The sequence below is a fragment of the Mesoplodon bidens genome (genome assembly GCF_964165515.1).
Source record: "Mesoplodon bidens genome assembly, chromosome: 9".
Lineage (NCBI taxonomy): Eukaryota > Metazoa > Chordata > Mammalia > Artiodactyla > Ziphiidae > Mesoplodon > Mesoplodon bidens.
The window spans coordinates 99,875,586-99,930,316 of record NC_138166.1 but is presented as its reverse complement, the minus strand read 5'-3'; the positions used below and the strand labels follow the sequence as shown (position 1 = coordinate 99,930,316).

The following is a 54,731-nucleotide window of genomic DNA, read 5'->3' as shown; positions in this document are numbered from 1 at the left end:
GAGATTACTGGGCAAGGGCATGATTATTTTAGACTCTTGAGATATGTGGCTATCCAGAGAAGTTGTGCCAATTTACATTCCCACTAGCAATACAGAACTCTCACTTTTGTTTTTGTTGCTGTTGCTGTGTCTTTTAATGTTCCAAAGTTTAGCTTTTATTTATTATTTAAAATTTTTTATTTTATTTTTTGGCCACGCCACGCAGCTTGTGGGATCTTAATTCCCTGACCAGGGGTTGAACCTGGGCCCTCGGCAGTGACAGCGTGGAGTCCTAACCACTGGACCACCAGGAAATTTCCCAAGTTTATTTTTATGTAGTCAAATCTGTCAGTGTGTTTCCCTTTATGCCTTCTAAACTTGTGTTTTGCCATGTTACCCTAAAACTACAAAAATAGTTTTACATTTTCTTCTAGTTGTGGGAAAAATTATATTAAAGTCTTTCCCTTTCATGATCTCTTTATAGCAATAACAACTAACATTTATTGAGTACCAAACGTCAGGGGCCATGCTATGCTCTTTACATGTATTATATGATCTAATCTTCTCAACTATTCTATAATAGAGATAACATGCCTTAAAAGTCAAATAATTTGCCCAAGGTCACAGGACTAAGAAGTGGACAAGTAGGGATTCAAATACAAGTTCCTTTGACATCCCAGTCCAAGTTGTTTTTTTCTTTTAATTTTATTGAAATATAGTTGATTTACAATGTTGTGTTTAATTTCTGCTGTACAGCAAAGTGACTCAGTTATACATCTATATATTCTTTTTCATATTATTTTCCATTATGGTTTATAAAAGTATAGTGAATACAGTTCCCTGTACTATACAGTAGGGCGTTGTTTATCCACAGCCCAAGTTCTTGACTACTCTACTGCACTACTTCCCCGCTTTTCTTTTTTTAATATTTACTTATTTGTTTATTTGGCTGCACGGGGTCTTAGTTGCGGCATGTGGGATCTAGTTCCCTGACCAGGGATCAAACCCAGGCCCCCTGCATTGGGAGCATGGAGTCTTAGCCACTGGACCACCAGGGAAGTCCCCATATTGCCTTTAAACTAAATATTAATGTGAAATTGTTACCTGAATGAGGTAAGAAGAGAGAGCCCACCAATCAGAGATGGCTGAAGAAGGTTATAGATTTTTCACTGAGAAGACATTACAATTTGAAACATTCAATGATATGCAAAATTGTCTTTTCACTGCCAAGTGTAAACTGATTAAGAACTTTTGGGTTTTGGAAAAGTCAACAATGATCATTGACACTATAATATTTCTTTTACGTTTTACAATCATTTATGAGTGCCCCCATGTGCCAGACATTGTACAGGGGATAAAGAGTGGAATAAGATAAACTTTCCTCGTGGGGCTGTAGCTTTACTTAGCAGTGGGAGGTGGCAAGAAAGCAAATAATTTCAACTCAATGCATATTGTGTAATTATGTGACGTTGGATTCATTTCCTAGGACTGCCATAACAAAGTACCACAAGCTGGGTGGCTTAAAACAACAGAAATTTAGTTTCCCACAGTTCTGGAGGCTATAATTCTGAAATCAAGGTGTCGGCAGGGCCATGTTCCCTCTGAGGCTCTAGGGAGAGTCCTTCCTTGCTTCTACCTAGCTTCTGGGATTTGCTGGCAATCCCTGTGTTCCCTGACTTGTAGAGGCATCACGATCACTCCAATCTCTGCCCCCGTCAACTCATAGTGTCTGCCCTGTGCCTCTGTGTTTCTGCTTCTCTTCGCCTCTTCTTATCCGGACACCAGTCATATTGGATTAAGGGCCCACCCTACTCCCATACGACCTCATCTTTTTTGTTTGTTTGTTTGTTTGCGGTACGCGGGCCTCTCACTGTTGTGGCCTCTCCCGTTGCGGAGCACAGCCTCCAGACGCGCAGGCTCAGCGGCCATGGCTCACCGGCCCAGCCGCTCCGCGGCATGTGGGATCTTCCCGGACCGGGGCACGAACCCGTGTCCCCTGCATCGGCAGGCGGACTCTCAACCACTGCGCCACCAGGGAAGCCCTATTTTATTTTATTTTATTTTATTTTTAATTTTATTTAAGTATAGTTGATTTACAATGTTGTGTTAGTTTCAGGTGTACAGCAAAGTGATTCAGTTATACATATACACATATTCATTCTTTTTCAGATTCTTTTCCCATATAGGTTATTACGGAATATTGATAAAATTCCCTGTGCTATACAGTACTTCCTTGTTGGTTACCGATTTTATATATAGTAGTGTGTGTATATTAATCCCAAACTCATAATTTATCCCTATCCACCCCTCCCCCACCAACATTTCCCCTTTGGTAACCATAAGTTTGTTTTTGAAATCTGTGAGTCTGTTTCTGTTTTGTAAATAAGTTCATTTATATCATTTTAAAAATTAGATTCCACATATGAGTGATATCATATGATATTTGTCTTTCTCTGACTTACTTTACTTGGTATGGTAATCTTGAGGTCCATCCATGTTGCTGCAAATGGCATTATTTCATTCTTTTTTTTATGGCTGAGTAATATTTGATTTTATGTATGTACCACATTTTCTTTATTCATTCCTCTGTCGATGAACATTTAAGTTGCTTCTCACTTAATTATTACAGCAACCCTTCAGATACGGAAACCAAGATTCCAAGTGTCAAGTGACTTGCTTGGTGTCACAAAGATGGCGGACGGTATGGCCTATATCCAAAGCCAGGTCTTTCTCACTTTAAACTCAAGCTCTTTCCACCATAGCTGGCTTCCTTGTGTAATAGGACTCCCTGAAGTCAGCCAGAAAGAACTCTGGGGAAAATGGAGATGTGCAAAGTTGGTTTGGGATGGCCTAAAACTTGGGGCAGGATTCTTGTGAGGCCGTGTAGGGAAACACCTTCCTCATTCATGCGGAACAGAACCTGGTACAGATGGTTTAGGAAGCCAAGCAGAATTTTACAAAAATAGCTGTATTCATGCCTATTTGTGAGAGACTGGGCTGCCATTTACGCACCAAGTGTGTAATAGGTAGGGGTGTCCTTCAGGTGCTCATCTTTCTGGTCTCCTGGGAATATCATTTGAATGTCCCAGTAAAAGACATTGTAAGCCCAGAAACTTCATTAGGCTGAAAACTGTAATCACTTGAGGAAAATCCATACCCCCAACTTTGAGGCCCCAGCAGCAGCTTTAGGAGAAATAATCACTGGCTACCACAACAACAGTGACATGCTCATTGGCAGCAGCAGAGGGACAACAGTGGAGACACTACAAGAGTCACTAAGGAAGCTTGTGAGCCCTCCAGACACACATAAAGAGGAAGGGGTTTCAGTGGCTTTGAAGTCTCAGGAACACTACTAGTTAAGGGCATAAAGCAAATTTCACTGTGATAGAGCAAAGGCTGTCCAAGTAGTACGGATGGATATTAGAATAATAAGAACTACTTCAGATCCATATCTAACACCATAAACTGGATAGTTTTATATAGTTAAACAGTTTATCAAAGAAAATAAATTTGTATTTACTACTCACTGTATATACAGAGAAATTCTAAATACTTAAGTATCAGATTGCATCAAAGACAAAAATAAGTGAATTTGAAAATATACATTTGAAAAATCTGATAAGTCAAGCTACTGAATAAGAAATGTATGAGAAACATCACTGGATTATGTGATGTGACCGTGATGTGATATGGAATATATATAAGTATGTAAGATCATTTTCTAGGATCAAATAGGGAATGAAGAAAGCGTTACAAAGGAGGAAAAACAAATTAATGCATAGAAAAGCCTAAAGCCTCATGGAACTAAATACCCACACACACAAATTAATACAAGTGAAACATGGGACCTCTCTGCATTATTTCTTATAACTGCATATAAAACTACCATTATTTCAATAAATTTTTCAATTTAAAAAAGTCTATAGCGTCAATAGTAATTAAAGAAATGTAAATCAGAACAAAGTTAAAATAAGACTATTTGACGTGAAGAGATATTTCACCGAAGAGGGTCTGTGGGTGAGAATTAGGCACATGAAAATGTGCTCCAGGTCCACTCCTGCGGCCGGCACAGCGCGGGCGGCTCCCGCGGCCGGCGTTCGCTCCTCCTAGCCGCAGGGGGCGCTGTGGGGGCGGAGCGGCCGCCAGTCCCAGCGTGCACCGCGCCCGGGCCGGGCCGGCTGGTCTGGGTGGAGCGCGGGACCACCGTAGGGGAAGTGACGCGGCGTCGCCTGGATTCCCGGGTGGGTGGGGGGGCAGGGGTCGGGCGGGACCGCGAGGGGACATGGCTGAGCCGGCTCCGGTAAGAGGGGCCGTGGAGGATGCGGGCCCCGTCGCGATCTGGAGTGGACTTCCGGTTCAGGGAGCGAGGCGGTGGGAGCCCCGGCCGGGGATTGTCTGTAAGCAGGACTGCGCTCCGACCCCGGGCCGGAGAAGGCGCGGTGTAGGTGCTCGAGTTGTTGTGAGGTTGATCTGGGAGAAAGGGGCCCCATGGAGAAACCCAGGGTCTCGCTCGTGGTCCGTTCAGTTCCCCTGCTGTTCCCGTCCTGTGCGGGGGTCTCTGAACGTCCTGGTTTCTCTTGGGCTCACGTTCCGAGCTCTGCTGACATGGAGTTTCAGAGAAGCACATCTTCATCAGCAAATGAGGAAAAGTTGGAAGAAGACTGGAGACTGCTTCCTCTAGGAAAAGACGGAAAACTTAACCAGTTTGGGTGGTTATCCTAATTCAGATTTACCACGAATACTCTAGTGATTTAATGGAAAATTTGAACACTGGTTTTAGAGTTTGAAAGACATATCCCAAGCCTAATCCAGGAAACTCTACATTCGATTAAGTGTAACCTGCCTAAGTATGCAAGTTCTCCTTGTATCTCCACTGAGGTTTCCTATCTGATAATCTCACTCATGTAATGCATTTTCTTTCCTTCTGCTTCTCACCCCTCTCCCCCAGCATTCCTTGGCAGGTACCAATTCTGTTCAGATTTCTTCAGGCCACCTCTCTTCAACGTCCTGGAATCTCCCTCTCTGTTCTGTGAAACTTGGTGGTTTGCGATAGTTCTTCTTTGACTATAAGTTTGAGTCCACAGAGAAAGCTCAAGTGATGTCAGCTTCTTGGCTGTTGTGTTATTGGGGGTAGGCAGGGAGAAATCAGCATTTTCTGGTTGATTTTCCTTTTCACTGGAGCAGTTCAGTGCTAATTGTGAGAATGCTCACAGAAAAGTCTTTTGTAGGTGGAAAGCACGTGGGTGAGTTGCAAGCAAACAGGAATTTCTTTGAAAGTCCCACCTTAAATGCAACACCAAGTTTAAACTTGTTTGTTATACTAGCTGATACTTCAGCTTTGGGCGCCTGTCATAGTTTTGATGATGGAATTTGATCTCTGCCACTTTTCTCTTCAGAAAGTGTCAAGTGGCCCTGGTTGTGGAGTTTCCTAGATTCCTTTATTGGGAGAGTTTACTTTGTAGCATTTGGGACCAACATTTTTCATATACTTGCGAAGAGCCCGAGCTGTCTTGTGGGTTGCCCAGCACTTGCCTTGGTAGGCTCTCATCTATATTTGTAGCACAGAATTTGAAAGGAGTGAAATGGAATCTTCACAAGCTAAATGATGTATCTTCTCTTCCTTCCCTATTGTCACAGTGCATCTGTCCTTCGAACCTCCAGGAAGAGCGGTCCTGGTTAGTCAGTCCATACCAGAGGTTGTAGATTAAACATCCATGAACAAATTGTGGCTCGCAGCTGTGTGTTTTGGGTGTTTTTGTTTGCACTGGAGGAAACCTTTGGGACCTAGGGCTTGGTGAAAAGTTCATAGATATGGCACCAAGAGCACAATCTATACAAGAAAAAAATGATGAGTTGGATGTCATCAAAATTAAACACTTTTGCTCTGGGAAAAATTCTGTTAAGAGGGTGAAAAGACAAGCTACGGATGGAGGAGGGCATATTTGCAAACCACATATCTGGCAAAGGACTTATATCTAGAATATATAAAGAACTCTCAAAATTCAACAACAGCAACAAAAAAACAGTCCAATTAGAAAATGGGCAAAAGACATGAAGAGACAGTTCACCAAAGAGGATATGTGGATGAGAAAGAAGCACATGAAAAGAGGCTCATCATCATTATTCATTAGGGAAGTGCAAACTCAAATCACAGTGAGATCACTGCACAACTATTAGAGTAATGAAAATAAAAAATAGCAACATTGGGAATTCCCTGGCAGTCCATTGGCTAAGACTCCACCCTTCCAAGGCAGGGGGTGCGGGTTCGGTCCCTGGTCAGGGAACTAAGACCCCACATGCTGTGCAGTGCGGCCAAAACAACAACAACATTACCAAATGCTGGTGAGGATGCTGAGAAATGATCTCTCATGCATTGCTGGTAGGAATGTAAAAGGGTTCAGCCACTCTGGAAAATAGTTTCTTAGAAAACAAAACATATACTTCCCATATGACCCTGCAGTTGTAGACCTCAGCATTTATCCCAATAAAACGAAATGTATCCCCACCAAAAACTTGTACATGATTATTTATAGCAGTTTTTTTGGTAATAGCCCCAAACTAGAAACAACTACATTGTCCCTCAATAGATAAGTGGTTAACCAAACTGTGGTATACCCATACCATTGACTACTGCTCAGCAATAGAAAGAAATGAAATACTGATAAACAATAAACACGACTTGGATGGATCTCAAGAGCATTATGGTGGCTGAAAAATGTCAATTTCAACAAGTTGCACACTATGACTTTTTTTTTTTGGCCACGTTACATGGCATGCAGTATCCCAGTTCCCTGACCAGGAATCGAACTCATGCCCCCTGCAGTGGTTGCACAGAGTCCTAACCACTGGACTGCCAGTGAATTCTCTGACTTCATTTTTGTAACAGTCTTGAAATGACAAAGTTACAGAGATGGATAATAGATTAGTGGGTGTGATTATGAAGGGGTAGCCCAAAGGAGATCTCTGGTCATGGAATAGTTTTGTTCACGATTGCAGGGTGGTTATATGAGTCAGCACATGTGATGAAATCACGTAGAATTATACACACACTACCAGTGTCAGTTTCATGGTTTTGACAGTGTACTATAATAATGTACCGTGTGACCATTGGGGTAAACTGAAGGGTACAGGGAACCCTTCTGTACTACCTTTGAATCTATAATCGTTTCAAATTTAAAAAGTTACTTTAAAAACTGACACATCTGGGGCTTCCCTGGTGGTGCAGTGGTTGGGAGTCCGCCTGCCGATGCAGGGGATGCGGGTTTGTGCCCCGATCCGGGAAGATCCCTCATGCCGCGGAGCGGCTGGGCCCGTGAGCCATGGCAGCTGGGCCTGTGGGTCCGGAGCCTGTGCTCCACAACGGGAAAGGACACAGCAGTGAGAGGCCCGCGTACCGCAAAAAAAAAAAAAAAAAAAAAAAAAAAAAAAAAAATTTGACATATCTGGCAACCCTGGCCCAGTCTTACATTGCAGTAATTGTTTGCTGCTATGTTAAGTATCCTCCTTTAGAAGGTACATGTGCTCAAAGGCCTGCTATTCATTCATTCACTTTACTTAGTTCCAATAGACCTCTGTGACCCCTTTATTATGGTCATGGCACCATCTAGAGATAACTACTTTAATACTGTTCCTGTCTCTTAAAGACATGGATGTTGAACAACGCAGTAGCCTTGAAATGAAAATATATGTATGTACTGTTTATGATTTCAGTTACCCATGGCGTTTGATGATGTGGCCTTATACTTTTTGGAGCAAGAGTGGGAAATCCTGGAGAAGTGGCAGGAGGAAATGTATCAGCAAGAAATGAAGACCAACTATGAGACCATTGATTCCCTGGGTAAGATGGGTTTCTAAGGAATCGTTTTGGGGGACCCAACCTAATACTGATAGGCTTTCTTCCCTTTATTGGCTGTTGGCTGGTTGAATATGATACTGTGCCCAGTTCACATTCAGAATGTCTCTTTAACTTCCTGTAATGGCCTGGGAATTTTGTCCCTTTTTATCCAGTGATATCTGTGCCCCTCAGCCTCGTTAACACTCTGAATTCTCTGTCTCCCACTCTAACCCTCCCCCATTTCTCCCACAGTTAGAATTACAAAATAATCTAATTGCCTCTCTCTTTTTTAAGTGTGTTGTTTTATTTCTTTAACTGATACTTTAGTGCCTGCTTATGTTGCCTGAATGAGATGCATCCTTATAAGAACTAAGGCTCTCATGAAGGGGCCATAGTTATTAGAGTAAGCTGAGGACCCAACACATTGCAGAACGTGGATACGACAGGGAAGAAAGTTTCCCTGGTAAAGGGAGAGAGAAGCGAGCAGGGGCATGGGATACTTAGATATCTCCAGGGAAGTACTCAGGAAGTGGATTGGAAGAGAAATTTGGGGAGATTGTACCTCACTGCTTACTCATCTTGCTCTAACTCAGTCTTGTATCATTAAGAATAGTTCTCCTCTTATCAATTTAATAGGTGATCTCAGTGTACCTGAAGAATTCTTTCTCTCTTTGGGGGTTTATAATTTATTCTGTCTGAGATATGAATGACAAGAGGGAGTCCACCATGTGAAATCATGGGGAAGAAAATTCTAAGCAGAGGAGGAACTAGTGCAAAGGCCCAAAGGTTGGAGTGAATGAGCTCAGTACATGGTGGGAACCACAGTGAGGCTATTGTGGCACATGCACAGAGGGTGAGCACAAAAGTGATGGGAGGAGAGGACAGAAAGGGCAGCTATGCCGAATTGTGAAGGGCCTCTGGGCTGAGGTGCAGGGTTGGATTTTATTCTAAAGATAAAGGGAAGATAATAGGGGGATTTTTTTTTTCTGCCGCACCACACAGCTTGTGGGCTTTTAGTGGCCTCACCAGGGTTTGAAACTGCGCCCTCGGCAGTGAAAGCACAGAGTCCTAACCACTGGGCAACCAGGGAATTCCTATAGGGGGATTTAAATAGAGAAGTAATATGATATCTTTTTTTAAATGATTACTTGGGTTGCTATGTGCAAAATAAATTGTAGTGCGTAGAAATAAAGGAGACAGACCAACCAGGAGCCTTGGCAGTACTGGTGAATCTTTGTGGCAGCTGAACCAGGTACATAGTAATGAAGATAGAGAACAGGAGGCAGTCTCCAGGTATGTTTTGGAAGTAGCATCCCAGATTTTGCCAGTGGCTTGCAGTGGAGTCCGGTGAAAGAACCAACTTCTAGATTTTTGGCTTGAGTATCTTGATGGCAGTGTTGTTTTGTTTTGTTTTGTTTTAAAGAGCAATGCCTTTTGTTTTTTAAAATTTTATCTATTTATTTTTGGCTGCATTGGGTCTTTGTTGCTGCGCACAGACTCTCTCTAGTTGCGGCGAACGAGGGCTACTCTTCGTTGCGGTGCGCAGGCTTCTCATTGCGGTGGCTTCTCTTGTTGCAGAGCATGGGCTCTAGGCGTGCGGGCTTCAGTAGTTGTGGCACACGGGCTCAGTAGTTGTGGCTCACAGGCTCTAGAGAGCAGGCTCGGTAGTTGTGGCGCACAGGCTCAGTTGCTCCGCAGCATGTGGGATCTTCCCGGAGCAGGGCTTGAACCTGTGTCCCCTGCATTGGCAGGCGGATTCCCAATCACTGCGCCACCAGGGAAGCCCCGATGGCAGTGGTTTTATTCACGGACATGAGGAAGGCTTGGGAGAGAGCAGGTTTTGGCCACATTAAGTTTGAGATGCTTATTAAACATTTATATGGAAATATAAAGTAGATAATTGAGTATGCGAGACTGGAATTCCAGTGAAGATCAGGACTGGATTCACACGTTTGGGGTCATTGTATAAATGACATTTAAACCACAGGGCTAGTTGGGATCATCTAGGGAGAATATGTCAATAGGACAGGACAGGACACCCCCAGCTGTCCCCAGGACACCCCAACAGTTAGGGTCAAGCTAAGGAGACTGAGGCAGGTAGGGTAGGAGAAACTACAGCCCTGTGCTGATCCAGTGTTGAGTTTTGAGTTATCACAATCCTTGGGCTTGGAGAATCCAGTCTGATTTTCCCAAATTTTAAAACCAAACAGTATTATTTGCAAATGATTTTCTTTACAGGATGTCCAGATCCTAACTCCAGAGATTAGGATTTAGCAGGTCCAGGCTCAGGCCCAGGAATCTACGTTTTTAACAAGTACTTCAGGTGCTGCTAATGCTGGTGGTAACTAGGTCACTTCGAGAAACACTGATCCACGGGCTGAGCCATAGGTGACACCACTGCAGGGTATCTGATGCATCTTCTAAAATCCCTCCACTACTTTGTAACAACCCCTCTTCCCTTCAGGCTGATGTCATTAGACACATTACTCTCCACTTCTTCATAATCACTGTCATTTAACAGCCTCCTGGTTCCTTCATTCCGCTGATCAAGAAAGAATGTAGGCGGGACTTCCCAGGTGGCACAGTGGTAAAGAATCCTCCTTCCTAATGCAGGGGGCCCGAGTTCGATCCCTGGTTAGGGAACTAGATCCCACATGCATGCTGCAATTAAGAGTTTGAATGCCACAGCTAAGGAACTGGCGAGCCACAACTAAGCAGCCCGCAAGCTGCGACTAAGGAGTCCGCCTGCTGCAACTAAGACGTGGCACGACCAAATAAATAATTAAAATATTAGAAAGAATGTAGGCACCTCAGTAATTAGTTCCTTAGATGTACAGAGTCTAATCAGAAAAGTTTAGTCACCCGGGTTCCCTCCTTGACCCCCCACCCCCACCCCAGACTGCTTTTTATTCTACTCACATTGTTTTCCGAATGATCCCTTTTGAATACTTTCTGCCTGGATCCTCATCATCCCCAACCTCTCTGTTTCCTTTAATTTTGTGAAATATTGTCGGGAACATTTAACAGTTATTCATGTAATTTCAAGGGTTTCCATTTTTTTTAACCTAACATTGATCTCATGTCTCCAGTAATCAAGGTCAGCCATGAAACTAAAGTTAAAATTAAAAATTAAAAACTAAAATTGTGTTTAGTCAAGTACTCAGGAAACCCAGACTGAGTCTGTGTGGACTCTCTCTGCAGGCTGTATTTCTTCAAAGCCAGATTTGATCACCTGGATGGAACAAGGAAGAATGCTGTTAATCAGAGATCAAGGACACTTGGAGAAAACACAAATGACACTTAGCCTTTCTGGTGAGTAGATGGATTTGAAGGCCTGACTCATTTATTCTCCTAGCCTCGTTTGCTAATCTTTCTGCAGAGTCAGCAGGATATAGTGAATAAGAAATATTATTTTGATGGAGAATGTTATTTTTTTTCACTCAAGTTGGTAGCAAATATAAGAATGTCTTACTTTTATAAAGAAGGAAGTTGTATATATTTCATTAAAAAAAAAACAAAACAGAAGATGGAACTGCCTTTAAGAGAACAGTAAAGGATCCATTTGTCCAGTCCTGAGGAAAAACCGTCTTCCCCATCACATCATCAAGTCCATTTGTGTACAGAGAAATGAGAAGCCTTCCAGTTTTGTACAATATATTTTTTTATTGTACAGATTTTTAGAACTTGGGATTTTTTTTATTCCTTTTGAAGGATTACTTTTTAATTCCTTGTATCATAAGGAAAACATTTTAAATATATTAATACTTTAAGTATTTAAGAGAATGTGCCATTTTTTAGAGTATGTTAATGCTTTACTAAGTGGAGATCTACTAAGTCTCTGGGTATCAAGGACTCTCCTGAAAAAGAGGGAATTTAAACCCAGGGAGTGTGTGACTAGCTCCATCGGAGGATAAAAGAATTCCCAGGGGCTTCATTTCACTGCTACCGTCTATTAATTCACTCATCTAATCAGTATTGTCTCTACCATGTTCATAGGACTATGTCACATATTATTTAGGCCAGGGGTTGGGAGAGATATATATATATGTATTTTCCCATTCTAAGAGTTTATTGTCTGTCTTACTGACCTACTGACATGGCAGTTAGGTTAGTCAATTATATTGAACTATTGGATTAGTCAACTATAAAATAAGACTGTATACACTTATAAATAGTAAGTGGCAATGATAATAAAGTGCTATAGGGATTTAGAGGAGAAAGCAGAGGAGAGACAGCAATATCCCAGGAGGACTTCTAAAGGAATTAGGATTTAAATAGCATAGAATGGGCATATTTGGTAAGGCAAAGAAGATTCAACAGGGGTCATACATGAGCTGAGGCTTAGAGGTGGGAACAAGCCTGTTATATTTAGAAAATGGAAGGCGCTGAGTCTAGCTGAATGTTATTTGTGGGACATAGTGGAAGATGGTGGGAGGTGGCAGTGGTGGCACATAATTGGTATCAGAGACCAAAAATGCCATGGTGGGAGTTTAATTTCATCCTTTAGAAAGGGCCTGGAAAGGTTTTTGAGTACCAAAGAATGAACGACTTTGGTAGCTGTCCCTAAAAACAAATGTTTCCTTTGTACCAGGTGGTACTCACCCAGTAACACAACTACTCCCCTGCCTGGGATAAACAGTAAGTGATGAGAAATAGGATTCAAGGAGACAGGCAAGTATGCTCTTCTCATGGTCCAGGCAACAGCTGTGGGTGCTAACTTAGTAAATGACGTCATCTCGTTGGAAACATCTGTGTTGTCGAGAGGACCTCAGAGCAGAATCAGAGTCCTGCTCTGGGGCGAGCCTGATAGGTGAGGTTTGCTCCCAGGTTAAGAGATTTAAAAAAGGAGAGCTATGTGACCCACTGCAACAGGATGAGGGGGAAAAAGATGTTCTGGAATATAGCAGCTCAGGTGATTGTCGGGAATTGTCCTCTCCAGGTGCGGTGGGTGAGAATAAGGTGGCAGCTCAGCTCCCTCTGTACCCTGTCATCATGGCTTTTACTTTGGGAAAAGCAGTGACTTCCTTATAATTCGGAGTTCCTTGGGAAAGGGAATTATTTCCACAGTGTTCTTTGTGAATTCAGTAAATTGCCATTTAACATACCTAAGAAAGATACTTCCTATTAGCATTTCTTCAGAAAACTTTTCCTGAAATCTGTGGTGGAAGGGTGCAAGAATATGACCCGAAGCCTTCCTACTTAAATATTGTGCTATTTATTTCACAGATTTAAAGAAATACTACAATGAAATGGTCAGGTTCTCAGAGTAACTCATTTTTATTTTCTTCCAAGTTCTGCTTAGCCTCTGAGGGTCCTCATAGGCTCACAAAATGTATTTGCCTGCCATTTTTTTCACGTTAAGCCTTTTGTTAACAAATGATGAAAGGATTTGCACATCCAAGTTAAATTCAATATAATTCACCTGTGGCAGGCAGATTCACAAAGTCATGGGGACAACGGGAGTCCCTTTCCCACGCTGTCGGTGATGTGAAGACGGCCCTTGACCCCGCAGACCCATCACTGATGAGGGTGGGCCTTTTTGTCTCTCCAAGTGACCAGGGAACTCCCGGGGCAAAAGAGGAGGAATGCCATTTAAATGGTCTCCAAGAGCAGGGCTTTTGTGCTCCCTTATCCAAGGAGGAAAGAAAGATTTTATCAGATCAAAGAGCCGCCTTACAACACCCAAGTCTCCAAGAAACAGAGATTCTAAATAAAAGCTTCGACATCACAGCATCTAATCAGAACAAGAATGATCCACGGCATAAGCCAATGGGAACCCCAGGTCACCTGGAAATTCCACCAGGTCTGAGACTTGGTTCCTGCTTTGTCTGTAGGAAGGTCTTCCAGATAAAGAGAGACTTCGTGACGCACAAAAGGAACCACCGCGAGAGCCAGTCCTGTCAATATCCGAAGCACAAAAACAAGTCCAGGGGGAAGGCGGAGCTCAGGTGGCTCCGGCCGGTCCCGTGTAAGCAGCAGCCTTTCCGGCGCGGCGCGTGCAAGCAGAGCAGCTGTCTCAGGTGCAGCCTGGCCCCGCACCAGGTGGCTCGCCCGGGCCCGTGGCCCTTCCAGTGCCCCAAGTGTGGCAGGGCCTTCCGGTCCAAAGCCGCCCTGAACAAGCATGTGTGTTCGCCCAGAGGGGAGAGGCCGTTTTCCTGCCGGGAGTGTGGCCGGGGGTTCACCCAGCACGACGAGCCGGCCCAGCACCTGCGGGTGCACAGCGGGAGGGCACCCTTCCAGGGTCCGCAGGGCGGCAGCGGCCCCTCGCGGGACGCGGCCGCGAGGGCCCACCGGTGGGCACACCGCGGGGAGAAGCCATTCTCCTGTGGCGACTGTGACCGGAAGTTCACCCACCGGAGCAAGCTCACCGAACACGTCCGAGTTCACACGGGGGAGAAGCCCTTCCGGTGTCCCGAGTGCCAGAGAAGCTTCCGCCTCAAGAGCAGCCTGCAGGCCCATCTCTGTCGGCACAGCGGGAGGAAGCCCTTCCGGCGGCCAGAGTGCGGCCGGAGCTTCTGCTGGAGGAACGCCATGAAGGCGCATCAACGTCTGCACAGCCAGGAGAAGCCCTTTTCCTGCGGGCAGTGCGGCCGGGGGTTCACCCGGCCCTCGAAGCTCGCGCGCCACCGCCGTGTCCACGCCAGGCAGACGGCGTTCCCCTGCGAGCGGTGCGGGAGGACCTTCCCCCGGCGCTCGGGGCTCACGCGGCACCTCTAGGTCCACACTGAGGAGAAGCCCTTCTCCTGCGCCCAGTGCGGCCGGGGCTTCCACCGCCGCGCACACCTCGCCGAGCATCGGCGACTCCACGGCGGGGCCGAGCCCTTCCGGTGCCCCGAGTGGAAGCGGAGCTTCTCCTGGAAGGCCTCCCTGAAGCTGCACCGGCGGCGGCACGCGGGCGAGCGGCCCTTCCCGGGCGGTGAGTGCGGCAAGGCCTACGCTCAGCCGTCCCAGCTCGCCGAGCATGCGAGGGTCCACAGCGGGGAGAAGCCCTTCCGGTGCCCCGAGTGCGACAGGGGCTTCCGGCTCAGAGGGAACCTGAAGAGCCACCTGCTCCAGCACAGCGGCCGGAAGCCCTTCTGTGCGACGTGTGGCCGAAGCTTCGCTCAGCGGTACAGGCTGTCGGAGCACGTACGCGTCCACAGCGGCGAGAAGCCCTTCGGGTGTCCCGAGTGCGGCAAGAGCTTCCTCCAGAAGAGAAGTCTGGAGACCCATCTGCACCGTCACCGCGGGGAGAGGCCTTTTTCTTGTGCTGAGTGTGGAAGGGGCTTCACCTACCTGGGGGCTCTCAACACCCACATTGCCACGCACGCCAGGGAGCAGCCCTTCAGTCTCGAGGTCACTCCACTCGGAAAGCAGTGACAGCTCTGCGGTGGGGCCATTGGCTCTGTTGGCTCTGGCTGAGGCAGGATGAAAAATTCAGCCAACATGCTTCAGCCACACTGGCCAGCCCGGAGCAGGTGGCCGTGAGGGCTCCCTGACGAAGGTTCCAGATAATCCAGGCACAGCGTCTAGACACTGGAGGAAAGCAGGCTTTCTGTGAAAGGCGCTGCTCACCCTGATGTGAGAGTCCGGTTAGAGCCCCTCCTTTAGCCTTCTTCCCCCTCTTCTTTGTCATAAAGTTTCTTGTGACAGAAGTTCCTTACATTATGGGTGTTTTAGTCTGCTGGGGCTGCCATAGGAAAATGCCACAGACTGGGTGGCTTAAACCACAGAAATTTAGTTTCTTATAGTTCTAGAGGCTAGAAGTCCAAGATCAAGGTGCCAGCAACGTTGGTGTCTGGTGAGGGCCTCTTTTCCTGGCTTGCAGATGCCACTTTCCCCCTGGGTCCTCACGTGGCTTTTTTGTGGGCAGGGGTGGGGTATCTCTGGTATTTCTTCCTTTAATAAGGACACCGGTCCTACTGGATTAGTACCCCAACCCTGTGACCTCATTTAACCGTAATGAATGAATTTTGGAGAGCCTGATGGTATAGCCCTAGACCTGAACAAAAAGTGAATGAGGAGGCAGAGGCTAGGGATGATGTGCTGGTGGAGCCTCTTCTAAATGGAAAGAAATGCCAAGCCTGGGGAGGAAGCGTGCCCCCCGCCAAATCCAACAGCCAGCTGTACCTGTCCATTCGCCTGTCTGGCTGGCTCTCCTGAGCCACACCTTGTGCAGCAGTTTCCTCTGTTCTCTGTGAGGTGATGATGACTTTTAAATCTATAAATCCATGTTCATGTTTCCAGCTTCCTCCTGATTGTTTCTGGCTTCCACAGACATCTCAAACACAGAATGCCCAGAATAAGACTCCTGATCAGTCCCAGCCCTCACTCTATACCTCTTTTCTTTACACTCCCCTGTTTTTCTCATCTCAAAACTATAACTAATCTCCAGAGCTGTAAACTTGATAATGATCCTAGATTTTCCTACACCCAATCTACTAAATTTCTCCCAAATAAAAGCCCTTCTCTACCTCTGCTGACACCATATAAGCTCACTTTTGAAAAACTTTTTTCTTCAAGTGTTTTTCCTAACAGATTTCCCTGCCTCTGGCTTTTTCCACTAATACATTATCACTCTTGTGACAAATTGGTTTTTCTAAAATGCAACTCTAATGTTATTCTCAAAAGATATTTTTAAGAAGTTTCCAATTTTGTTCTAACTCATTTCTCCAAAGAAGACATGAGGATGGCACATGAAAAGATGCTCAACATTGCTAATCATTAGAGAAATGCACATCAAAACTACAATGAGGTACCACCTCACACCAGTCAGAATGGCCATGATCAAAAAGTCTACGAATAAATGCTGGAGAGGGTGTGGAGAAAAAGAAACCCACCTACACTGTTGGTGGGAATGTAAATTGGTGCAGCCACAACGGGGAACAGTATGGAAGTTCCTTAAAGAACTAAAAAGAGTTATGTGATCCAGCGATCCCACTCCTGAGCATATATCCAGAAAGACCTCATTTGAAAAGATACACGCACCCCAGTGTTCATAGCAGCACTACTTACAATAGCCAAGACATGGAAGCCACCTAAGTGTACATCGACAGATGAATGGATAAAGAAGATGTGGGGGCTTCCCTGGTGGCGCAGTGGTTGAGAATCTGCCTGCTAATGCAGGGGACACGGGTTCGAGCCCTGGTCTGGGAGGATCCCACATGCCGCGGAGCAACTGGGCCCGTGAGCCACAACTACTGAGCCTGCGCGTCTGCAGCCTGTGCTCCGCAACAAGAGAGGCCACGACAGTGAGAGGCCCGTGCACCGCGATGAAGAGTGGCCCCCGCTTGCCACAACTAGAGAAAGCACTCGCACAGAAACGAAGACCTGGCACAGCCAAAAATAAAATAATTAATTAAAATTCCCCTTCCTTTAAAAAAAAAAGATGTGGTATATATACACAATGGACTATTACTCAGCCATAAAAAAGAATGAAGTAATGCCATTTGCAACAACACTGATGGACCTAGAGATTATCATATGAAGTAAGTCAGAGAAAGACAACGTATGATATTGCTTACATGTGGAATCTAAAAAATGATACAAATGAACTTATTTAAAAAACAGAAATAGGGGCTTCCCTGGTGGCACAGTAGTTGGGAGTCCGCCTGCCAATGCAGGGGACGCGGGTTCATGCCCTGGTCCGGGAGGATCCCACGTGCCGCGGAGTGGCTGGGCCCGTGAGCCATGGCCGCTGAGCCTGCGCGTCCAGAGCCTGTGCTCCACAACGGGAGAGGCCACAACAGTGAGAGGCCCGCGTACCGCAAAAAAAAAAAACCCAAAACAGAAATAGACTCACAGACATAGAAAACAAATTTAAAAAACAGAAATAGACTCATGGACATAGAAAACAAACTTATGCTTACCAAAGGGGGAGGATAAATTAGGAGTTTGGGATTAAAATATAAAAGAGATAACCAACAAGGACCTACTGTATAGCACAGGGAAGTACACTAAGTATCTTGTAATAACCTATAATGCGAAAGAATATATTCAGATATATATATCTGAATCACTTTGCTGTACACCTGAAACTAACACAACATTGTTAATCAACTATATTTCAATAAAATTTTTTAAAAATTAAAAATAAATTAGGGACTTCCAGTGGTTGGGGCTCTGCGCTTCCACTGTGGGGGCGGGACATGGGTTCCATCCCTGTTCGGGGAACTTGGATCCCAGGTGCCTCGCAGTGCAGCCAAAAAATAAATAAATAATTTAAAATAAATGCAGACTCATTAACATGACATAAAAGAACCTCTGAGCTGAACTGGACCTGCCTTTTCAGCCTCATCTTGTTACCTATTCACAGTATGAATTTCACTCATACCAGATGACTTTCATCTTTCCCAAATGCATCATACCCTCATGACTGCTTCCTCTAGAATGCCTTTCCTCTCTCTTCTTCTGAACTCCTTCGTATCCACCATTCACTCTCAACACCAGGAACATTTTGGGCACGTGCTCATCTCTTCATAGCATCCTCTAAATACCTCTCTCTAATAGCACTCCCCACATTCAACTGAAACCTTCCCTGCTTCCCCTGCCATGCCCCCTGGAGGGCATGGATTTGATCTCGGTTTTACATTTTCTCCATCCAAACCAAGACATTCTGGGCTAGGTCCATCCACATTGCTGCAAATGGCAGATTTTCATTCTTTTTTATGGCTGAGTAACATTACAGTGTGTGTGTGGTGGGGGTGTGTGTGTGGGTGTGGGTGTGTATCACTTCTTCTTTAACCATTTTTATGTTGATGGACACTTACACTGCTTCCGTATCTTGGCTATTGTAAATAGTGCTGCTGTGAACATTGGGGTTCATGTATCTTCTCCAATTAGTGTTTTCATTTTCTTCTGATATATACCCAATAGTGGAACTGCTGGATTATATGGTAGTTCTATTTTTAGTTTTTTTGAGGAATCTCCATACTGTTTTCCACAGTGGCTGCACCGATTTACATTCCTACCAACAGCATAAAAGGTTTTCCTTTTTTCCACATCTTCACCAACATTTGCTATGTGTAGACTTTTGGATGATAGCCATTCTGACAGGTGTGAGGTGATATCTCATTGTGGTTTTGATTTGCCTGTCTCTAATAATTAGCGATGTTGAGCATCTCCAGATTTTCTGTCTGGATGATCTGTCCATTGATGCAAGTGGGGTGTTAAAATCCCCTACTATTATTGTATTACTGTCAATTTCTCCCTCTATATCTGTTAATATTTGCTTTATATATTTAGGTGCTCCTGTATTGGGTGCATATATGTTAACAAGTATCATATCCTCTTCTTGTATTGATCCCTTTAGCATTATATAATACCCTTCTTTGTCTTTTGTTACAGACTTTGTTTGAAAGTATATTTTTTCTGATATTGGTATTGCTACCCCTGCTTTCTTGTCCTTTCCATTTGCTTGAAATATCTTTTTCCATCTCCTCACTTTCAGTCTGTGTGTTTCTTTAGCTTTGAGGTTAGTCTCTTGTAAGCAGCATATAGATGGGTCTTGTTTTTTTTTGTCCAATCAGCTACCCGATGTCTTTTGATTGGAACATTTAGTCCATTGGCATTTAAAGTAATTATTGATAAATATGTACTTATTGCCATTTGTTACTTGTTTTGCAGTTGCTTTTGTAGTTCTTCTCTGTTCTTCCCTTCTCCCTTTAGTTTCTTCCCTTGTGGTTTGATGATTTTCTTTAGTGGTATGCTTGTGTCCCATTCTCTCTCCTTTTTTGTGTATCTATTGTAGGTTTTTGATTTGTGGTTACACAGGAGTCATATATGTTTACCTATAATAATATCTATTTGTTTTAACCAGGTAGTCATTTAAGTTCAAAAACATTCTAAAAGATCTCCATTTTTCCTCCCCTCCCCCACATCTTGTGTTTTTTTTTTTTTTTTTTTTTTTTTTTTTTCTTTTTGCGGTATGCGGGCCTCTCACTGTTGTGGCCTCTCCCGTTGCGGAGCACAGGCTCCGGATGCGCAGGCCCAGCGGCCATGGCTCACGGGCCCAGCCGCTCCGCGGCATATGGGATCCTCCCAGACCGGGGCACGAACCCGTATCCCCTGCATCGGCAGGCGGACTCTCAACCACTGCGCCACCAGGGAGGCCCTAATTTTTTGTCTTTTAATCTTCATACTAGCTTAAATGGTTGATCCTCAGCCTATACTATGTATTTGTCTTTACTGGTGGGATTTTTCCTTTCCTCTAGATTCTTGCTTCTTGTTATAGGCTCTTCTTTTCCACTTAAAGAGGACCCTTTAACATTTCTTTTAGGGTAGGTTTAGTACTGATGAACTCAGTTTTTGCTTGTCTGAGAAGTTCTTTAACTTTCTTTCAATTCTAAAGGATAATTTTGCTGGGTAGAGTATGCTAGGTTGCAGGTTTTTCCCTTTCAGCAAAGTTTTAAATTTTAATCTAATTTAATGTATTGGTCTATCCTTTGCACTTTGTACTTTTTGTATCTTAAGACTGTGTGTATAAAAATATTCAAGCAATATTATTTATAGCCACAACATTTTTTAACTGCCGCTAAGTACTTCACACGACCCTACCTGTTATGGGCTTAATTGTGTTTCCAAAAATTCTTTTAAAAAATTATTTATTTGACTGCACTAGATCTTAGTTGCAGCACGCAGGATCTTTGCTTCAGCATGTGGGATCTTTTAGTTGTGGTATGAGGAACCTTTCTGGTTGTGGCATGTGGGATTTAGTTCCTTGACCAGGAATCAAGCCTGAGGCTCCCTGCATTGGCAGCACAGAGGCTTAGCCACTGGACCACCAGGGAAGTCCCCCAAAATTCATCTGTTGAACTCCTGACCCCCCAGTACCTCAGAATGTGATGATATTTAGAGATAGGGCCTTTAAAAAGGTAATTAAGGTAAAACGAGGTCTTATGGGTCAGCCCATATCCAATGTGACAGGTGTCCTTATAAGAGGAGATTGGGACTGAGAACACCCAGACCGAGGGACAACCATGGGAGGACACAGGGAGAAGCGCAGCCATCTTCAAGCCGAGGAGAGAGTCCTCAGAGGAAACAAACACTGCTGACACCTTGATCTTGGAATTCTGGCCTCCAGAACTGTGAGAAAATTGATTTCTGTTGTTTAACCCTCCCAGTCCGTGGTACTTTGGTATGGCAGCCCTAGCAGATTAATACACTACCTTAAATTGCAGCCATTTAAAAGTATAATTATGAGATTATGAGAAATATGGAAAACCTTGATATGGTAAGTGAAAGATAAAAAGGCAAAAATTTATGTGTGTCTCAGAACCATATAAAAAGAACATGTCTGTGGACAGAGACTGGAAGTCTATATGAAACAAAATCGAGCATTTACATTAGAATACCAGAATTATGGACAACTTTCACTTCTTTTAAAATTTGCTTTATTGTTGCTAAATTGTATATATACAATATTGTTCGTTAAGAAAACCTTTAAGTTAGGGATAGCAATTACATATATCTAAGCAGTTCAACCATACTGGCTGCTTAAGAGTGAAAGGCAGAGTAAATTTAAGATCCATTTCATATTTAGGTTATAGACCATTTCTTGAATTTTATAGACTATGAGTCATGTTCCTAATGTAAGTCCATGGGGCCAGCGATGTCATGACTCTGCCTGACCTCCTGAGGATGAATACCCAGCCTCCTCAGGCTTGGCAGGACCATTCTGAGGGATGATCTGCACCCTCTGAGTCCCCAGCAGAATGGACTCCCAGTTGCCGACGGGGGGACCTGCTCATTAATGCTTAATGCCCCTTGATTTCTCACCTCCCTCACTTGGTTCCTGAATCACCTCACAGATGACCCCTTGAACCTAATCCTTGACTGGGGTTGGCTTTGGGGAGGAATCAAACACCTGCACTCCCTCTCATTGTTTCTATCTCAGTTAATAGCGAGTATCCTATCCATCCATTTGCAGTTGACGCTGCATTTCCCACCTCTTTCCATCTGCATCTCCGTCTCCCTCCTCTGGGTCCCCCAAGAGAGTGCGAGGATCGGTCACCCCCGGGCGGCTGCGGCTTGCGACTGACGCCGGTCCGCACGGCGCGGGCTGCCAGTGCAGACAGCGCTCGCTCCTCCCGGCCGCAGGGGGCGCTGTGGGGCGGAGCGGCCGCGAGTCCCAGCGTGCACCGCGCCTGGGCTGGGCCTGCAGGTCGCCGGGGAGCGGCGGGGTGGGAGGCCGCCGCCGCCGTCGCCGCCGCAGGGAAGGTGCCGCGGGCAGCCGGGACGCCTGGCTTGGCCGTAACCCGATCCGGGGCCGGGTGGGACCGCGAGGGCCCATGGCCGAGCCGGCTCCGGTAAGAGCGGCTCCCCGCGCGGACGCCCGGCTCGGGGATCTGGGCGGGTCCTCGGGTTCCGACTCGGCGGGCCGACATCCTGAGGTCCTCTCGGGGCTGAGGCAGACGGGTGGGGCGGGGTCTGAGGGTCGCGCTGAGCGCCTGGTGTGGGGTCTGGACCCTGGACGGAGCCGGTGACCGCCGCCCCTGGGGCTCGTCCGTGTCCAAAGCCCTAAACAAAGCCGATCGTGGAACTGGCGGAGTCTGGGCCGGGGGCGCCTGTGCGTGAGACGGGCGGATGAGAGAATGGATCGAAGTTGGTCTGGGGCCGGCAATGCGTGTTAACTAGTTCAACCAGTTTTACATTATAGTTACTGAATTTAGAACTAGTGTTCGAAAAGATTTAAGATTCTGAATGGTTGAAATGATGGTTGGCAGGGACTTAAATGTCAGAATTTAACGCTAACGTGTTGAAGTTTGTGTTGAGTGTAAGAAGGAAGGAGGACACATTGGAAGCAAGAAGATATAAAAACCTAAGTAGGGTACACATTATTTGATTATTTAGTGTTTTGTTGAAATTGAGGTTTTATGTTTTTCTCTATAAGCTTACATATTGAGCATTTTTTCAGATTACTAAATGAATTCATGAGACCATTACTTTTAAGATACCGTTAACAATCTCAACAAAAACCATAATTCCCAGGACTAAATATATAAAAAATATGTAACACCTTTTTTTTTTTTTTTTTTTTTTTTTTTGCGGTACGTGGGCCTCTCACTGTTATGGCCTCTTGCGTTGCGGAGCACAGGCTCCGGACGCGCAGGCTCAGCGGCCATGGCTCACGGGCCCAGCCGCTCCGTGGCATGTAGGATCTTCCCGGACCGGGACACGAACCCGTGTCCCCTGCATCGGCAGGCGGACTCTCAACCACTGCGCCACCAGGGAAGCCCCTGTAACACCTTTATAGCAAAAATTATAAATAACAGGCATACCTTGGGGATATTTTGGGTTTGGTTTCAGACTGCTGCAATAAAGCAAGTATCACAGTAAATGAAGTCACGATTTTTTTGGTTTCTCAGTGCATATAAAAGTTACATGTTTATGCTGTACTGTAGTGTGTTAAATGTGCAGTAGCATTATGTCTTAAAAAACAATGTACAAACCTTAATTAAAAATACTCTGGCTAGGGCTTCCCTGGTGGTGCAGTGGTTGAGAGTCCGCCTGCCGATGCAGGGGACACGGGTTCGTGTCCTGGTTCGGGAAGATCCCACATGCCGCGGAGTGGCTGGGCCCGTGAGCCATGGCCACTGAGCCTGCGCGTCCGGAGCCTGTGCTCCGCAACGGGAGAGGCCACAACGGTGAGAGGCCCGCGTACCGCAAAATACTCTGGCTAAAAATGCTAATCATTGTCTGAGCCTGGAGCAGGTTGTAATCTTTTTGCTGGTGGAGGGTCTTGGCTCCTTGCTGATGGTTGCTGACTGATCAGGCTGGTGGTTACTGAAGGTTGGCGTGTGGCAATTTCTTAAAATAAGACAACAGTGCAGTTTGCTGCATCAGTTGACTCTTCAGGAGTCATTTCTCTGTAGCATGCAATGCTGTTTAATAGCATTTTACCCACAGTAGCACTTCTTTCAAAATTGGAGTCAGTCCTCTTGAGCCCTGCCACTGCTTTATCAACCAAGTTCATGTAATATTCTGAATCCTTTGTTGTCATTTCAACAATCTAAATGGCATCAGCAGGAGTAGATTCCATCTGGAGAAACCACTGTCTTTGCTCATCCATAAGAAGCAACTCCTCATCTGTTAAAGTTTTATCATGGGGTTACAGCAATTCAATCACACCCTCAGGCTCCACTTCGAATTCTAGTTCTCTTGCTGTTTCCACCACATCTGTAGTTACTTCCTCCACTGAAGTCTGGAACCCCTCCCTCAAAGTCATCCATGAAGGTTGGAATCAACTTGTTCCAAACTCCTGTTAACATTGATATTTCAGCTTCTTCCCATGAATCATGAATGTTCTTCATGGCATCTAGAAGGATAAATCCTTTCCAAAAGATTTGCAATTTACTTTGCCCAGATCCATCAGAGGAATCACTATGTATAGCAGCTATAGTCTTATGAAAGGTATTTCTTAAATAATAAGACTTAAAAGTCGAAATTACTCCTTGATCCATAGGCTGCAAAATGGATATTGTGTTAGCAGGCATGAAAACAACATTAATCTTATATATCTCCTTCAGAGCTCTTGGGCGATCAAGTGCATTGTCAATGAGCAGTAATATTTTGAAAGGAATCTTTTTTCCTGAGCAGTAGGTCTCAATGGTGGGCTTAAAATATTTGGTAAATCATGTTGTAAACAGCTGTGCTGTCACCCAGGCTTTGATGTTCCATTTCTAGAGCACAGGCAGAGTTGATTTAGCATAATTGTTAAGGGCCCTAGGATTTTTGGAATGGTACATAAACAGGGGTTTCAGCTTACAGTCACCAGCTGCATTTAGCTCTCAACAGAGACTCAGCTTGTCCTTTGAAACTTTGAAGCCAGGCATTGATTTTCCTCTCTAGCTATGGAAGTCCTAGAGGATATCTTTCTCCTCTATTAGGCTGTTTTGTCTATACTGAAACTCTGTTGTTTAGTATAGCCACACTCATTACTTATCTTAGCTAGGTCTGGAGAACTTGCTGCAGCTTCTACACCATCACTTGCTGATGCACCTTGCACATTTATGTTTAGGAGACGGCTTCTTTCCTTCGGCCTCATAAACTGTGCTCTGCTGGCTTCACACTTTTCTGCAGCTTCCTCACACCTCTCAGGCTTCATAGCATTGAAAAGAGTTAGTTAGGACCTTGCTCTGCATTAGGCTTTGGCTTAAGGCGATGTGGTGGCTGGTTTAATCTTCTCTCTAGACCACTAAAACTTGCTTTGTATCAGCAGTAAGGCTGTTTTGCTTTCTTATCATTTGTGTGCTCACCGGAGTAGCACTTTAATTTCCTTCAAGAACTTTTCCTGTGCATTCACAACTTGGCTAACTGACACAAGAGGCCTAGCTTTTCAGCCTGTTTCAGCTTTCCATGTGCCCTCCTCACTAAGCTTAATCATTTCTAGCTTTTGATTTAAAGTGAGAGATGTGTGACTCTTCCTTTCACTTGAACACTTAGAGGCCATTAAGTGTTCACTTGAACACTTAATAATGTAGGGTTATTAAGCGGCCTAATTTCAATGTTGTTCTGTCTCAGGGAATAAAGAGGCCCGAGGAGAGGGAGAAAGATGGGCCAGTCCGTGGGGCAGTCAGAACACACACACATTTTTTAATAACTTTTTTTTAAATAAATGTATTTATTTTGGGCTGTCTTGGGTCTTTGTTGCTGCGCGCGGGCTTTCTCTAGTTGCAGCGAGTGGGCTTTCTCTAGTTGCAGCAAGCAGGGGCTACTCTTGGTTGCGGTGCGCGGGCTTCTCATTAAGGTGGCTTCTCTTGTTGCGGAGAACGGGCTCTAGGTGCGTGGGCTTCAGTAGTTGCAGCACGCGGGCTCAGTAGTTGTGGCACACGGGCTTAGTTGCTCCACAGCATGTGGGATCTTCCCGGACCAGGGCTTGAACGTGTGTCCCCTGCATTGGCAGGTGGACTCTTAACCACTGCGCCACCAGGGGAGTCCCAGAACACATACATGGATTAAGTTTGCCATCTTATATGGGCATGGCTCATGGCACCCAAACACAATTAAAATGGTAATACCAGGGCTTCCCGGGTAGCGCAGTGGTTAAGAATCCGAATGCCAATGTGAGGGGACATAGGTTCGAGCCCTGGTCCGGGAAGATACCACATGCCGTGGAGCAACTAAGCCCGTGCGCCACAACTACTGAGCCTGTGCTCTAGAGCCCGTGAGCCACAACCACTGAGCCCACGTGCCACAACTACTGAAGCCCGCACACCTAGAGCCCGTGCTCCGCAACAAGAGAAGCCACCGCAATGAGAAGCCTGCGCACCGCAACGAAGAGTAGCCGCCGCTCGCCACAACTAGAGAAAGCCCGCGCACAGCAATGAAGACCCAACACAGTCAAAAATAAATTTTTTTAAAAAAGGTAACATCAAAGATCACTGATCACAAATCACCATAGCAAATACAATAATAATGAAAAAGTTTGAAATATTGTGAGAATTACCAAAAAGTGACACACAGACATGAAGTGAGCAAATGCTGTTGGAAAAATGGCACCAATAGGCTTGTTTGACACAGAGTTGCCACAGACCTTCAGTTTATTAAAAATGCAGTATCTGCATTTTTTAAAAAGCACAAAGCACAGTAAGATGAGATATGCCTGTAAACAGGAGATAAATCATGCCCATAAATGGGAAGACTAAATATAATAAAGATGATACTTTCCTTCCAAGTTAATATATAAATTTACTGCAACTTCATCAAAATGGCAGTAAGATTTTTCTAAATTATATAAACGGATTCTAAATTTCGTTTGGAAAAATAAAGGTCAAAATATGATGCTGAGGGCTTCCCTGGTGGCGCAGTGGTTGAGAGTCCGCCTGCCGATGCAGGGGTCACGGGTTCACGTCCCGGTCCGGGAAGATCCCACATGCCACGGAGCAGCTGGGCCCGTGAGCCATGGCCGCTGAGCCTGCGTGTCTGGAGCCTGTGCTCCGCAACGGGAGAGGCCACAACAGTGAGAAGCCCGCGTACCACAAAAAAAAAAAAAAAAAAATGATGCTGAAAAGAAGAATAACAGGGGGACTTGCCCTAGCAGATAATAAAATTTACACTAAATCCATGGAATTAATACAGTACTGTTTTGTGCAGGGGTAGACACATGGAGCAGAAGAAACCCAAAGAGGACCCCAGAGCAGACTACTGAGTTGAATAGTGTCTCCCCCAATACATGTCCTTCCCAGAACCTCAGATTGTGACCTAAATAGGAGTAGCGTTGCTGCAGTTGAAATTCGTTAAGATGAGATCATACTGGAGTAGGACAGGTTCTTGATCCATCATGAGTGGTGTCTTTATAAGAAGACGAGCAGAGTCACAGAGACCCAGACACACAAAGGGAGAAGAACCTGTGACAGTGGAGGCAGAGATGGAACTATGCAGCTTCAAGCTGAGAGATGCCAAGTATCAACAACCACCACCAGAAACAAAGGGAAAGGCACGGAACAGATTCTCCCCTAAAGGCTTCAGAGAGAGCGTAGCTCTGCTGACACTTTGATTTCAGATTTCTAACTACCAGAACTATGAGAGAATAAATATTTATTGTTTTAAGCCGCCAAGTTTGTGGTACTTTCTGACAGCAGCCCTAGGAATCTAATTCGGAGAACTTCAGAAGTCGTGTTGGGACAACTGACTTCCATTTGGAAAAAAACACTAAGGTAGATCATTGCTGTATACCATAAAAAAATTAGGTTCCAGATAAATTAAAAATCTAAACATGAAAAGTAAAACTTCAGTCTTTTGGAAGGAAATGTAGGATATCTTCATAATCTTAGTGTAGAAGAAAATTTCTTAAACCACAAAGGGCAAAATGAACTAAGAAAAGATTGATATATTGCATTACAACTGAAAATTTATGTACAATATAAATATAAGGCAGCCTATGTAAAAATAAAAGGTAAGAGATACACTAGGAGAAAGTATTTGTAAACTAATGTAGTTAACAGTTAATACACAAATTATATAAAGAAATCTTAGAAATGAAAGGACAAATAACCCAGTAAAAATATAGGCAAAGGATATGAACAGGCAGTTCACAGAACTAAAAGCAAATGGTCAATGGATAAAAGAATGAATTAAAAATTGTGACATTCAGACAATGGAACACTATACAAAATTAAAATAAATCAGTTCTATGTATATCAAGATGCACAGATCTCAAAATGTTGCATAAAAATGCAAGTTGCAGTATAATAAAGCATTTGTGTATAAAAGACAAAGCAATACTGTATATTATTTATAGATACATATGTGTATTAAAAAAATTAAAAACATGAGCTGAAAACTTACCACATGCATCAACATGTTTGTGTCTCAGAAGGGAGGTGAATAGGACTGAGTGTAAGAATAAGACTGAAGTGGGGACCGAGGGGGCTTTGAGTTTTATCTGTCAAATTCTATTTCTTGAGAAGGAAATCTGAAGAAAAAATGTTAAATTTGTTAAATCAGTGGTAAATACTCAGATGCTTGTTATAGTGTACTCTGTAATTTTCTGGATCTTTCACACTTTTGAAGATTAAAGAAATAAACAATGAAGGCTTTTTGAGCATTTTTGGAAAACATTTTAAAAGTAATGAATTCTGCCATCATACATCATATGCATTTCTAAAAATCACAGTGCAATGCAAAATCATGCAGTAAAAACCACAGAGCTTATGGGAGAAATGGGGTTAGGTACACAACACTCAAAAAGCTTGTCAGTGACAAGTTGAAAAGACAGAAACAATAAAAACAGCTCAGTTTTATGCATGTTAAATGATTAAGAAATAATTACCTTAAAAACAATCTGAAATTTGCTTGTGGAAGTGGGTGTAAGAAGGGATGGAGCTTTTGAGTTATTGTGAAGTAGTGGAAGGAGCAGTATCTGAAATTAGATGGAAAGTTGTAACACCAGGTGTGAATAGGTAGGGCTCACCACAGGGTAATCTGAGGCAGCTGGTGCTCGAAGGGTATGCATGTGTGTGCTTTGTATATTCCTATTCAGTTCAGTTCTCATAGTAGCAACCAGAACTCTAAAATCCCTAGGAATGAATCTGTCAAGAATTATATAAGATCTATATGAAGAAAACAATAAATTTTACTAAAGAAAATTTAAAAATCTAGATAAATAAAAGATACATTATGTTTCTGGATGGGAAGATCCCATAATTTAGAGACCCACTTCTCTCAAAATTAATTCATATACTTAGTATATTGCTATCAGAATCCCAATAGAATTTATATAACTTTGACAAAATATTTTTCCTGTTTATTTAGAAGAGAAAGTAGACAAGGAAGGTCAAGACAGTTTCCTTTAAAAAAATGATCAAGGTGGTGGTAGATGGCCATATCCTCTTAAATAGCAAATCATTTGATAAAACTATAAGAATTAAACAGTCCAGTATTGGAGCAAGAATAGACAAAATCACCAGTGGAACAAAAATATAACCAAGTATAAATGGAAAACTAGTTTATGAAAAAGCGATCCCAACACAATGGTAAAAGAATAGTCAATAAGTTTTGTGACAGTTTAATATCTTTGGGAAAAGAATTATGTGCCTTATTGTTATAATATACCAGAATATCTTTTATAATTTTAGAATAGGGAAAGTCTTCCAAATCAAGGTACTAAATCCTGAAGCCACAAAAGAGGTTCTAGCAAGTACAACACTATGAGATAAAAGCAGTGTACGTACTTTGAAAAGAGATGGGGAAATTATCTGAGAACTATGATTGTTTCCACCAAAAACAATACTATTAGAATTGATAAACAAATATGGTACATTAATTGGATATAAAATAAGTTTACAAAAATCAATTTTTTTTTTTTTTTTTTTTTTTGCGGTACGCAGGCCTCTCACTGCTGCTGCCTCTCCCGTTGCAGAGCACAGGCTCCGGATGCGCAGGCCCAGCGCCCATGGCTCACGGGCCCAGCCGCTCCGCGGCATGTGGGATCTTCCCGGACCGGGGCACGAACCCACGTCCCATGCATCGGCAGGCGGACTCTCAACCACTGCGCCACCAGGGAAGCCCAAAAATCAATTTTTAAAAAATACTAGTAATGATTTGAAGTGGCAGAGGTGGTCCCATTTATAATTGTTGGGAAAACTATACAATACCAGAAATAAAGTTCATAAAAAAGGTTCAGAACATTTATGAAGAAAATCATTAAGTTTATTAAAGGATAGGAAGCAAGATCACATGAGTGGTAGAACATGTTCCTAGATGAGCTCAATCTTTCCTAAATACACATATAAATTTAATTAAAATTGAATCCCAATATACTTTTTTTTAAAACTGGACAAAATTATTTTAGAATTTGTAAGGAAGAATGAATGTTCCAGAAATTAACAGCAGTAGCTTGACAAAGAATGGGCGTGGGGGGGGCACTTATAACATTGCATAGGTACTGTAATCAGATATGTATAGATAGTATAACAATATATAGATTCACATACATGTGAAAATCTAATATATGCAAAGGTGAAGGTCAGGATTTCAAGGAGGAAGAGTGGTGCATTTATTAGTGTTCTGTGATTGGCTGTCCATATGTACCTAAATAAAGATACCAATATCATCTGTAGAATTAAGCTGCAAATCTAATTGTGAAAAAAATTCAGTAGAATATTTGTATAATTTTTTGATTGTGACAAATACAAAAAATGAAAGTAAAAGCTGGAAACAATATGGGAAAGACTCAGGTTTTAACTAAATAAAAGGGTCAAAATATTCTCTTTGGCAGAAGAGAAAGTCAAAATACAAATGATAAACTAGAAGAAAATGTTTGTTAACTAGTCAAAGGATTATTAACCCTAATGTAAGAAAGTTAAAAGTCAAATTATAGGAGCCCACTAAAACGTTGAGCAAAGGATGTGAACAGGCATGCACAAAGATAAGTGGAACCCCCACTCCCCGCCAAATATGAAAATGTTGCTAAGCCTCACAAATGAATGCAAATTAAAATAATGAAGTACAGGGGACTTCCCTGGCGGTCCAGTGGTTAAGACTCCGGGTTCCCAATGCAGGGGGCACAGGTTCAATCCCTGGTGGGGGAACTAAGATCCCGCATGGCTCACAGAGAAGCCTAAAAATAAATAAATAAATAAAACAATGAAATAGAATATTTTACCTATCATGTTGGCCAATAAATAAACAAATAAATAAGGTTTCAGAACATCCTGTGCTGGCAACGGTGTAAAGAAATGTCTCTTCTTATTAGCAAGGGTAAAAGTGCTGGATTCTTTTTGGAAGGCAATCTAGTGGTATCTCGTAAACTGAAGATGTTTCTATCCTTTGATTTAGTAGTTCTTTTTATTTAGCCTTTTCCTGCAGAAGTAAAACCAGTAATATATAAGGAAGCATATCAGAGCATTCTTGGTAATTTATAAAGGAAATGGAAACAATATATGTGTCATCAGTGGAGTATGTGTACCCATGGAATATAATGCAATTAACAAAAAACTGATTTTGCCTATGTAAGTTGACCTGGAAAGATGACATGTTAAGTGAAAGAAGTTACACAGTGATTTGTTCCTATTTTTGTTTTAAAAAAGAAGAAGAAGAAAAATGAAAGAGTTCCATGCTATACATATGCATATGTAGTTGGAACAGGCATAGAGAAACAAGTGGAAGGGGGTGGTCATGGTCACCAACAGAACCACATGATGGGAGTCAGGGAAGGAGCAGTTCCCAAGGAAGAAGCTGCCTAATGGACAAAAACACTGTCCACTGCGAAACTCTTAAATTGATGAAAAGGAACTGGAGTTTTGAAGCCATTATGACTGTATATGTATTATGCCTATAATTTCAGTTACCTCTGACATTTGAGGATGTGGCCGTTTATTTCTCCGAGCAAGAATGGCGGGATCTAGAGGCATGGCAGAAGGAGCTTTACAAGCAAGTAATGAGAACCAATTATGAGATTCTTGTTTCTCTAGGTAAGAAGTGTTTAACTGTGGCTGAGGCATGGAACTGGGTCCTGTTAGGGGTTTCAGTCACTCCATGCTCCTGTTTGTCAGGTAGCCAGATTTCTCAGAAATTAACTCAGAAAGGCATTTTTATGCAGAGTCTTTTGTTAATATCTGTAAGCATTGCTAATCCTTACTCAAGGGTAGACGTTGCTACATGAGAATATTTGTGACAGCATGTAATGTAAGGTGGTCAGAGATGACTAACTATATGTCAGGGCTTTTAATCACTATATACTTACTCACAGGTTGCCATGATTTTTCAACATGGATACATACCTTGCCCATATCCATAAAGTACCCTGTATATCTTTAACCTAGGATGTTCCTACCTGTCAACTTTTACAGTGGTGTCCATATACCTCAAAAAAGCTGGTGTTATTTTTCCCTGCAATGAGATTTCGGAAGGCTATGCACAGGTGTTTAACCACAGTTGTTTCTGCATGGTTACGATAATGGTGTTCTTTTTAGTCTTTTTGCTTACTTAGTCTTTGTATTTTACTATTAAATATGATTTTTAAAAAATCAGTCTGTTTGGAGAAGCATCAGAATGAATGATAAAAGTCTCTTGCCTCACCCCTCACTCAGTTAATTCCCCAAAGGCAACCATGTTAATCATTTCTGTTTTAGTTTTTACTGCAGTTTACTTCAGTCTATTGTGCTTACACCTGTATTTCTTGGTTATCGAGTTTAACTCCTTACTGTGAAAAATGAGGGTTTCACTCACTTACACTATCCCTCTTCTATCTCCTTTCCCCCACTTCTACCGAAATTTTGATAGTTTTTTAAAAAATTTTTTTAACTTAAAAAATTTTTATTATCTATGTTACAAATATTTCTTTCCGGTTTGTTACACACACACACACACACACACACACACACACACACACACACACACACATTTGTTGTTGTTGTTGTTTTATCTTTTGGCCACACTGCGTGGCTTGTGGGATCCCAGTTCCCCAACCAGGGATCAGACCCATGCCCCCTGCATTGGCAGTGTGGAGTCGTAACCACTGGACTGCCAGGGAGGCCCCTGATAGTTTTTTAATGCCTCTGTTGGCCACCTTTATAATTTAAATAATAAACTTCTAGATCATGTTTCATGAACTTTTTATTATATCTCTTTATTCTTTCAGTCTATGAAGGTAATTAGTTCTCCTATATTCCCTCCACTTCTCTTGCCAGCGTCTGACAGCCAAACCGCTTCTTTTATATTGCAATGTTTCTAATAATTATGTTCTGTTCCATTACCATAATTAAGATTTCCAGTTTCTATACAGTGTTTCTGAAACATTAATACAAGATATTACATTATTTTCATTGTTAGCAAAGAACCAATTAAAGTAATTGAATCTATAGAGAAAAGAAAAATAATCTTGTGACATGAACCCTGTGCCACCCAAAAAGAATGTTCCAAGCATCAAGATCAAATGGATGTGGACTTCTATGGTGGCGCAGTAGTTAAGATTCCGCCTGCCAGTGCAGGGGCCATGGGTTTGATCCCTGGTCCAGGAAGATCCCATATGTCATGGAGCAACTAAGCCCGTGCTTCACAACTACTGAGCCTGCACTCTAGAGCCCGCGAGCCACAACTACTGAAGCCCATGCTCCTAGAGCCCGTGCTCCACAACAAGAGAAGCCACTGCAATGAGAAGCCCGCACACCACAGTGAAGAGTAGCCCCTGCTCGACGCAACTAGAGAAAGCCCACGCGCAGCAATGAAGAAACAACAAAAGATCAAACGGATGTGAAGTGGTGTATCAATGTGGGTTTGGTTTGCATTTCCTTAATGGCTAATCATGTTGAGCATCTTTTCATTTGTGTATCTTCTTTGAAGAAATGTCTATTCAAATACCTTGCCCATTTTTATAGTGGGCTATTTGTCTTTTTATTGTTGGGTTATAAGTGTTCTCTATTTGTTCTGAATACTGAACTCTTATCAGATATATGATTTGCAGATATCTTCTCCGTTTTTTTGGGTTACCTGTTCCCCCTTTTTTTTTTTTTTTTTTTTTTGCGGTACACGGGCCTCTCACCGCCGTGGCCTCTCCTGTCACAGAGCACAGGCTTCGGACGCGCAGGCCCAGTGGCCACGGCTCACAGGCCCAGCTGCTCCGCGGCACACAGGATCCTCCCGGACCAGGGCACGAACCCGCATCCCCCACATCGGCAGGCGGACTCTCAACCACTGCGCCACCAGGGAAGCCCTACCTGTTCCCTTTTTGATGGAGTCCTTTGAAGCACAAAAGTTTTAAGTTTTGATGAATTCCAGTTTATTTTTTCTTTTGTTGCTTGAGCTTTTGGTGTCGTATCTAAGAAGCCATTGCCTAATTCAGTGTCACAAAGATCCACTCCTGTTTTCTTCTAAGAGTTTTATAGTTTTAGTGCATATATTTAGGTCTTTGATCCTTTTTTTTCCTTCTTTGATCCATTTTGAGTTAATTTTTTCACACTGTGTGATACAGGAATCCAGTTGTCCCTACACCATTTATTGAAAAGACTATTCTTTCCCCTATTGAATTATCTTGGCACCCTTTTGGAAAACCAATTAACCGTAAATGTCGGAGTTTATTTCTGGATTCTCAAGTCTGTTTCATGGATCTATATGTCTAGTCTTATGCCAGTACCACACTGTTTTAATTACCATTGCTTTAGGATCAGTTTGTCACTTTCTGCCAAAAAAAAGGCAGATGGAGTTTGGGGAATATTGTCATCTTAACAGTACTAAGTCTTCCAATTCATGAACATGGGATATCATTTCACTTATTTAGTACTTTTTTTTAGGACTTTTAAAATTACTTTCAACAACATTTTATGATTTGTATTGGGCAAGTCTTATGTTTCTTTTATTAAATTTATTCCTAAGTATTTTACTCTTTTTGATGTTCTTGTAAATGGACTTGTTTTCTTAATTTTTTTGAAAAATAGATTTATTTTAAAAGACGCTGAGAGTTCAACCCAGATGAAGACTGAGAATAGGTGTATGGATTTATTTTTTAATTAATTTTTATTGGAGTATAGTTTCTTTGCAATGTTGTGTTAGTTTCTGCTGTACAGCAAAGTGAATCAGTTATACATATACATATATCCCCTCTTTTTTAGATTTCCTTCCCATTTAGGTCACCACAGAGCACTGAGTAGCGTTCCCTGTATTATACAGTAGGTTCTCATTAGTTATCTGTTTTATATATAGTAGTGTATATATGTCAATCCCAATCTCCCAGTTCATCTCACCTCCCCGTCCCCCCTTGGTATCCACATGTTTGTTCTCTACATCTGTGTCTCTATTTCTGCTTTGCAAGTAAGTTCATCTGTACCTTTTTTCTAGATTCCACATATAAGTGATATTATATGATATTTGTTTTAGGTGTATGGGTTTAAATAAAAGATAGTGATTCCTTTTTTCATGAGAGCAGCTTTGGAATTCTTTTGGGGTTGAAGTCAGATTTCAGAGGGCTAATGTATATGTCACTCTGACATTTTATCCCTAAAATTCCTCAGCATTGCCCAGCTTATCCTCTTTCTCTGATTTGGACCATCTACTAATCTCCCTTTAGCAATCCATGAAGCATAATTTTAGTTCTTTTAAATATATGTATTACTGAAAGTTTTACTTGAAAATACACAGAGTAAACATTTTTTACAGGGAAATGGGTATCTTGTAATATTTTAATTTGTTCATTTAATTCATTGCAACCCCCTTCTATTCTAGCAGAACTCAACTATTTTAGGTTGTGATTAGCACTGTCACTGGAAGTACTTCTCAGAATATTTTAGCTGAAGCTCCAGTTCTTATTTTCATATACCCCCTATTCCCAAGATATCTCCAGTTGTCTCAGGGGTTGTCCCATGATTCTCAAAGCACAATACTGGTGAGTTTTAAGAAACCTGTGACAAAATGCAGCATTGCTAGATATATTGGGACCAAGACAAAATCAAACACAGAGTCATCTAACAGGTCCAGGTAGATTAGGAACCACTGTTATAATGTGTGGGCAGTTCTGCTTTTCTTTGTGTAAACCTATAATCTATTTTTAAAAATCTCTTCTCATACATTTTCCCAGGGGTAAATTTGAGAATTTAAAAACAGCTCATTGTGCTTTAAATTTAGTGCTCAAGAAAACCAAACTACCCTGTTTGACTTCTCTGTACAGATGATGGACTTCCCAAACCAGAACTAATATCCTGGCTTGAACAGGGGAGAGAACTCTTCAGGAACTGGGGAGAATCACAGAAATCAGGAAACATAATTTGCTCCTCTGCTGATTTGCATTTGGATCCAGTTATTGAGGGACAGCTGTTTGGGGGTGAGTATTAAGAAATCAGGGCCCTGTCCTTAAAACATCCCATTCAGGTTTCTTGGTTCCAATTCTCTGACCTTGACTTCCTGTTTTGACTGGACTGAGGCTTAACACCTGGTATATTCTAGAGAAAGGCAGTAAAGCATAGTTGTTAGGATTGTGGGTTCTGGATCCTGAGTCTGGATCTTGCCTTTTCCAGGTGACCTTGGGCAAGTTAATCAACCTCATAGCATTTCAATTTCCTGACCTATAAAATTAAGATAATAAAAGTACCTACCTTATAGGATTAAATGGGTTAATGTATGTAAACTGTTACAATGATACCTGGCAACACAGTAAGAGTTCAGCAAATATGAGGTATTCTTAGTAGTGAGGGGGGGAGGAATAGAGACTCCTCTTGTTTCTTGTCATGATGGGAGAGTCTGAGATTTTTGGATTCTTAAGGGTTAGTATTAAAGTATGGAAAGAGAAAGTCAAATGGGAGCATCATTCCAAGAAATGTCAGTAATTTAATTTTTAGCTGCTGCTTTCAGGAGAGTAAAAGTTTTTCTTCACAAATTATTTCACTTTTTACTGTCTGTTAGCAATTCTTCCAAGAAACCTTTTTACAAGGTTGGTAGGAATGGAGACGAGGAGGGAGGAACATCCGGTCTTAGGACGGCTCCTGGAGTATATGGAATCACAGTGTTAGCCAGGGCCTGGCAGTAACACTGCCGTCATTATTTTATCTTTTTTAAAGTCTTTATTGAATTTGTTACAATATTGCTTCTGTTTTATGTTTTGGTTTTTTGGCGAGGAGGCATGTGAGATCTTAGCTCCCTGACCAGGGATTGAACCCGCATCCCCTGCACTGGAAGGTGAAGTCTTAACCACTGGACTGCCAGGGAAGTCCCTGTCATTATTTTTTGACTCCAGGAATGTCTGCACATCCAAATGGGACAAGTCTGGTGGCCCTGAGGTCATAACGGTGAACATTTACAGGGAACGTGCAGCGTGCCAGGCCCACGCTAAGCCGTTTACCCACGTTAACTCATACAGTTCTCACAGTAGTCTTATGTACTGTTTCCATTTCTACAGGAGAAGGAACTGAAGCCAGAGGTGAGTTTGACAAAGCTTGCACAGTGGACAAATGGGATTCGAACCCAGTCTGATTCCAAAGCTTAGGCCCTACATTTGTGACTTACATGTTCTCTTTTCAATATTATTCTAAGATAGGTCTGTTCAGTTTAGTTTCAGCAGACTCTCACCAAACTCCTGGTCATGAAACTGACCCCCACTGAAAGGAGCTGCTGGTTTAGTTCAGTGGAAGCTGGGCTTCCAGGCCACCTCAGGTCACTGCTACGGCCACATAAGCCTTGGTCATGTCACAGGCTGGGATACTGACTGAAGTTTTCTTTTCAATTTCAGGAAGCCAGCAAGCTGTGAAACCAGGAGAAGCCCACTGCCATTTCCAAGTAGATCCTCTTCAGAGCCAGCGTTGCTCTGAACCCTTATTAGGAAAAAATGAAGATGTTTCCTTCAGGCCTGACCAAGTCGTCGCCCTCCTGAATCCACAAAGACATGATACTCGGGCTCTAGTTCCAGTAGTCCACAGCTCCAGGGAACCCACCCAAAGAGACAGAATCCTAAATCCCAGGACCCTCGGTCTCCCAGGCTTCCAGGAAACCTCCGGGGAGGGCCTCCAGCACCCTTGCCCCGTCTGTGGGGAAGGCTCTTGGAAGAACCTCTCAGAGAGGCACCAGGGGAGCCACTCGAAGGACCCGCCACACAGGGCCTGGGATCAATTCCGCAAACAAACCGAGGCACAACAGCCGCTGAGCATCCCCCGCCAACAGAGGCACTTCCGCTGTCCAGAGTATGGGCGGGGCTTCCGCCGGAAGTTGTGTTTGCTTAGACCCCTGGCAATCCATCCCGAGGAGAGCCAGCTGCCGGGCAGCGAGTGTGAAGTGTACGCCCACCACCTGCGCGCAGGGCCGAGGCCTTCCCAGTGCCCCGGCTGCGACGAGAGAGGCCCCTGGGGCCCTCCCGGCACGGAGAGGCCAGGCTCCCGGAGAGAGGGTGCCGGGGCCGCCTCCGAACAGGCTGAGCTCCCGCGCTCGGTAGAGAAGCCGGGCCTGAGCCCGGCTGGTGAGGAGCGCCCGGAGGCTCTCGAGCCCGGCCCCGGCGCGGAGAGGCCGGCCTCCTGCGGCCCGTGCAGCCGGCACTCCTCCCCGCAGTGCGGGCTTCCAGACCACACCCACGTGCACAGCGCAGAGCGGCCCTTCCGGTGCGCCGAGTGCGGCCGGGCCTCCCGCCAGCACGGGCGGCTGCGGCTCCACCGGCGGCTGCACTCAGACGAGCAGCCTCTCGCGTGCCCGGAATGCGGCCTGGGCTTCCGGCTGGGGAGGCACGGCGGCGAGAGGCCGCTCTCCTGTGGCGAGTGCGGCCGCGGCTTCGCCCACCCGTGCAAGCTGCGCGAGCACCTGCGGGTGCACAGCGGAGAGCGGCCCTTCGGCTGCCCTGAGTGCGGCAAGAGCTTCCGCCTGAAGGGCATCCTGAAGGCGCACGAGCGCACGCATAGCCGCGAGCGGCCCTTCCAGTGCGCGGAGTGCGGCAAGGGCTTCACGAGGCCGTCCAAGCTGGCCGAGCACTTCCGCGTGCACAGCGGCGAGCGGCCCTTCGGCTGCCCCGAGTGCGGCCGCCACTTCCGTCTCAAGGGGCAGCTGCGGAGCCACCAGCGCCTGCACACGGGCGAGAGGCCCTTCCCGTGCCCCGACTGCGGCAAGAGCTACCGCGTGAAGGCCGACATGAAGGCGCACCGGCTGCTGCACGGCGGCCGGATGCCCTTTTCCTGCGAGTGTGGCAAAGGCTTCGCCAAGCAGTCCAAGCTCGTGGAGCACATCAGGACGCACACGGGTGAGAAGCCCTTTCAGTGTCCCCAGTGCGACAAGAGCTTCCGCTTGAAGGCGCAGCTGCTCAGCCACCAGGGCCTGCACACCGGTGAGAGGCCTTTCCGCTGCCCCGAATGCAATAAAAACTTCCGGGAAAGGGGCCACATGCTTCGGCATCAGCGCATCCACAGGCCCGACAGGCCGTTCGCCTGTGCAGACTGCGGCAAGGGCTTCATTTATAAGTCGAAACTCGCTGAACACATCAGAGTGCATACGAAGTCCTGTCGTGCCCCCAGTGAGCCTGACGTTAAGCAAAGGCTCAGCCAACTGTTTGCGATGATTGAGGCCGACTGGAGTTGAGGCCGAGTAGGGCGCCCAAAGCGGTCAGCAGAGTCGGTATTGCCAGGGAGTCCACAGCCAGCGCAGCCAAACCCAAACTCTGGTAAGACAGATGGAGCAAGAATGTAATACAAGTTAGGAATATGAGAAACCACAAAGATTCTCATTTAAAACATCACCAGCTGCGTTTTCTATCCATTGATAGAAAACAGTGGATAGAAACGGTAGGTTTGTTCTTCCCACCATCTTAACGGGTGATTTTCCCCAATGTGCTAATAAGCTAACTCTGAAATCCCAGCTTGAATTTAGACAGCAGGAAATCCCTCCAGTACTGTTCTGAAAGCTAAAAGGATGGGGTGACTGTTAAATGTCAGCTCTTCTTTTTTTCATAGTATGATAAGCAGGGGGGTTAACCCAGCGACTTTTGTTGCAGGCCTGATATGATAGGATTTGGTTTTGACTTATTTGAAGCTAATAGCAACAAAATGAGTTATCCGACTCATGGTTTGTCTGTGTGAATGCTTAAGTTTCACAGCAGGTTTCATGGTGATTATGCATGGTTACCCTTAAGGAAAAGCTGATAATTCATGCAAAATTTGATTAATCTGGGTTGAAGAAAATAAAACCGAAGGTGCTAAGTTGTATGGGACTAGAGTTTTTTTTTTTTAATTGAAGTATAGTTGATTTACAATGTGATAGTTTCAGGTGTACAGCAAAGTGATTCAGTTATACATACATATATACCTATTTTTTTTCAGATTCTTTTCCCATACAGGTTATTATAAAATACTGAGTATAGTTCCCTGTGCTATACAGTAGGTCCTTGTTGATTATCTATTTTATATTTAGTATCCCAAACTCCTAATTTATCCCACCCCCACGGAGCGGGGGTAGCTACAGTTCAGATAAGAGATTGGGACAGGAGGTCGATTTGGGAGTTCCAGAACACAGGTGCTGTTTGCAACTGAGAGAGTGAATGAGATTCCCAAGAGTGACTTTCTAGGCAGATGACTAAAGTCTGAGTTAAGACAAAATAACAAAGCTAAACAGCTTTATTAGGGAGCCTGACAGGCAACAACAGTTTCGTGTAGAGAGTTTTCAAGCAGGCGTTAAAAGTAAACATAATACAAATAGAAGTCGAGGAAAATATCCCATTTGTTATACTAGGTGAAGGCTGTGTGAGCACAGAATGTTTATACCCCAGGGACAGAGTTGTACTCCATCCAGAGAATTCCTGACTTTCAGAGGGTTTATGTTTCATTTAAAAGAATGGCTGACCTGAAATTCTAGGGATGATAGAAAATGAGATGTTAGTAAACTGTAATAGACATTACTATAAAGCAATAGTTCAAGATGATTTTCTCTGGAACACTAGCTCCGAATAAATAAGTTAAACAGTTCCCCCCTACACACACACAGAGTCTATGACTCTCAAGAGGAAGACATAATGTATAGTATATTCTGAATATATTTGACCTTGGGATTCCTTTCTGTCTTTATTCCCCCCCCAAAAAAAAACCCACTATGATCTTGTGGACATCAATAGAGTTCTACAGGACTCATTCTGGAAAATATTACTGAAGAATAGTCCTGGCTCCAGCCAAGTAGCCCTTAGTCTAAGACAGAATATCAGGGGATGAATGCCCTCAGTTTTAGGTGACAAAACAGAACTTTTAAGTCAGAATAAATCTTTAATTGGTTTTAGAGCACCCTTTTTTCTCATGTGATAGGACACTAACAGAGGTGACTGATGATATTAAGAGGTGATATGATTTAGGCAGGTTTATAATCACTAGACACACATGGCTATGTCTGCTGTGTTCACGAGGCAGCTTACCTCACAGTGTGTGAGGAAAGAAGGGGCCGTGGCCCCTGCTGCAGACGAGGGCCCGTGGTGAGGGAGCAGGAGGGCGAGGAGGAGTAGGGTCTGTAGTGGGGGAGGGGGAGGAGAAGGGGGGGTTTGTGCTGGGGGAGGGGAGGAGGAGGATGTGGCAATGAATCATGTAGAGGCTTTGGGGAAGACTGAAGGCCAGGGCCTCTAGTTCGGTGTTCTCACATATTTCCTGTTATAATTGGAGGATCTCAGAGATAGTAAAAGATCCAGAGTGTTTGAATTTTGTTAGAAACTGGAAGGGTTTTGGAGGAAGTTGAGAAAAAGGGCACGACCCAACTAAACCCCAGTACCCTAGGCTGCCCATGCTACAAATGAAAAAGATACCAGAGTGGTGTTTAACGAGTAGAGGGATTTCTGGGAAGGAAGGTATTATTAAGCACAGGTTCCTAAAACTTCTCTTCCTTTCCTGCCCAAAATTCCTAAAAAAAATATATATATATATCACTGCTGAGATATCCTGGTGAAATCCCTGAACTTCCAAAAATAAGAAGAAGGAAAAAAAAAAAAAAGGATCCTGTCACCTACAAAGGAATAAGAACTCTGATTGGCGCAACAGTGAAGATCATATTAAAGGGACAGAATGGTTTAAAAAAAAATCCATTTAAGTCAAGAAGACAAGGTCTCTGCTGAGCCATTATTTAACATTATAGAATACATCATATTACTGTGTACCTGGAACATCCAAGAGAATCAGCTAGGTAACTACTACAAGTAAGAAAAATGACCCTATTCACAAAAGTCCAGTTACTGTCTTGATTCAAGATAGGAATTAAACACACGCTCATGTTTGTGTCTTCTGCCTCTCAGTATCCCATTGAAATTATAGTAAAGGGATTTTTCTTCAAAGTCTATAAATCCACAACAAAGAACAGAATTCTGAGGAGACCATCACCAGATGAGAAATTTCAGTAGATTTCAGAAAGTTATTAAAGGGTGGTATCTAATGAAGAGGATCACAGGACTGAGCTGAGGGGACTATTGATTTGCTCAGATTAGAAGCTCAACCTGGGGAGCCAGGCAGGATGGAGGCTGGAAACCAGGGCATTAACTGAAAGTCTATTACAGTGAATAGTCCAGCCCCACTCCATCCCTACCACTACCAACACCAGAAGCAGGAAGTATGTCTGGCAGCTAGGTATTTACCTTATAAGGGAAAAAAGGAAATGAACAAAGCACCTGGGGATAACTAGAACAATATGGATGTTGTCTGAGATAAAAGCCCTCCTCATTCTAGCATGACTCCTAAGCAGTCAGTCACCTTGGAGTAAACTGTCATACAAGACCCACGCATGGACGCAAAGATCCTAATGACTTGTCTACTGTTGCATTCTCAAATATGGACAGGCAAGATTATCAAACATTTGGAAAATACTTTTACATGAAAGAGAAAGACCAAGACAAGCAAGAAAAAAAGTATGTCAGACAAACCATAGCTCATTCAGGCAATAAAAGCTATATTTTAAAATCTCTAATAAAAATATTCAGAAAAATTGGAGAACACTTATATAAAACAAGAACATAATGTTATGAAAAAGGAAGCATCTGAAAAACAAATTCTAGGAAGTTTAAAAAAAAGTGATTGCTAAAATAAAAACATCTCAGTAATTCCCTGGCAGTCCTGTGGTTAGGACTCGGCACTTTCACTTCCAGGGCCCCGGGGTTCAATCCCTTGTCGGGGAATTAAGATCCCGCAAGCTGCACAGCACAGCCAAAAAAAAACCCAAAACAAAACAAAACAAAATCTCATAGTAGTATTAAAGAAATCTCAGAGAAAACAGAACCAAGTTTCAACAGATAGAAAATAAGAGTAACTGGGAGAAAATGAATTGTGCGAATACTAGCCTCTGCCCATTTTTCTATAGGAAAAAAATGCATATCTATACATATTAATCATATATACATATATGACATAAAGGTAGGAGGGGAAGAGAGTGGAGGAAAGAAGCAAATAAAGGGGGGGAAGTACACCAAAAAGCCCCTCGTGTGATTATGCATCTATATAAAAATGTATGTGATTACAAGGAAACTGAAATTTTGAAAAGTAGTAATATAAAAATAAAATATAAAAGTCCTAAAGGAGGGCTGGACACTCCTTTTAATTCTTTTTAGAATTTTAGAGTTTTAAAATCCAATCTCTAATATTACAGAGAAGGAAACCAAAGCCACAGTTAAGTGTCTTATCCACAATCTCATACCTAGTTAGTGGCAGGGCTGAGACCGTGCGGGTCTCCTGAGTCCAGGGCAGGGATCCTTCCACCACGCTTAATTGGAAATCCAGGAAATGCATGTTCTGTGGATAAGAAATACTAACTGCTTAAACAAAACCAGCACAGTTACCTAAACCAGGGAAGGAAGATGACAGAGAAAGAGAACAGAAAACCACAAGTATTCAGTGTAAAAAATCACATAGGCAAAGGGAGATTATTAGCAGCATCCTGGAAAAGACCAAAAGATTAATGAAAGGATTCTTTTTTAAAATAGGGAAGAAAAGCCATCAGAATGAATGGAAACCCGTTATGATTTTAGGGACAAAGATTATTTAGGAATAAAATAGAATCTTCTTTCTGACTGAACGTAATTCACTACTTCACTCTTGACCAAGATAGTTCTGGGGGGAGGTTTCCATCAACCTAAAATGTGAAGCTTGGAGTTATTAAATAACTAAAATCCAGAAACTTTTAGTTATAATTGACAAAGGGGAGTTTGTCATCAGAAGTTTTAAAATAAGTTAGGAACAAACCAGTCACTCTCATGGAAACTAGAGGGCTTTTTAACTGTGACCCCACTCTGAGAATAACACACTCCCCTCGGGAAACCAGCGTGATTATATCCTGATGAGAGTCACCTGGTAAAAAGTACAGAAAAGGATGTGCTCACCAAATACTTAAAATAAGTTGTTGAGGGAGAGGCAACAGTTTCTATTATGCCTGTGTGGTGTATCAGGGAATAAAAGGACAGCTTCTCACCACATCCACTTGGATGTCTAATAGACTTCTCAAATTCGACATTTCCAAAACCAAACTTCTAATTTTCCTCCCTTATCCTGTTCCTTCTGTAGTCCTTTCCATCTCAGCAAATGGAAACTCCACCTTCTAGTTTCTTAGGTAAAAAATCTTGATACTTTCTTTGACTTCTCTCTCTCAAAAATCTCACCTAATCCATCAATATGTCCTGAGAGTTCCATCTTCAAAATAAATCTAGACTCTTAAGTCTTCTCACCACCTCCTCTAAGACAACGTGGCTCAGGCTGCCATCACCTGGTGCCTGATTATTTCAATAGCCTCCTCACTGATCTTCCTGTCTCCACCATTGCCTGCCCACAGTCTGTTCTCCAGAGAGCAGCCAGAGTGATCCTATAAAAATAAAAGTCAGGTCATGTCATTTTCCTGGTCAAAACCCCCAATAATTTGAGGGTCAACAGATTTGAAGAGGCAAAAGAGACCAAAAAGGAGAGAACAGTGAGGTGACAGGGATCCCATGAGAACATGGTGTCTCACTAGCCAAGCAAGAAAAGTATTCCAAGAAGCAGGTCTGCTACTAAGGAGTACGATGAGAACAGGGAAGTGGCCAGTAGAATTGGCAACATTGAGATAAATGTTGACCTAATCAAGAACAGTTTCATTGGGAGCCGTTGGGGCAGAAAGGCAAAACTTGGTTGATTGGTGCAGGCGTGTGAATAAGGAATTGGAAACAGGCTACACAGAAAACTCAAGTTTGAAAGAAGTTTGGTCATGAAGGGGAAAAGAGAATTTGGCAGTAGCGGGAAAAGTTATTGATGCTGGAGCATGTTTGCATGCTAATGGAGGAGGATTCTGAAAGAGGAGGAAATTGATGTCGAGAGGAAAGATAATAGAGGAAGTGGAGGAGCTGGCTTTTGATGAGGGAGGGACATTTTCCCCACAGTAACTGGAGGATAGGAAAAGAGGAGGAGAGGGACCCTGTCCCTTTGAACCACTACCGTCTCCCTTTTAGCGTGCACTGTGCATCTGCATTACGTAGACATTAACTATATCCCCTTAGAAGACACAGGAATGCCTACTCGCCAGAAAAACCTCACCCAATTTCCTCCTGGCACCAGCAGGGTAACTCCTTAGGAGTTAATATTCCTTTCTCAATCCTGTAAGAGGTCACAATAACCTACTACTTGCCTCGTTGGACTATGTAAACTGTCAATACGGTACTTTGATGTATAACCCTTTGTCTCAAAAATCTATATGACTGTGCTTTGCCTTCTGATAGGTGGGACAGTCTTCAGAGCTTTCTGCAAGACTGTCTCCCCTGTAATAATCCTCAGGTTGGCTCAAATAACAATTTCCATATCTTTATGAGATTGACTATTAATTTTTTTCACTGTCGAGAAGTTTGGTGTACCAAAAATTCAGGCAGAAATGGGCAACCTTACACATGATCCAATTCCCTGATTGATATGCCCATCAATTTTAGGTCCAACCTTGTGTAACCCCCAAAAGAGGAAGGGGCGGGACTTCCTTGGTGGTCCAGTGGTAAGGAATCCGCCTTCCAATTCAGGCGACTCGGGTTCGATCCCTGGTCGGGGAACTGGGATCCCACATGCCACGGAGCAACTAATCCTCCGCACCACAACTACTGAGCTCGCGTGCCTCAACTAGAGAGCCCGCGTGCCACAACTACAGAACCCACACGCCCTGGAGCCAGCGTGCCACAACTAGAGAAGAGAAAACCCACAGGCCACAACTAGAGGGGAGACCGCGCACCACAACGAAGAGCCCACGTGCCTGAACGAGAGGCCACATGCCCCAACAAAGATCCCGTGTGCCACAACTAAGATGTGACGTAGCCATTAAAAAAAACGGAGGTGGGGGGCAGAGTTTAAATTGCAGTTCTCCCAGATACGGACCAGACGCGCAGCCCTATGACCTGCCTCTGGAGACTCTTGGTTCCTCCTGCCTGCAGGCGGCGCCGTAGGAGCCCAGTCCCAGAAAGGCAACGTTCCCAGGATGCCTTGCGTGTCCCCATGGCAACGGCCCCCGCTGAGCGGGGCTGATGGGCGCAAACCCCACCCCCGAGCGGTCGGTATCTGGTCGTCCGCCGCGGCAACGGCATTTGGAAAGGGTACCCCGTACCCCGCGCCCAACCGAGGCCTGGAATCCTGCCGGGGACCATCCCGGGGGCGGGCTCAGCGGCCGCGCCGCGGGTCTCGGGCTACGCAGACTCTGTAAGTGTCAGCGGTGACCTCTCGGCCCGGCAGAAGGAGCGGTCCGCGGTGGCAGGAAGAAGAGCCTGCTCGGGCGGGAGCCGGTCCGGGATCCTCGGACTGACTGTGAAATCTGCAACCCTAGCCCAGCAGTCTAACCCGAGCTCGCGCATTGGAGTCCAGAGGGGGCCGTGCAGGGAAATCCGTGCTCTCAGCCGTGGTTACTGAGTTCCTCGAAGCTGGGACTGATTTTTTTTTTTAATCTTTGTTACCCATGCAGTGTGTTTCCACAGTGGGCGCTCTACAAACACTTGTTGAATCAATGAATTAACGAATGAAAGAGATGTACACATAGCCACTGATTTTACAGTCAGCCCAGGGCTTTCTGAGTGTTCCTGCTTCTCTGAAGCTCAGCTTGTGTGCTGGGGAAGTACTGTTAGTAAGGTACATAGTGGGAGAAAGAACAGGGAATTATGGCTGAGAAAAGGAAAGGAGTCCCATAGGGGAACATAGAGTATAATACTAAATTGCAATGATAGGGACTGTCACTTTAACATGTAGTTCTTTAGAAAATGATAATGACGGTTGCAACTTTTAGTTTCAAGTCTTTCAGAGATTCTCAGGGGTGACAGTAACTCAGTTTCCTGATACTTAGCTTAAATTGAAACAATGTTTCCCAAGAAACATGACAATTTCTTACTGCCTTTTCCCTAACACACACACACAAAATGGTATTCAGAATAAAATCTTTAGGGATCATAATCCAACTCCCTCACTTTATAGATGAGTAAAGTGAGTTACACAGAGGTTGAAGTGACTTGCTCCAGGTCATATAGCTAGTGACTGAGAATACAGCCTAGGTTTCTTGAGTTCCAGTTCTATGCCCTCCCTCCTTTCTTTCAACACATATTTATTGGAACTTTTTCAATAAATATTAATACAGTATTGTTTCTCTTGGGTTGTGGGTGCTTAATCAAGCTTCTGTTTTACATTTTCCAAGTTATCAGGAAGCTATAGGGCATTTTCCTTATTCCCCTTTGTCATCTACAGAAAGTGGTTTGTTTTTCTGGTGCAAATGGTCTTGAAAAAGAACACTGATGATTTATCATTTCTTTCTGACATTTGTAACATGATCTGGGGGCAAATAGTTTTCAGTTTAAATTTCATTTCAGTGGAGTCAAACTACCAATTGTAGAAGTCTCTGTAAATGCAACTTGCTGTATTTCTTTCTTAAAAACACATGAATGGGTTTAAAGATATCTCACAGGAAATGCTGAAGACAGTTCTATGCATACTTTATCACACAGTATTTTAACACATTTAAACGACTGTATCCTACGGTAGGTACTTACATGACTGTGTCTTATGCTATGTGCTCAAATGGCTTTTTATTTTATTTTTATTTTTTACTGCGTCACGCGGCTTGTGGGATCTTAGTTCCCCACCCATGGATCAAACCTGGGCCCCTGGCAGTGAGAGAGCTGAGTCCTAACCACCGGACTGCCAGGGAATTCCCTCAAATGTCCTTTTAATTGAATCAAACTATTTGTGTCAGGTCAAGTTTCTCTAGTTAGACATGAGTGTCTGTGGCAGTTCCAATGACTGACTTCTTCATGAGTTCCCCCCATCCCCCCACTGTTCCTGTAAAACAAGGGCCTGTACATTCAGTATTCCACCTTTGTCAGGGTATAAATCTGCTTTGTTTGCAGCAACTGTTGTTTGGAAAAGAGGACCAGCAAAACCATCACAAGCTCTTCTTGGAATTATATCATCCAAACCTTGCCCATTTTACATATTGAAAAGTCTGGCTTTTCAAGATCTGTGTCGTAACTTCTCGCCTGATACGAACAAAGGTAGAAGGCTTTTAAACATTATGAGAAGTGTGACTTCTACTACCTTTCAACGTCAGCACTGTCAGCATGAAAACTCTAAGGGCTTGCTTTTCTATCCAGTTATGCTTTCACCACTATGTGGACGACTCACTGAATCACTGCTGAATCTTCAACTGCAAAAGTGACTTAAATATAAGTATCTGTGACTTTAAAAGACGCTGGATGGGTACGTCAAGTTTGCTGTCTCGTTAAAGGCTGACCAAGTAGCAAACAGAAAGTATGGATGACCTTCTGAGACTTGCTTAGCCTTTGATTTCATGAATTACTCTCAAATTTTCAACAAAAACATCTCATGCCTAGAGAGAGCAGTCTCATCCATACCCCTCATCACATGCATGTAAAGCATGCACCACGAGCATTCGTTCTGATGCTTATCCGGATTCTCCTACTCCTGGGCTCAGAAACAGATGACCACGTCATCAAAGGGCACTGCCATCTGGACCCCCAAACGCAGTTCCTTCTGTCTCAGGATGGCTTCACACTTCTCATGTTTAAAATGACTTGTTCTCATCATTCTTGAGCAACTTCCTTGCTATCTCTGTCACAAGTTGTTCCATGTGTGGCTTCTGTTTACCCTGTTCCAGCGCTGCAGTTGATCATCTCTCCCAGGACCTCTGGGTCCTTGTAACGGAGAGTGGGTTAGAAGCCAAGATCCAGCACTAGTGGTGCCCATTGCTATTTGAGGATTGCTACTCCCAGACCCTCTCAGTGGACAGAGCTAGGACATACATACGTATAACACGTACACATGTTTATATTTACATTTATTTCCACATCTTTTTTTTTTTTTCTTTTTTGCGGTACGCGGGCCTGTCACTGTTGTGGCTTCTCCCGTTGCGGAGCACAGGCTCCGGACGCGCAGGCTCAGCGGCCATGGCTCACGGGCCCAGCCGCTCTGCAGCATGTGGGATCCTCCCGGACCAGGGCACGAACCCGTGTCCCCTGCATCGGCAGGCGGACTCTCAACCACTGCGCCACCAGGGAAGCCCTCCACATCTAATTTTATGAATGATTCCACACCAGTACCACTACCATACCAGTGTCCGTTCTAGTTTTGTCCCTTCCCATATTGGTAATTCTCCTCTCCAAGAGTGAGCTTTGCTTCCACTATCTGTAATATATTTATTTATCTGATCCGTCCTCCTGTGAGTAAGCCACCTCATGGGGCCACTGCCACCCCTTCCCCCGAGCAGAGCCCCACTGGGGCTCTGACATCCTGCTCTGGGCCACCCCACCCCCTCCCGTCCCCACCTGCTGTAGATGCTTACCTTACTCAGCTCTACTTAATGATTTTGGAACTGAATTGTTCAGGAAAGGAAGGGAGGAGAAAGAGGAAGGAAAAGAAAGAGGAGAAGGGAAGGAAAAGATGGTGACACTTAATGGAAATGATTTCGTTGACAAAATGAATCAGTGTAGAAGTGAAAAAGATCAACAGAGGTGATAAATTTAATATGTGAGTGGATATATGACTGAAATTAACCCCCAGACTGAATCTAGTCCAGATCTGAAAGTCATTTAAATAAAAGTGATTCTAATGCTATAAAATTAGGAGTAATTTACTAAGATCATAAACATCAACAGCCAATTGCAGATGGCCATGGGCTGAGGTTTGGAAAGCACATCCAGTCCAAGGGCAGCACCAGGAGGAAGAGCAGTCCCAGTCATTCAGCAAATGTCGATGTGGCCGGGTATCGTCCTGCCCTCGAGAAGCTCACAGTCAAATGGAGAGAAAGACGAATAAGGGGCAGATATAGGAAAGTGGAATAAGCGCCAGGTGAGAGGAAAAGCAGACGCGTGAGGATAGCACCCCAGAAGGGCACTTAACCCACATTCAAGGGGTCAGGGAAGTTGTCCCAGAGAAACAACACCTCAACTCAGTCTTGACCAATGAGAAGCAGGTTGCACCTGCCCAAGAGGTAAACTTGAAGTTGATTAAAATGCAGGTTAGACAGTCTAATGAGAACCAAGGAGGAAAGCAATGCATGTTTTCGATGAAAGGGCTTCATGTGTGGTTTATGAAAGAAGGCAGATTCCAGTCATTGGAAGGAGGCAATTAAGACTAACACATGTTGAGAACATCCAGCCCTTGGATGATAGAAGATGTTGCCCACAGTCCTACAGAGGGAAGCCAGGAGGGGAACAAGAGGACGAGCAGGTTCAGGGACGTGGCAGTGAGCCAGGGCGTGACAGAGCAGGATGCCACCCGCTGGTCCACTCAGCTGGTCCACAACCACTGAGCCTGTGCTCTAGAGCCTGCGAGCCACATCTACTGAGCCTGCATGCCATAACTACTGAAGCCCGCATGCCTAGAGCCTGTGCTCTACAATAGGAGAAGCCACCGCAATGAGAAGCCTGTGCACCACAAGGAAGAGTAGCCCCGCTCGCAGCAACTAGACAAAGCCTGCATGCAGCAACAAAGACCCAACGCAGCCTAAATAAATAAATAAATAAATAAAATTTATTTTTAAAAAATTATCAATATCAGCAGTAAGAGAAGTGACCTCACTACAGATTCTACAGTTATTTAAAACATAAAAAAGAATATTAACAACTTTATGACAATAAATTTGACAACTTACGTGAAATGGACAAATTGCCACTAATTACCAAAGCTCCCTTGAGAAGAAGTAGATAAACTGAATAGCCTTAATATTTATTAAAGAAATGGAATTTATAGTTAAGATCTTTCCCACAAAGAAAATTTCACTAGAGAACTTTACCAATTCTCTAGTGAATTGGTAAACTATTCCAGAAAGCTGAGAAGGAGAGAATACTTCCCAACTCATTCTGTGAGGCCAGCATTACTGATTTATCAAAGCCAGATAAAAATATAACAAGAGAAGAAAATTAAAGATCAATATTTTTATACATAGATATATAAACTCAATAAAATTTTGGTAAATCAAATCCAACAATATATAAAAATGATAATACATCATGACCAAGTGCAGTTTGTCTCAGGAATGCAAGGTTGGTTTAACTTTTGAAAACCAATGAATATATTAATCTATATGAACAAACTAAAAAAGAAAAACAATATGATGTATTCATGATTTAAAAAAAATACCTCTCAGAAAACTATGAATTAGAAGGGAACCTCCTCAACCTCAAAAGTGCATCTGCTAAAAACCTATAGCTAACATCAAATAATGGGAAAGACTGAATTCCTCCCCTGGTATCTAGAACAAAGCAAGGATATCTTCTCTCACTACTTCTCTTCAGCATTGTACTGGAGATTCTGGCCAGTGAAATAAGGAAAGTAAAAGAAATGAAAGGCATCCGTAACAAAAGGAAGTAAACTGTCTTTATTTGCAGATGACATGATTTATGTAGAAGATCCAATGGAATCTAAACAAAGCTACGAAAACTGCGGTGAGTTTAGTAAGGTTGCAGGAGACAAGGTCAATATACAAAAACCAACTGTATTCTACATACTTTCAATGAACAATAGGAATTTGAAATTTCAAGTGAAATTTAAAGATTCACTTAAAATAGCATAAAATAGGGACTTCCCTGGTGGTCCAGTGGTAAAGAATCTGCCTTACAATGCAGGGGACACACGTTTGACCCCTGGTTGGGGAACTAAGATCCCACACGTCACGGGGCAACTAAGCCCGCACAAGCCACAATTACTGAGCTCGTGTGCCTCAACAAGATAAGAGAAAACCCGCACACCCCAACTGGAGAGAAGCCCGCCCACTACAATGAAGAACCCACGCGCCACAATGAAAAATCCCGTGTGCCTCAATGAAGATCCTGTGTGCCACAACTAAGACCCAATGCAGCCAAAAATAAGTTAAATAAATATATAATAAATAAATCTTTTTAAAAATAGCAAAAATATATGCAAGATTGCACACTGAAAATCACTAGTCACATAGTAGGTACTCAATAAATACTGAATGAGTAAAAAGTTGGTAGGGTCTAAACTCAAGGCTGTGAGGTCTGACTCCAGACCCTCTACTCTCAATCTTTCACAGCAAACACAGTAAATATTTTTTGTTTCTAATATAAAAGTATTCTGTCTTTAAGTTTTACTATTTAATTTCCACAAGGGCATTGGTCTCTTTAGTAATAGCTACCAAATGTCTGGAACCTAGCATTTGGTGACAATAATACTAAAATAACCTCAGTTTGAGTCTTAAAACATCTTCTTAAGAATTCTTTCACCATAGAACAATGAGAAATGGTGGCCAAGACCACTGGCTTAACAAACAAACAAAATGGCTGTGCAAGTTACCTATATTTGCAAACTTGGAAAGAATGTCTTATCACAGACAATCTCCTGCAAAAATGCTGGCTTAGTCTTACTCTCAATGTTTGGCCACACCTGTAGTGTGAACATTTTGCTGTTTTGAATCACATCAAAGGCAGTAAATACTCCAAGCTATTGGAAGATTCAATAAAAGTTGCAGTAGCTGAATATCATTACATCCTAAAAGGTAAGGATAGAGTCCGAGTACCATGTCTCAGCTATGAACAGGATGGAGTTAACGAATATGGTAGGCATTCCCAGGCAGCTGCCTGAGCAGCTAAAGGAGGTCTGAGTGTGTGCATGGGACCTCATTTCAGTCTCTCATCTTCATGAGTCAAGGTGGACCCTTCAAGGGAGAGCTCAGTTCCTTCAGAAGACAATGTAAGAGCGTGAGAAAATGAGTATGATGTGATTTTAAGTTAAAAATGTAAGCTAGAAAAGTACATGCAGATTGTATCTCTGGCTACAGCAGTGTTTGCCTGAAGAGGCAGAGATTTCTGAAAACGAATCCCTTTATTTCCGAAAACTTCAGCTTTTCTTTCCCCTTTCTACTGGAAGGGGACTATATCAGAACCATGGGAAAGATAGTCAGGACCATTCCTGAGTTCTCCAGCACACAGAAGCAATGGTTTCATCCCACAGGGTTTAATTCCCCAAAAAGATTGATCATAAGCCTCATGCATTCAGGGCATGCAGATGTGCAGCTGCCTGGTTTCAGTTTACAGTTTTCTGACCATATATTGTTGGCTTGTGAAAACTGACATAAGTGCCAAGATTGGTAATGATATTGTCAGAGATCCACCTGGAGACTATCTAAATGGGGAAGATTATTTCCCCATAGGCCGCTTCTCTAGAGAGTGCTGTCTGGGAGAAGAGGGAAGCACATGTTCAAATTGATCTATAAACATAACCTAACAGTGTTAAATGGCAGCCCTGAGGACAAGCCAGGGCCCGTTCTGTGTCTTAAAGGCAGCCTCCTATGTTCACAACTAGTTATAAAGATCTTGGAGATAATCACAAAAATCTCTCTCTCCATTCTGACCCTGAACACAGTGGTCTCCAGCCTACTTGTACCCATATAACCAAATCTGGTGATATTTGGGGATAAAGAAAAAATGCAGAGCTCTTCAACTTGATAAACTAATGTTTTGCTGTTGAATGAACTGTTCATTCATTGTTCATTGCTCTAAATGTTTTTTAAAAAGAAAATATTACTTTAATTTCACAAGTAATATGATACTGATTTCATATATATGTGTGTGTATACATACATATATACTGCATTTTGAGAGGTTTCCTCTCATACCTTGGATCAACAAAGGGTCTTAGTGAAATTGGTTGTATTTGTCCCACTTCTGGGCAAATGGTATTCTCAATCCTCAGTTTAATAAGGATTCAGAGGAAGCTACCAAGAAATATAAAAATTTTGGCTGGGCACACTATCTTTTTGAAGAGCTTCTTAAAATGATATTCAACTGTTTGATATTCTACATTCAGAGCATTCTGATAAATCACTTAGTGCATACTCATCCTGTCGTTAAAGTTAATTGAATAATGTCTTCCTGCCCTACAGAACTGAGGGGAGTACCATCAGATTCAGTAGTTCAATAGAAATTTATTAAATTTAATAAATCAAATAAAAAACTTTCTAATTACTAAAGCCTGTGAGTAGTTAGCTTTCTTTCTTCCTGACAATCTGTATACACAGAAAAATACTTCTGGACCCTCGAGTTTTGTTAATTTGACCTATCTGTCTTCCGTAACTCTTCAGGCATATGAATCCCCAGGTGTTAAAGAAATCTCAAACCCTAAGACACATCACGGCTTGACGTACAAAAATCATTATCTATCTTAATCTAGTTTTCTTCCTCCTAAATTGTCAAGAGGGAAAACCCCAAGCCTATATTTAGACTTGTGTAAACCTATAGATTTTGCATAAAATCAGGAAAATTGATAACATGAAGCAAAGTTTAGACACACACCTGATGGCCTGCTCATAGATGAAACCCTAGAGAGAAGCTTCCCCAAATCCTAGTTCTAGATTCACTTTTACTGCATGCGACCCCCCCGTCCCTAAGGCCAATTTGTGTTTTAATCCAGGAGAGAAACGCCAACTTTCTTTCATTTATGCGCAGGCATAAACCAAAAAGACCACGAACATGAAGCCGACTCCGGAGTCCCGTTCTCTCTCTTTCCCACCAACAGACTAGTTCGGGACCCTCCGCCCCTTCGCTCTTGAGCCCCCCTCGGGGTCCCCCAGGGTTGCGCAC

General features: G+C 43.4%; 2 protein-coding genes across 3 annotated transcripts; both read left to right on the top strand.

Annotated features, from left to right (window-relative positions):
• The first annotated feature begins 4,137 nt into the window (after nt 1-4,137).
• ZNF425 (zinc finger protein 425) lies at nt 4,138-14,532 on the top strand. 2 transcript variants are annotated; one of them, XR_014016580.1, is made up of 4 exons: nt 4,138-4,220; nt 7,690-7,816; nt 11,015-11,125; nt 12,405-12,746. XR_014016580.1 is itself a non-coding variant. In XM_081243440.1 (4 exons), the coding sequence occupies exon 4, from the start codon at nt 13,337-13,339 to the stop codon at nt 14,528-14,530; it is 1,194 nt and encodes a 397-aa protein (XP_081099566.1). In that variant the 5' UTR covers nt 4,138-4,220; nt 7,690-7,816; nt 11,015-11,125; nt 12,753-13,336; the 3' UTR covers nt 14,531-14,532. The 2 variants fall into 2 exon arrangements, 1 of the variants encoding a protein (XP_081099566.1); XM_081243440.1 differs by lacking the exon at nt 12,405-12,746 and adding an exon at nt 12,753-14,532.
• A 242-nt stretch (nt 14,533-14,774) lies between these two features.
• On the top strand, nt 14,775-39,896 carry ZNF786 (zinc finger protein 786; the record flags this gene model as incomplete). The annotated part of the gene is made up of 6 exons (XM_081243681.1): nt 14,775-14,782; nt 14,842-15,148; nt 21,784-22,098; nt 31,578-31,704; nt 35,892-36,044; nt 37,446-39,896. The coding sequence occupies 6 exons, from the start codon at nt 14,775-14,777 to the stop codon at nt 39,266-39,268; spliced, it is 2,733 nt and encodes a 910-aa protein (XP_081099807.1). The 3' UTR covers nt 39,269-39,896.
• Nucleotides 39,897-54,731: the final 14,835 nt, after the last annotated feature.

Bases quoted from the DNA above. Each gene is read 5' to 3' on its own strand.
- ZNF425 (XM_081243440.1), top strand. From the start codon at position 13,337: ATGAGGGTGGGCCTTTTTGTCTCTCCAAGTGACCAGGGAACTCCCGGG.